The following is a 60,948-nucleotide window of genomic DNA, read 5'->3' as shown; positions in this document are numbered from 1 at the left end:
AATATGTCCAAAATAATTTTTGTGTATAAAAAAAACATTTTCATCCAAATAAACTTTTTCCCTAAATTATATTTGTATAAAAAATTTGTTTGTGAAAGAAAGTGAGAGATAAACTCAAGTTGCAGCATAGAAAACGTGGTCTTGGGTTTTTTTGTAATTTTTCCTCCCTTATTTCATTGGGCATTATGTCAAATTGAAGCCGTCCTTGTTCAAATTTGACGGATAGGATAATGTCAACCGACTGTAACCAGTCAAGTGTTCTCATTGCATTCGTACACCTTTAAACAACCTCATTTTGAAACCGATGGCAATATGGTAATTTTCTATTGGATTGGAGGCTATAACGGTAGGTTACGGATCACTTTCTTTTTGTAGGATTAGTGACATACGGAAACCAGGGTTTGAGGAACTTTGAAAAGTGAGAAGCACTCTCTCTCTCTCTTGATCGAGAAGGCAGCGCAAACCCGTTGGGATTTGAATCTGCAAACTTCCCTCTCTGTTTTCATTTAAAATCTACTGTAGAGAGAGAAAGAAAGATCCATTCGCTCCCATCCATTTCCATTGAAGTTCAGGAGAGCGAATAAAACTTTTGGGGTTTTCCTTTCCCTCGAGCTTTCCTTCAGTTTCACTGAAGTAACAGGAGATACAAAGAGGATTTGAGGATTTGTTTTCTTTAACCTTTGCTCCATTTCTATTTAATTACAGTTGAGGGATTTGGGGGTTTTTTTCCTCGAGCTTTCCTTCATTTCATTGAAGCAGAGGAGAGAGAAAGAGGGGTTTGGGTTTTTGTTTCCCTTAAGCGTTCCTTCATTTCCATTGAAGTACAGGAAGAGAGGGATTTGGGCTTTCTTTTGCCTTACGGCGTTCTTTTTTTCTAACACTAAAATACAGGAGAGAGAAAGAGAGTTGGGTTTTTCTTTCCTGAGTTTTCCTTCGATTCAATTGGTAAGAAAGCTTAGAGCTGAGACTCTATAATGGAGGAAGGGGTCTGTGTCACTTCCGCTTCAGACCCACTTTCTTCTATCCATGGCCGAACCCTATTAAAATCTCTAATTCGTCTTTTGAAAGTGAAGCAATCTCAACTCGAGTTCTTTGCGGATGAAAGGAAGCTTTTAGAAGAGAGACTCAAGGTCCAGCACAAGCTCTGGGTCTCTGAGATCCACCAGTTCGAGCTCCAGATTTCTCAGGTTTTCCATTTGTTTTTTGTTCTTAAAATATTTCTCACCCTACCCATCTATCCTTTTCAATCTCTCTCTTTACCCATCTATTGAGGAGTTTCATACATTGTTCTTTTTAGATGGAAAGAGCTTTAACGATGGCCAATTTTGGTCGTGCTGTAGACATGGCCAAGATGGATCACTTGATAACGATGAAAGAGAAGGAGGCTCATCTTTGTAAATTGAAGTTAGGTATGCTCCATTCCCAAATAATGCATAAGGTTTCTGTCTATCTGGTCATGATTTTCATTTGGGGCTTCCTTTGTTTTTTTTGTTTTTTTGAATTTCCCCCAATTATAATTTGTACAAAGAAGTTTTTAGATAATATGAGGAACTGTTATATCTCTTTTTCTTCAATGTCTATGGGTATTTGGTACCTCTAACAGTCTAACTATCTTGGGTTTTTTTAAATATATTGTGCATTGAACTTCCTGAAATTTGGAATTGGTTTTGGGTTTGTTCTGAACTCACACTTTCTTAGCTTGATACAACTAAATGCTTTTGAAGCCTCTTGGCTGGCTAATCAAGCATGTGCATGTTCCCAGGAGCTTTCTTGAGGCCATAAATTTCGAGTTCCCATCATATTCAATGGTATTAATGATAGTCTGACTGACACTTATTCATTTTTGTATTCTTTTCCATGGATTAGAGTATGCAGAGAGCGATTTGGAGGACCAGCTGTTTTGCACCAATTGTCTAAGTGAGAAAACAGTAAGCCCAGACCCTTGAATTATATCCTTCATTGTGTTGAAAACATTCATGATATGTATAAGTTTCCTGTATTAGGCATTTTCCTTTTCTGGAGTATCTTTTTTTGTGGTATTCACTAAAAGCTTTGAATTGTTTATCTAGTGTGACCGACAAGGACATGTCTCTGGGACCGAAAAAGGGGAAGGTGGAGTTAATCAAGGAAGAAGTTCTTCAAAGAAAACAGATCAAAGTTCCAATAAGTTGCAGGCAGAGCTAAGAAAACTTAGTTCTGAATGTGAAAAATTGAACTTAAAGAAGAACCGTGATGTCTCAGCACTTTTATTGGAAAGGAATTTTGTTTGGGATCAAATGAAAAGGATGGAGGAAGACTACATTGGTCGCTTAAAAGGTAAGGAGAAGGAGCTAGAGCTGGCTAATGAAACTACTGAAAAGTTTGGTCATAATTTGGAGAAGTTGCAGTCTACATTAGACGAGAAGGATGCTATTGTCATCAAGTTGAAGAGTGATCTAGCTGAGAGTAAAGCTGAGTTAGATAAGCTTAACAAAGAATTGAGTAGATTATCACATGAATTGGTGTCAACGAAAAACAAAAAAGTGGGATCTGAGGAGGATTTGGATATCTGCTCCTTGGATAAAGAGGAAAGGGGTAGTAGAAGGAAGATTCTACTTGTTGACAAGCAGGCTGATGGACTAGAAGCCTCCTACACTGTCAGTAAGAAGGTATAATTACCAAAGAATCTAATGCTTATATACTATTTTCCTATGGTCTTTGGTGATTTGTAGTCCATTGGTGTCATCATCACCAAGCAATTGATGGGCTGTAATGGATAGTGTGTGGCCCAACATGGGGCTCATGTCCTTCTATGTTGGTTCCCGCTCTCCATCTATTTTAATCATTTCATTGGAATTTAGTGATCCCAATGGACTATGATTTTCTCTGGCCCAATGGTTATATTGTTCTTTCTATTACTGAATTAATATTGTTTTTCTCTAGCCCAATAATTCTAAGGAATGTTGCATAATGCATGTTTGTTATGGAGTGCTTTCCTTTTGTGACATGTCTATATTTTGCTTGTGACTTATTGGTCGATTATTATGTGTCTGGTGCTTGAGTTTATATAATCTAAAAATTTCCTCTATATGCATTGAAACCCGGGTAATAAAAGTGAGGACCTTAAACTTCTCTTAACTTGTCCCAAGCCCAAGCCCAAGTAAAGGAGCTGGGTTGCGTTAAGTAGGCAGTAAGCGTAAAACTTTACGCCACCTTATCATGAATCTTGAGCTTATCTTTTTTCTTTTTTATTTTTGGTTTGAGCAATTTGTTATCTTTGAAATACTGATTTGCTTGCTTGATTCATGTTGTCCTATGGGCACGTGATTTGCTTGAACAGGATAATGATCTCAATGATAAGACATCTAAGAAAGATTTGATTGTTCGATTAAACGAACTGTCGAAGCAGACGGAGATCATGCATGTTGAGAATGAGCACTTAAGGATGCTTTGTGCAGATCTGAAGGATCAACTCAATAAACAGAATGTATTGTTTCTCTGCTTAATTCTTTTTTCTTTTTTTCCGTGCTTAATTCCATACTCATATGTTGTGAAATAGAGAGTATCTTAATTCCATGCGCATATGTTGTGAAATAGAGAGTATTTTATGTTCTCGAATTTCTTATTGCACATGTTTAGACTGTTATCATTCCTTTTGCATCAAAATGTCAGCACCCCGTTAAGGAAAACGGTGATCCTCTTGGATTAGTTCAACGGAACTTGACTGAAGAAATGGAGAGAGCAGTTATTCAAGATCCAGTAGCCGAACCATTTCTTAAAGTAAGCACTGGCTCCGGCAGTTATTTGTTGCTTTTTCTGGTTGGACTTCGATCTTCCTGAATTACTTGTAACCTGATGCTTTGATTGTGGTCAGAGCTGTGATAAACATAAGGTAGAGGATGCTAGAGTGCCAAAGCAGTCTTTGAAGACACCAGCATTACGGAAAGAAGAGGGCATTGGAAATGGGGTAATGAGGATGAGATCATCTGCTATTTGTTAAATTCTCTCTCTCTCTCTCTCTCTCTCTCTTCTCTCTCTCTCTCTCCCTCCCTCTCTCTCTCTCCCCTCCCCCCCTCTAGTGCCCCCTTTTCTCTCTCTCTCTCTCTCTCTCTCTCCTTTTTTAAATGAGATGATTTTAGTAGTGGTTAAATTGCTTCTTTTTTTAAGAGAAAAGCTAAATGGAAAATATCTTACAGGCACCCAGAAAAATTTCCTTCATTTCATGACAGCCCCTCCCTTCTATTTTCTATTTGGCGGTGTTAAAAAAAAAAAAAAAAGGTTTCACCCAGCATCCCCTCTCTTTTAAGTTTATAAATTTACTCTTTTGAATCACCCTGAACAATATCCCTTTACCTCTCTCACTGTTCCTTTAACCGCTAACCGGCCCCAATCAACCCACTCCTGACCGTCTCTCTTTCTCTCAACCCTTCTCGGCCAGCCAGTGAACACATGCACTCCTCTCTCCCCTCTCTCTCTCTCTCTCTCTCTCTCTCTCTCTCTCTCTTTCTCTTTCTCTCTTTCTCTTTAACTCTATCAGTTTTTTGTCTTTCCTCAAATGGGTTTCTGCTCTGCCACTAAAGTTTACCATTTTTATGGCTTTTGAGCGGATTTCATCATAATTTCTTGTCTTTCCCAATTGGTATTGGCTCTTAAATGGGTCTTCCTTCTCACCAGTTACATTTTGCTTCTGTCTTCAACTCTTTCTCACTCTGAGCCTCTCATGGTCTCCACCCCTGCTCAAAGCCGTGGATTCGAAGAATCCGTGATCCAATTATCCGTCTTTGTCACTACATAAGGGGAGATGGGTTTGTCACTTTGGCTGAATTGTATGATTGTATCATTTGTTTAAATGAGTGGGAATGAGTTTAGAGATGGAGAGAGATTGAGAATCTTTCCCAAATGTATCCATGCTTTCCATACACATTGATTGGTACATGGCCCCAAACCCTCTTAGATCACATACCCATCACTCTGAACCTCTCTTGGTCTCAAAGAATCTGTGATCCAATTGATCCCACTCTTCTCACTACAGAAAGGGAGATGGGTTTCTCACTTTGGCAGAATCAATCCTATGACTGTATCATTTGTTTAAACGAGTTTGAATGTGTTTAGAGATGGAGAGAGATTGAGTATCTTTCCCATGTATCCATGCTTTCCATACATATTGCATTGATACATGCCCCCAAACCCACCCAAATTGTCCATTGCGTAGATGCATAATCTCAAAACCACAAGTTTCAGCAAACATTACAAATGAAACCCAAATTCAGAACCCATTTTCATGGTGGTTTTTTGTGCGAGAATTGGAGCATGGTTTTGATTTTCGAAATTTTCAACCAGTGAGGCGATCATTTTCCTTGAACTCTTCAATTGAAAGGCAACTTTATGTAACCGTCCTGGAAATATTGGCACAAAATCCCCAATTTCATTGAGATTAGCACAAGCTGTGGTGGATGTTGGCTCAAAGTCCCCAGTTTCATGAGATTAGCATAAGCAATGGTGAATGAGGAAGCAATAGCACTGGCAGGGTTTGAGGGTTTTTCTCTTCATTTGGCATGGCAGAGGTTCAAGAAGCTTAGTTCTTCTAATTGAGGAAAAACCCAATTGAGGAGAGCCAAGAAACTGAGAGAGAGAGAGAGAGAGAGAGAGAGAGAGAGAGAGAGGTAGGTAGTTCAACGGCTGGTTGAAAAGAGTTGAAAGCGAGAGGTTCAGGAGTGGGCTACATGGGTAGAGAGTACTAGGTTAAAAGAATGGACCCATGTGGGTTTGGGGAAACTGTTTGGGTTGATTAAAAGAATGAATATATAAAATTAAAGGAGAAAGGGAATCAGGGGTTGGATGAAACCTTTTAAGCCTTTTTAAAGCTGCTTGATAGAGTATAAATGGGAACAGCTATCATGAATGACGGAAAACGTTGGGGGCCAGTAAGATATTTTCTTAATGCTAAAATATTCTGAATAATTATTGGTCAGTATGTTTTCTACTGTTATTCCTTCTGTAGAACATAATTAAATGAATTTGTAAGTTCTAGAGTGTTAAGCTTCTGATTTCTTCAATTTTAAAATACTCTTTGATATATGGCTAGATTCTTTTCAATGTTTTTTTTTATAAATTGGTGTGTGATTTGAAAATGAGCATATCTCATATATTAAAGTGAACAGTGATTTCACATGACAATGGCATGGAATTACTTGTGAAACTCATAATTAACTGACTCCTCTCAAATTAGTTGATGCTCTAACCAATGAGTAAGTTGTTCAATTGTTGACTTGGTTTAACGAAAGTAAACAAAATTAAACATAAATGTGAAACCACTAAAAATTATGATGAAACTCATAACTTTACTAAGATTGAAATTAAATGCACAAAAGTTTGTCACCTATTACCATATACACTCAGTTGGGGTCACCTGTGGTTCTTAGACCTGTGTTTACCTAGAAGCACAGTTTGAGTACGTGCATTCTATAGTGGCATACTTGTTTTAAAACTACTGCATTTGGGGGTAGTTTACTTACAAATATGTTCCTTATATGGGACATACCAATTTACAATCTCCTACATATGTCAAATGCATTATCTTAGTAAAATTGTGTCTTGATCAATATTATACGCACACAATCATGTCTATCTGTTTTCTGACAAACCAAAGTATATATGTATAATTCTTTTAGTGTGTATCATGCAATCATTGACTGCATCATATAAATATATGAGATGCAATGCATTACCCAAAGAGATTACTCGATACAAGCCTGTATCCACTAATAGATAACCCAAACAAGTGCTTGAGAATTAAAGCTCCATGCACATCATATAGATCGGTACATATACACGTACTGAAGGATGCACATATCCTTGTGTATGCATATAATCATGTATATAATAAGCTAGCCAAAAGATTATGCTTATGCATAAATGTTCAATTTCCACACCTTGGGCTCGGAGCTCAAGCCCTAGACGAGCTGAGTGACTCAGGCGAGACCAAGTTGACTTGCCCAAGTCCAGCCTGAGACCACAAAAAGGCAGAAAAAAAAAGCAAAAAATGCCAAAAAATCCCTAAATATCAGTAAAAATACAAAAATTGGACAAAATAAAAAAGTATAGAAAACATGAAATATGAAACATTGATCTTATTTTGAAAACAATCAGAAAATTCCAAAAATTGGAAAAGTAGGAAAAAAAGAAAGAAACAGAAAATTTTACAAAAATATAAAAATAAAATTTATATACATAATTATATATAAAGCGATTATAATTGACCTAGTAAAAAAGCAAATATATGGATTTAAATTGATAAAAATGAAGCGTGCCCAAAATTTTGAGGCCTACCCTTGATCTGCACATTTGATGCAAATTGATGCCTCCCATATCCATGTGTGATATTCCGAATCCTCATTACTAATGGAATTGAAATGATCCTGGCCACGCTTAGACACCCCCAAACAAAATTACCAGACCAGTTTTATATTTCAATTTTGGATCTAGGACATTCAAGCTCTTGGAAAATTTAGATGTATAGTAAATACAAAATTCAAATCTCTCAAATCCTTTTTCTTCTTTTTTTCTTTGAGTTGTGAAAATAACGTCTGTTGTTGGATCAAGAACGCAATAAATTGGCTTAAGGATCAAATTTCAACTAAGATCGACCATTGCTTGCGAAGGAATTGGAATTTTTGAGATCTGTCAAAAACTTGGCCAAATTATTTGAGCTAAAATATATTGCAAATCTGTTTTTTTCTCAAATCTAATGCATCTAATAGATAGATAATAGATTAGACAATAATCTAGTTCAATGTTAAAAAATTCAGCTGCCTAGGCGGCCGGGCAGAATGCCTAGGCGGCGCCTTGGAAAAACTTGGTCGAGGGCAGAAAAATGCCCTCACCCATGGGCAAAAAAGTACTTCCCCCACCCACCCATGCAACCCAAACCCCCCCTCCCCCCTCCTCCTCCCCCTCCCCCCACCCCCCACCCCCCACCCACACATGTATCACTGATTTTTGGCTGATCTAATGAAAATTGATGGTTAATTGGGAGCAATTAATTGGTGTGGAAAAACTTTGAGGGAACAATAAAATCAGCAAGGAACAAGCCAAACACAAGCATAATTGAAAGCAACTTAGGGTTTCTTCTCCATACCCCAAGCTAGGGCTCCAAAAGCCTAAGCTTTTTCTCTTTCAATTTTTAAAAATCATGTGGAATTGACTCTCTCAATGCCCGACACCTCTTATATATTATAATTCAATGTTCAAAAACATTACATATCTATACAATGAGTAAAATAACCTATATATCCTAACTTAAACTAAAATTTTATAAAGACAGTTTTACCCCTATGAACAGTACTCATGAACAATATTCGTGAATAGTACTTGTGAATAGTATTATAAATAAATAAAAAATAAAAAACCTTAGAATGCCCAAAAAACTAAAAATCCTAAAAATAAATTCTAAAATTAAAATTAAAATTAAAATTTTTTACAATTGAATAAAAATTAAAAATAAGTATAAGTTGGCCCTTCATCATTCTCTTCTGGTTGGAGAAAACTCGTCATCGAGTTTTGAAATATGTTAAGATGAAATTGGTGCTAGTTTGGCAACATTCTTCAACTCGAATATTGTAAACACGATCTTGGCACTTATGAGTTATTGCACTAATCAAAACACAATGGTTGTGCAATAGAACTGAGAAACCCTCAAGGAAAGGGCCTATTTTTAATCACATAAATTTGTTGAAATTTGATCACTTCAGCCATGTAACCTTGTTGAATTTGTCCAAACTAAACTCTAGAACACACCACTGGTGCATCCTTGAGATCAACGAGTAAACCAACAACTTCACCTATTAATTCTCATTTGAGTCCTTAATCTTTTTCCTCGTCAAATACCAATTCAACCACAAAATCTTGATCATAATTGTAGATTGGATCTCCTACAAGATCATGTTCTTCATCTAAGTATGTGTCGAAGATTGGTGGCAGATCCCAATCTACATCTTGTTGATTTTTGATACAATCTGTGTCAAAATAAAAAATCTCATCCTCCATATCGAAAACCCTAGAGTGATGTTCCCTACATTTAGGTCCTTTGTCACTAGCCTCATCACTCGACTCCCACGCGGATCACGAAAGTGAAAAGGTTTGTACTCGAGATCCTCTTGAGCTGAAAGATCACTGTCTTGCCCATTATTGAGGCTTGTGAACTCCTGCATCAACTGTTGTATTTGCCTTTGAAGTTCCTTAATTCTGTCATCTATGGGATCACAGAGTGGATCTATAAAAGTCCCCTTCTACGGCCCCTTCTCGCTGCCATTAGTTCACTGAAATCACAAAACTTAGGAAAATCATCAACAAAAACACTGCTGAAATAGGCAAGATCTAGGTTGTTTTGATAACACTTAAGCGAAAATTAGGAAATCCTAGACTCCCACTATAACCACTCCCGCTTTGTTGTTGACTTAGGGCAACAAAAAATTGATGCTATAGTAATTCCATATAGTGCTACAATAACTCCTTACACTGCTACAATATTTTGTGTAGATCGTGGGCTCTGATACCAATTTGAAGTAGGAGAATTTGAGGGAATAGTAAATATTAGCAAGGAACAAGCGAAATACAAGCATAATTAAAAAAAACCTAGAGTTTCTTCTCCATACCCCAAGCTAGGGTTCCAAATCTTAAGTTTTTCTCTCTTTCAGTTTCTAAAATTTGTCAAACCACACACCTCTTATATGGTATAATTAAATGTTCAAAGACATTACGTGTCCATATAATGATTAAAAAGACCTATATATCTTAACTTAAACTTAAATTTTATAATGACAATTTTACTCTTATGAACAGTACCTGTGAACAATATTCACGAATAGTAATTGTGAATGGTACTCATGAAATAAATAAAAAAACTATAAAAACCCTAGAATTTCTAAAAAACTAAAATCCTAAAACTAAAATTAAAATACATATCCTTTAGCATTAAATAAAAATTAAAATCAGTATAATTTTTCCCTCCATCACTAATGGTTAATTTGAGCAATTGAGTTGTGATTTCTATTGATTATTTTAGAAAGATGGCTTCTTTATTCTTTAAACGTAATTTTGAGTTGATTGTTGATGATAAAAAGGATCAATCTCGATGATATGTGGTACTAAATGTGCCAGGGATCATTGCAAATTAGGGGTGGCATGTTTTAGTTGGAGATTAACTATAAGAAATTAAGAAATTTGGCTAAACCCCACAAAAAATTATAAGAAATTTGATGACAGATTATTACAACATATGGTTTCATATTATGCAACAAAGAGTTTGTGTGAAGAAGTAAAAAACTATTGTGTATATTCCTTCATATATGTATTGAAGTGATTGGGATATTGTTGATTTAAATAAATACACTAGTCCAGCCGGTCTGTCTGAACTGGTGCGCTCACTGGTTCGGCTCATCAGTCCAATCTCAATATAAATGGTATTGTGAAACTTGGACGAGTCATCCCTAGTTTTATAGTGCACAAGAGAGTCTGTACAGTACTTGCCCCAGTACTGTACATGATATGTACATTGTTCTAGCCTTGGTACTGTTGAGGACGAGTTATCTGAGTCTGTGTCAACTCCAGTAGTTTGTGAACATTAATATGTATATCATGTTACATTATGTTTATCTTGAAAATCTGTTTATTTGCATTCTTACAGTCTTTAGATACACCTCATTTCTATAGCTTTTTGGACAATTATGTCAACTAGCCATGGGTCACTATTATGTAATTACCTTCTAGATCCATTATTCAGTCAATAAGCTTACTTATTAACTCTGTAATTCAAATGGTACCAACCTTTTTGAGTCAACATGAACTTATGCATCATTTGGGACCTGATATTTGCAAGTACTTGGTTATGCATCCAATCTTGAGTATACAGATTCTAGTAATTGTAAAACATGGTTTTAGGAACACTGTTGTTTGAGTAGCTTCTAGACCAACGTAGCATATAACAAATCCTCCCATGTTTGGCTAATCTAAATGTAAAAATAGGTGTTGCCAGTTTGCTGTTGAACCAGTTTTGAGGTTCATTTCATAATTTGCTGATTACATATTAGTATTTCTCTAAATCAAATGATTTGTTAGAAATAAGCTATCTATGATCTGAGAAGCAAATTAGCCGGTTCAGATCCTATTTTGTGGAATATTTGTTGATCAAATTTTGGTTTACGTTCCTTATATCCCTCTCTCTCACACACAAACACACACACACACACACTCTGGAATTTGTATCATTATTCAAATAAAAATATGAATATGATGCACATTGAGAGATGGATGGATTCCGTATTTTTATTCTTCTCAATTTTTAGGGGATTTAATTATTTTTTTATTTTTTATGGTTGTATTTTTATTTTTTTATTAAGGTTCAGTGTTTCAAAAAGCGTTAAGCGGCACCTAGGCGGTCAAGGGGTCCAAGCCGCCCAGCGCTTAGGTGGGCACCTAAAACCTGGGCGGCCCAATGGAATTTTTTTTTGGGCTTTTATCCCTCTAAAATAGGCTCTACTGGGTTTTAGGTTTCACCCAAAACCTACAATTTTGCACTTTGTGTTAAAAAAATGACAAAAAAATACCCTCAATGAGGGGTATTTCCGCCCCTGGGCGACCGCCTAGGCGGCTTCAGGCGGCCGCTTAGGCGGGTTTCGGGTACCGAAGCGGGCGCCCAGGGATATTCGCTTTTTTTGGGTGCCTAGGCCAGGGTGATGTCCAGGCCATCAGAACAGCCTAGGAGGCCGCCCAACCGTTGGGCGGTCTGCCTTTTGAAACACTGTTAAGGTTAATTGTAAGTAACTTTTAAGTAGAAAAATAAATAGTAAGGCTAAACTTAACACAAATGATAGTTTATACAATAAACTGGGAATGAGAAAGAGGTGAAAAATGTCGTCGAATTAGAAAAAATGAGAGACAAAAGGTGTAGGGATCTAGACCATAACAAATGCATTAAGAGTGATGATGAAAGGTTCTTGGTGAAGGATGAAGAGGTCAACGAAAGGTAGAGAGTTTATTTTAAAAAATTACTAAATGACGAACATAATAGGAACATAATGGTTAAAAATGAGCGTAGAAATCAATGATACCTTTGTAGGATTAGAATATCGAAAGTGGAAAAACCTTTGAAGTTGATGAAGATAGTCAAGGCTTTAGGGCCATATGGTAATCCGATAGAGGTTTGGAAGTATGGGGATATTGACATTGGCTGACTAGCTAGGCTGTTCAACAAGGTATTGAGGACAAAGAAAATACAAGATGAATGGAGAAAAACTACTGTGGTACCTATATACAAGAACAAAGGAAGAACAAAGGAGACATGCACAATTGTGCGAACCAATGTTTTAAAAATTGCCGATCCAATCCGGAATCGGGGCGATCCGGATCAGATATCAGTGATACCGCTCGATCCAATAAGAAAAAGGTACCGGAGCGGTTACCTTTTTCTTTGACTTTTTTTATTGAAAAAATCACTGCACGTTTGACTTTTTTTATTGAAAAAATCACTGCACGTTTGACTTTTTTTATTGAAAAAATCTCTGCACAGCACAGTAAGGCGCCTTGATAATGCTTCACTACCTGCGTCATTGCTCCAAGTGCAAATATAACTCCTTTAAGTCATCTTGTCTCTGTTTTATAGCCCCTTCCACTCCTTCCCCTCCCACACTTCAACGATGTGGGATACATATTACATAACAAATGAGCGGGTTTGACGCCTCCCCAACTCTTGCACTCTCTCTGTCCACCAAACTCTTTCACGCCTACATTGTCTCTCTCGCGATTTGGTCAATTGGAGAACGCCTCCATAATTACCAAAAAAAAAAAAAAAACGGCTCCACCAAAACTCTCTCTAGAACCGTTGAAGTGTGTATAGCTATTAGAAAAAGAAAAAAAATAGTACTAGCTCATAGGATATTAGAACTATAAAAAATAATATTAATACTAATTTATTGATCATTAGATTATGAGACATTTTAAGAGAAAAAAATAACACTAGCCCAAACCACTTTAAAGTCTATTTGAAAGTTGCTTTGTCAATTATCCCATATTGCAAGTATGATAGTTATTTTTTTTTCTAATTTTATTATAATACAATTACAAATTTACGTTTTTAAATTCTATACTTTTGTAGATTTATTTATTTGTACGGGTCACACCTTTGTTTATTACAATATTGTAATTAATAATTATACATTGATAATCAAATCTTGTATTTTATTTATTTATTTATTTACATTATAAATTATATAATGTATTATTTTTATTATAGCCGTAAATAATTTTTTTTAAAAAATAGATGATATTATAAGACAAAATTTAAATTAATGATTGTACATTGATAATCAAATCTTGTATTTTATTTATTTATTTATTAACATTATAAATTATATAATGTATTATTTTTATTATAGCTGTAAGTAATTTTTTTTAAAAAATAGCTGATATTATAAGATAAAATTTAAATTCATTCATGCAGGGAAAGAACATCTCAATATTCACATATTGATGAAAAAAATGAAGTTCTTAGCGTAGTACCCCCATTTCTTATTGGATTCTTAAAAAACAACATTTATAATGATTTTTAATAATTTTTTTTTGGTTTTTTTTAGGCTTAATCCGACTGATTCGGTCGATTCCCGATCTAGATGGATTTTTGAGGTGCTCGATCCGGGGCACCGATCTGTTTTTTAAACCATTGGTGCGAACTATCAAGGAATCAAACTTATGAACCACACTATGAAGTCGTGGGAGATAGTGATTGAGCAACGACTAAGGCATCAAACTTATCAGAAGAACAATTCGGTTTAATGCTAGGGAGGTCAACAATTGAGACCATTTTCCTACTTAGGCAACTGATTGAGAAATTTAGGGATAAGGGGAAAGACCTTCACATGGTCTTTATTGATCTAGAGAAAGCTTATGCTAGCCTTTACATTGGTGTTGGAAAAGAAATGAGTCTCCAAACACTATATCAACTTGGTGAGAAATATGTAGGAGAGAGTGCTAACTAGTGTACGAACAACTACTGGTGAGTCGAGTGAGTTCTCAGTAACAATAGGTCTACATCAGGGGTTAGCATTGAGCCCATACCTCTTTGTTTTAATTATGGACGACTTAACTAGGCACCTACAAGATAAGGTATCGTGGTGCATGTTGTTTACAAACGACCAGTTTTGATCGATGAGACCCTTAATAGAGCAGAATGACGGATTATGATTCGTGTAGCCGAAACCAATTAGTTGAGAAAAGGATTTGACGATAATGATGACCCTCAGTGAGGCCATAAGTCCCTATATCTTTTCTCACTACTTCCCACCATATCCTATTGGGTATCTACCCCTTGCCTTTTTTGAGCCTTTCACTTGAAGGAACTCGCACCTCTTAACACGTGCTGTACTGGGTCTATGCACACATAGCCAGCCCACCTATTTTACTTATATTGTTTGATTTTATTTTAAAAAACCCATGAAAAGACACTTGATCATGAGTTGTAATAGATACAAATATGTAAAATGTTAAATAGTGTATCTCTAATGGGTATGTTGATGAATTTTCCTTATATTATAAGCAATAATAAGTATTAAATATGTATATTATAATTATAAAAAATATTATTATAATGAGGAGCGAAAAAGAAAAGGGAAAAGATGCATGTGTGCCTCAATGCAAAAGGAAGCTTTCGCAAAAGCTTGCATTTGTTCATTCTAAATTTTTTTTGGAATGAGCAATTGCATTTGTTCATTCGAAATTTTTTTTGGAATGAGCAAATGATGTGTATGAATGGTTTTGAGGATGCAGATATCCTAGATATGATATCTAAAATTACACTTAGACGACCATAGGCCATCAAAACCTATATATGCAAAAGAAGGATTTGCATATCCTAGGGTTCCAAACGACCCATTAAATCTGAAAATCCAAGTGTGTAATATCCAACTAGATTATGAAATCTGAGGATGTAATACATATATTTTTTTTGAAGCTCAGGACGTAATGCATATTATTATGATGGTTTCGATGAATAACAATTCATATTGTGATGTAATGTATTGTGTAGTCTGCCTCATGTAATATTACATTGTATAACCAATATAATATGTACGGGATAAGAGTTCTACAGTATCATATCCTGATCACACATCCGTTTGAGTGCCCTGATAGATTGTATGGGTGTTTTGTGCTTGCATGCAAACGTTTGCAAGTGTGTATGTAATTAATAAATATCTTGTGGATTTTGTACTTTTCTCTTATCCATGTCATACGCATGCCCAATGTTCTAAAAGGCAGACTGCCCAGCACCTAGGCGGTCTAGAGAGCCTGACCGCTTTGCCTAGGCCTAGGCGGTGCAAATAGGAAGCCTAGGTGCCAGGGAACCCACTTAGGCCGGCGTCCAGCGCCCAGCCTTGGGCGGCTGCGCAGGGCCTGTGCCCCGCCTAAGGGCTGAAATGCCCCTCATTCAGGGGCATTTTTGGGTCCTTTTTAATTAAAAAAGGGAGAAAATGGTGGATTTTAGATTCATTTGAAACTTAAAACCCTATAGCCCCATTTTAACAATTAAAGTGCATCTTGCGCAACAATGAAAATGAGATACATCTTGTGTTTTATGAAAATTAAAAGAAAACAATTACTGCTTCACTAGGCCGCCCAGGTTCTGGGCGTCCGCTTAGGCGCTGGGTGGCCTGGACCCCCGGCAGCCTAGGCTGCGCATGCCCAATTTGATGTTGCACCCATATCTTACCTTGCTGTCCTGAAGTTGTGATGTCTCAAAAATATTTGAGATCTTCTTCAGCACAGTGGGCCACCCAATACCAGTATTGGTGCCAATACCCTTGCACTACCTCTTGGCAACCATGGTCTTAAGTGTGGTTCTTGTGGTATTGGATGAATTAGTGGTCTAATAACCATTAGTAATTTGCTTTTTTGTCACTATATGCAAGTCATCTACGCCTTGGTCCATAAAAAGGGCCATTTTTGTAGATGGATCGCAATTTTTAGGTCATGTCAGACTAGCTTTGAGTGTTTGACATCAAATACATGAGACTCAGATCAACCGTCTGGATCAATATAGTCCTTCCCCAAATTTTGGAACCGCTTTGATTAACTTTATATAACATCTTCCATTGGGAAACTTTTGTACAGACATCTCCTCAGAGCTGACCTTTTCAAAGGTGTAATTCTTGAGTGACTTGTGGCACTTGGGAGAGAGTTACTCTGCATTTTCCAAAGTTTTGCTCAAAGAATGTGTTGGAAAGCGTGCTTTGGGATGCATTCAGAGGCATATTGTAGAGATGTACAGTCTTCTTATTTTTTCAGCTCACATTCAATATCCAGATGCCTCATCACAAGATCACCAAAGGTATAGTTAATGGAGTGACTATTGGAATTTGTGACTCCTAATATTATTGTGAATTACAAAATTCTCACCCTCCAGTTGATTGGAATCAATGATCAAAAAGTCGTCTACCTGATTGCCTGGGCAGCTTTTTGGAGAAAACGCCAAAGCGTTCTTAAGGCGGACACTATTAGGCAGCTAGAACTAGGCGTCCATGTGGCTGAAAAGGCACGAAAGGTCCACCTAGACGGTTTGCACGAGTTTAGTGGAAACGTTTTTTGGGAGGGGCAAATAATGTCATTCTACCATCGCAAAAAAATAATATTAATTCGTAATTGCTGATTTATCGAAAATGCTTTTTGCATTTAATAGTAATTAATTTATTGGGAACCCAAAAATAATAATTATGAATATGCTTTTTGAATGTAACATTAGTTATTAATTTATTGAAAAACAAAAAAAATAGTATTAATTCCGAATTACTAATTTATCAAAAATGCCTTTTGCATGTGATAGAATTAATTTATTGGGAACACAAAAATAATAACTACGAAAATGCTTTTTGCATGTAACATTAATTATTAATTTATTGGGAAATAAAAAAATAGTATTAATTTGTAATTACTAATTTATCGAACATGCTCTTTTGCATGTGATAGTAATTTATTTATTGGGACCCAAAATTATTGCGAAATTCTTTTTATATGTAACATTAATTATTAATTTATTGGGAAAACAAAAAACTAGTTTTAGTCCATAATTACTAATTTATCGAAAATGCCTTTTGCATGTGATAGTAATTAATTTATTGGGAATCCTAAAATAATAACTACAAAAATGGTTTTTTTATGTAACATTAATTATTAACTTATTGGGAAACCAAAAATATAGTATTAATTCGTAATTACTAATTTATCGAAATTGCCTTTTGCATGTGATACTAATTAATTTATTGGGAACCCAAAAATAATAACTACGAAAATGCTTTTTGTGTATAGCATTAATAATTAGCTTGTTGGGAAACCAGAAAAATAGTATTAATTTATAATTACTAATTTATCGAAAATGCCTTTTGCAGGGGATAGTAATTAATTTATTGGGAATCCAAAAATAATAACTATGAAAGTGGTTTTTGCATGTAACATTGATTATTAATTTATTGGGAAACCAAGAAAATAATATTAATTCGTAATTAATAATTTACTGAATATGCCTTTTGCATGTAATAGCAATTAATTTATAGGGAACTCAAAAATTATAACTTCGAAAATGCTTTTTGCATGTAACATTAATTATTAATTTATTGGTAAACCAAAAATATAGTATTAATGTGTAATTATTATTATATAGTACATACAATAAATGTGGGGAGGTGTGGGGGATCCAACTTTTTTTAAAAAAAATCACTGGCTGCTTTTGGGTTTGGGCCCCCGCCTTAGCGCCTAGGTGGCCCAGCCCACCCCCCCTCATTCCCCACCGCGCCTCCGACTTATTGAACATTGATTGGAATCTACTTCTTAATGAATTTCTCAAGGTAAATTTTGATGGGACTGCTGGCCTGGCAGGGTATAAGAGGATCATGAAGAATGCTTATCAAGTTTCATAAAAGTTTTTTGCTTGTATTGACTTTTAGTGGAAGGAATTATTTTCCTTCAATGATTGCTCACCCATGATTTTAACGATCCACCCACTGTTTACTATTTTAGCACTGAAAACATGGGACACAATATTCGACAACCTCAGGCTTTCATTTTAACACCCACTGTCTTAGTGTATGACTACAGACATGGATGGCTAAACTATGAAGCTGAATATTGATCTAGTTCTTATAATTACGGTGCACTAAAGGTTTACATTTGATAGTTCCATGATTTTTTCCATACCTTAAAAACTGTTCACCAAGACCATGATTCCTATAATGGCATATGTTTACTTAATATTTAGTTCATTTTTTAATTTTCTTCAGTGGCTTGTTTTCATTTTTCATCCCTCTTCCCTACCTGTTACATTTTCTTCACACATGCATGGAAGTTCTTATCCTAGTTTTAAAGCGCCATGGTGAAAGAGAGAAGTTTGCTTTACACTGCATTTACTTAATGTTTGTTCATGTCACCATTTGTAATTGGTGCTTTAGCATCTTCTTCCCTTTTATGTTTCTAGCATTTCCCATGGTCTGATTTTGTGGCAATGTTATCCTAATTTGAACTTTGGAAACAGTGTGACGAGACTCGGCGGTCAACTTGGACTCGGCTGAGTTGCTCGGCCTCTGGGCGAGGCAAATGTGCCCCGAGTAGATTGTACACCTTCCTGAGAAATGGGAAGTGTAGTTGCGCATTCCTTCTTACAATGAGAAAACTGTTTCTCCCTCTCTCTCTCTCAATCCAGTCCTATCCATCTTTCTGTAGGTCCATCCAGCCCTTCAGGACTTTTCCCCTCCCCTGCAGCTATATTCCTTGCAACTCAACTAATCTTCCTTTCTCTGTCTACTCAAACTCTTGGGCTTCTACCTCTCTCTAAAAGGGGAAATGGTGATAGAAGTGCTGAGAGCGAAACCCTAGGCATGAGCATCATGTCTTCTCTTACTCTGCAGCTCAATGAAGCATCTGCCATGGCCGGAAAAGCCCCAATCTCTCAGCCTCTCGATATGTTATCATCCCTTGCGCTCTCTCAGCCTCTCTCTCTCTCTCTGCAGCTCTCTCGGTTTCCTCCCTCCCTCTCTCTCAGCCGTTCTCTCTATTTTCGCCCCTCCACCCTTCTTTCCCCTCTCATACACTCTCTCTCTCTTCTCCTCCCCCTTTCTCTCAGTATGTGCCCCAATGCACTCTGACTTAGCCACATGCCTTCTCCCTCGCTTCCTCTTAAAGCCATGTGCTCCGTTTTTACCCTCTATTGTCACCTGCCCTTCTCTTCCTCTATTGGCCACATGCTCTATCCTTGACCAGTTGCTTTTCTCTTCCCTCACTCATCTTTCGCAGTTTGTCTCACCCTCGAGGGCTTTCTTATGGGGTCTTCTAGCTCGGGCATAACTCGCGCAAGTCACTCGGACTCGCCCGGGTTACTCATGTCATTCAAGGGGTGAGTGCCTTGACTGAGGGCAGTCTTGGCACACTGTTTGGAACATTTGTTACTCTTTTGTTGCACTGTATTTTTCTTCTACATATTAATGATTAGTTGAAGAAATGTATGCTGCATTTTATATGTAGGCCTTCTCTAACCTCTAACCTCCTTAATTTGAAATATCACTAGGAAGACATTGGCAATAGGCGTGTCACACGAAGTTCTGCCAAAAGAGGAAATGAGAGTATTTCCAAATCTGGTGTGCCTAAATTACATGGTTCTTCGGCAAAAAGGAAGACGAGCATTTCCAAACAAGGCAAGCCCAATCTATTTACATCTGCTTTTGTTGCACCTAATTTGAGGTAGAAGTTTTAAGGCTTGAGTTTCTAAATGGTCAATTATCCTTATTGATCATGGCTTCATGCTAGCTTGAAGTTTGGATCCATCACTTATTCTTATGCATCAAGAATGTTGGCGTAAATGCAGCATATTTCTTGTTCACTCTCTTTGGAACATGTATTTATCAATATGTGTATCTGCTCTGGAAAGTTGTGAATTTTACATGGTGGGATTTGGCTTCTGGTGTTCATTCCTTGTTTCTTGGCTTTGAGGAACTGTCTGCAAGTTCATTAGAAAGAATATCATACTTTTGTGGAAAATTTGCACCTTGATTTGAAGGCTGTCCTTGTTTATGAAGGTAATTGGTGACTCGTCAGAAGTAGACAACATGCTGTTGAAACCAGTGAAAGAGGTTATCATTTGGCATTTACTCTTATGAATAGAGTAATGTGATTTTAGATTAGTTAAACATCCATAGTGCATACACTAGTCTCCTGCGGGAATATACTGTACACTTACTCCCTCGGGCAGAAGATTTTTTTGATCTGAAATTTTGGGACCAACCTAAAAATCGCAAGATGTTTATATCCAAATGAGAAAAAGATTGCATTCTGAGTTTTCTAACAGTTAGATCCCACTCCTAAAAAATTAGATGGTTTCTATTCAATCTTGAGGCATTTTTTTTTCCAAGCCCATAGATAGTGCAATTTAAATTATTATTATTTTTAAAGATTAAATATAGCATACTGGTTGAAGAGGTTACATCCCCAAAAATTGGGGCCCATACTCTTAGATTGGGTTTCGCCCGAGGGATCCCTTGTGAGCATGTAACCTTTTGGCAAACATATATCACTAGTGGAGGGGATAAAAAAAAAAAGTTCCATTCTGTTTTTCACTTGGAGTCTACCAAGCAGTAACAAAGTCATTTCATTCAGTGTTGTTATGTTTTACAATCCCAACAATGCCATACTGCAAAATGATTGCAATAGCATACCTCCAAATGCACCACTGGAAGAGCTAGAAATCCAGTTGAGTAGACATTTGCCTATTTTTTGTCGAAAATCACCAGGGAAAGAGGTGATGCATTGGGGTACCCCGAATTGAGGAACCTAAGTATAAAATTCCAGTAGACAATAAAATAAATAAAAACAAAGTTAAAGAGACAGGCAACCAATGCACAAATGGAGGTTATAAACAAGGGCTGCTACTAAGACATCTGGTTTTGCAATGTAAAACCATGGACTCCCACTTTTTACTGTGATTTTTGTTTGTAGCTGGAGGTTAATGCCCATCTTCTTGTGATACATCTCTGCAAAAGTTGGCTTATAAAGCATCACCTTCTCGCCTTTTCACATGTTTAGCAGGTGTGCATGGTTGCATCTGGGGCTGAATGATGGATGGTGGCTAGAGTTCAAAATTGCCTTGTGTTCTACAATATTGAACCTCCTAATGCATAGATACTAAAATATTGCACACCAACATAATAGTATTATAGATTCATAGAGAAAAAGAAGATATTATTAGCCATGCCCTATTTCAATTTAACAAAGTGGAATTGGGATATGATAAAAAGTCTTGATGGTCATTGTTTGGTGATGGGTGTTATTCCGTAAGTTTATATCTTTTGAATGCTGAAGGATTGTGCAGAGGTTGTTCGTAAGAGGTTTTTTGAGTTGGGTGCCACAACATTGCTATTCGGTGCAATAAAATTTAGCTCGCATTTGGCTCTGTGGACAGGATGATTTACACCATCTGAAGTTTGTTACGTTGCAGTGGCACCATAACCATGTGGGGTGGAATACCACCATCTGCACTCTTTCGATAATTTATGGAATTATGGATTCTTGCCTGCCAAAGCTCCAAGGCTTGGGCTTGAGTTGTTAGCAGCTGATGTCTAACAGCGCTGCATCTCAAGTTTGATTCCTACCACTGAACTACTCGAAAAAAAAAAGAAAAGAAAAGAAAAGAAGAAAGAAAGAAAGCCACAAGTGTTCCAATTATTTAAACTCTTCAAGTCTAATGTATTTCTTTGTGCTTGGATATTCTACTATACATGGGTGCAATTCTGTCAAAACGGTTGCTAATGTTAATTTCCTGAAATTTTGTATTGGTACATTAGTTAAGATTATTTTATCACATTTTCAGAAATACTACTGTGGACTTATTGGTCTATCTTCAAAATGTACATCTGCAAATGTGGTCAGAAAATGAGCTTGCCAAGCTTACTAAAAAGATTACCAGTTAAGGTTACCATAGACTGGCTAAAAGATAAAAAAATGATGAGAAGTTAAAATGAGCTTTGAATTAACCAAGATACATCTGCAAAGATGCTACCAATCATTTTTAGGAAAGTAAAGAATCAAGGCATGAAGTGATGGTAAACATCAAGTCTAAAGGTATACGTTTTTATGATTTTATATGAGTTGTATTTCTAATTATTAACAATAGCAGCGAATATGTCTTGACATAGCACATTTGATGTGCCTCAAATCGGGAAGATCCCTCGTCTTGTCTACAAGTTTTGTACGATTTGAAAACAATCCAAAAATTTCGGTGTCCCCGGAACATAGGAGCTTTATTGGTCCCCGGAACATATGTGTATGAGAGAGAGAGAGAAATACATATTTTTTGAGTAGTTCAATAGTAGAAATTGAACTTACGATGCAGCGTAGTTAACATCAACTGCTAACCACTCAAGCCCAGTTTCGATTCGCAGGGAGGGAGAATTAATATTGGAACAAGAAATGCACAAGACCTAGTACAACCAACTACACATACATTGCATGGTAACAACGAAGCCCCTCATATACTAAGAACAAGGGATGAATCTAAATAAGGAATCCCAAAAGGCTTGGCAAATCCGATCCTTTTTTCTTGAGTGAGGTAGGCAAGCTATAGATCACGACCCATCTTGTTGCGGTACATGTCTTTGAAAGTTATGGGCTCATCAAGTATGGCCTTCTCTCCTTCCTCCAGCTTTAGCGGATACACCATGGCTTCTGGAGCTGGATTATGAAAGGTGGCAATCGAGATCCGGCTTTGCTCAGAGTTCACCACCACTTGGTGGTCTGCATTCTTGAACTTGCCATTACTCAAGAACTACGTTTGCACACAAACCATTAAAGTTTGGACATAGAAGGGGAAGAAAAAGACTACAACAAACTCGTGTTAGGCATAAGAGAATGATAAATAACATACTTTTTGCCACCTTGATTTCGCATTTAATGGTTAGGGGTGATTGCCACCTGATTTCGCATTTAATGGTTAGGGGTGATATGAAGACAACTATTATAAATAGACATGAAAGACAATACAAAATTAACTAGTGATAAATTACCCTGCAGCTTGATGAAAGTAAATAATAAAATTTTGATCCAGGACTTTATTTACTGTCAAACCGAAGCTTTAGGGCCGATTTGATTACTGGAAACTGCAATTTCTAAGAAAATTATATTTTTTGAAATCCTGAAGTTGGATATTGTGATATCTAGAATCAATAAAGAGTGTCTGATGACCAGCCTAGAATTCTAAAAAGACTAGTGCCTGTGTTTGATTGAACCTAGAAATTGGGAAACTAGAAAACTAGGAGACTTGAAAATGAGCCAGTTCTAATTGTTCATTAAATTTTCATCATTACAAGTTAACAAGGCCATTATAAGCGGAGTTGGTAACTAATCACGAATGAGATGCTTAATCATGTTTCAGAATGAGATAAAATTTGAAGAGGGAGTACGGCCTAACACGACTTTCAAAACACGATAATAGCCCAATAGCTGACCTTTTTCTCCCCATCACCATCCGTTACTTCAACGGACAAGATGGCTTAATGGATTATGACTCCTTCATAGTCCTCTATAATTTTCCATTTCACAAATAAACGGCTCCTACCTCATTGACAGTTATTTCAGAAATATTAAAATTACTCTAAATTTATCATGATAAATTTTATTGTCGATAATGACTTCGATAGTTTTTCAATAGAACGGATTTATCACGATAATTAGGTATTGTGTTAGGGATTATATACAATGAGACCATTTATCTTTATTACGAGGAGGTCAAAATTACTCCTACTTATCATATGTCAAACTAGATGGCTTGGACTAGTCACCAAGTTCGAGTGTTTTTTTTTTTGTCAATTTTGAATCTTTTTAATGGAACTCTTACTATCACTCAATTTGAAATCATAGGGAAAGAGTGATTATGACATCTTTGTACAAAAAGTAAATAGTATATTTGCTTACTTTTGCATCTTGTTATTATCACAATCAATAACTTTCTTAATAAAAACTTCTATGTAATATAAAAGTAAAATTAGCAATTTGAATTAGAGCCTCTAAATTTTTCTCTCTTGACTTTTAAGAGCAGGACAATAGGGGAACAATTTATATCCATACAACCAAGAAAAGCTTTTTGATGTGTCCATGTTCTAGGATTTTGGATCTAAAATTTGTCACAAGATGATAATCTCGATCACTATGGTTGTGAATCTGAAAAAAATAAAAATAAAATAAAAATAAAATAAAAATAAAATAAAAATAAAATAAAAATAAAATAAAAATAAATGAAATAACGAATAGTCCAAATGAAAACAAATTTTAAGAATGTCTTTCAAAATTTTGAAACTTATTTTCTTTTAGATTTGTCATTGCGGGGTCAAACCATCACAGTTATGAATCTGAAAAAGAAAATAAAATTTAAACCTTACAATATATAATTTTAAAGTAATTAATACGAGCGGTCAAACAACAATATGAACGTGAAATCAAAAGTCATTTATTTTAAACTTTAATATAATTTCTGTTTAAACTTATAATTATTATGGTGGTGAAGATTATCGGCGTAATTCATGGATTTTGGAAGGAGCGGGAGCTGACTTTTCTAAACCCGTCCCCTAAAACGTTAGTGCAAGTAAAGGTGGGTGAAGCACTTACATGGGCATGGTCACCTAAGTTTACAACGAGAGCACCCTCAACTGGCAGCACAGTGATCCAAGTCTTCCCACCGTCCTTGGTCGCCTGCAACCCCCCCACCTGGTCCTGCAGCAGCAGCGTTACAATCCCCGGATCGGTGTGCCGCCTCAGCCCCAGCGTCATATCCGGCTGCGGGCACTCCGGGTAGTAATTCAGCACCAGTCTCTGATCCACACGTCCGCAGGCATGAACCATGACTTCTCTGTCGAGCCCCAGCCCGTGAGACAAGACCTCTACAATTTTGCATCCCAATTCCCTGAGCCGTGCACTGTATTCATCCACCACCTCTCTCCATCCCTCTGGCTTCTCAGGCCACTGAGAGTAGTCTCGCGCTTGCACCGGGTACGTAATATAGATCATGAGCTCCCGCCAGTCCATCACGGCCTCGTCCTCATGCACGTGGCTGCTTACAACGAAGCCTCCGGGTTTTCCTTGAGAGATACTGAAGCGTTGTTTCTCATGGAGGGGGAGGGAGAAGAAGGCCCTGGTGAGGGCAGTCATTTGGGCCATGAGGGCTGGGTCGATGCCATGGTCGACCGCTTGGAAGATGCCCCACTCTTCGAAGGCTTGTGTAAGCTGCTCACTGATAGCAGCGCGATGGATGGAGCTGTTGAGATTGGCCAGAGAGATGATTGGAATGTCTTGGCTGAAGTCGTTGTAGCTGATCTTGGGGCGTTCATCCTCGCCTCGGACGAAGACTGGGCTCACTGTTTTCTCTTTGGTTGGGGTGCCTGGCCTTGTAAACTCTTGCACCAATGATACCATTGTTGAATCTCTCTCTCTCTCTCTCTCTCTTTCTCTTTAGAGGGGGCTTAGTGTTGGTAAATATAGAAATACGCCGAAACTGCATTGATCATTCCTGTTTATTTTTAATTACGGTGGAACGGGTCATTCCATGCCCATTAGAGTGCAATGATTCGTGCTTTTTCACATTATTTGGGTTGGCGAAGGTCTAATTTGGTAGTGGGTGATCCGTGTGTCGAGGGTCGGTGGGTCTAGATATAAAATTATAAATTACGGAAAATGATTGAAGCCTTCCATACCGTCCATTAATTTCGATGGTCCCCGTCGGTGGGTCTAGAAATAAAATTATAATTTTTTTATAGTATATAATTACGGAAAATGATTGAAGCCTTCCATACCGTCCATTAATTTGTATGGTCCATTTCTTTTACACCAGTGATAATACTGCATTTTCTGATAGAAGTTTATTTTTTTTCTCTTTTTTTCTTAAAACCATGTACCCTTCCACTCCCTTTGAATCTCCTGTTCTCTGTCACCGCTTTAAGGCCCTCTATGATGTCCTTAAAAAATCAATAGATTCATTATAATTTGCACCTAATTCATTGTTATTCTTGATTTCCTCTTTTTTCTCTCTATACGTCCTCTTTAAGACCCACTGTCTAATTGTGTTTCTAGTAATATAGAGCAAATCAAATTTTTTTTGGTCTCCCATAGGATCAGAAAAACATTGTATTTGCCAATGTTACAAGACAAAAACAAGTAGCAATTCTGGTAATTCATGCTAGCAAAGGGCATGGAAAACCATGTGGTTTTCAATGAAAGAATCCCAAAGCATGAACTTAGAATCAACAGGTAATAATCCTGCATCCTTAAACTCGATTCTAGAATCTTTGGAAATTTTGCTGCCCTAGTTAAAGACGATTCTATGCATTCTCTTTCTTGCCAGTAACCCCTTGGACACAAGGGAGACCATCAGATTTGTGAGGCTCCTGTATGAAGAGAGAGGGAGAGTGAGTGGCCTGGTCATTGTTTACAAATAACTTAAATAGTCTCTATCCCCGTTGAATATACAGTCAAAGGCAAGGTTCTAAACAATCAAATTAGAGCAGCTATGGCTATTAACTGTTTCATAATAAAGATTATCTTTATGTCCATTTGATAGACCTCAAAGTCAAAGTGGGCAGCTATGGCTATTAGGATTCTAATGGATGGAAATTTTACAACTAGGGAGAAAGTTTCCTCTTAGTATACCCCTTTTTTTAAGATGAATCCCTTAGCTACTAACATAGCTTTGTATTTCTTTAGTTTCTCCTTTGAGTTAAGCTTTTTCTTGAAAATCCAATTGCATCCTATTGCCTTACAGTCTTGAGGTAGAGGTACTAATTCCCAAATCCCCTCATAATGTTTCCCTAGGTAGGTGAAGAATTCAGGTTGTCTACCAATTCGGGTACGTCTCCTAATAGGTGGTTTGGGTTCTCGAGACTCAATCTTGTCACTTGCTATCTCAAAGAGATCGGCTTGCTTATGAGTTTTTTTTGCATTAAGGAAATCATCCTCAAAGAAAAGGGTACCATGACTTTCTATGACAGCCCCATTATCAAGGTTGAATAATCGATACCTCTTACCATAATTAGGGTAACCAATGAATATACATTTGATAGTCTTAGGATTTAGTTTTGTCCTATTTTGGTATGAGATTAGGATATGAGAAAAACAACCCCATACTCTTAGGTGTTCGAGTACGAGCAGTGAAAATCTAGTGAGGAGTAAGACGGCAGTAATAGTGGGCGTACGGTTTAAGATGTATCATGTTGTCAATAGTGCTTCTCCCTAGAAATCTCACGAGAGCTTTGCATGCCCCATCATGGTCCTCACCATTTCTACCAAATTCTGTATCTCGACAACTCCATTTTGGTCAGGTGTGTAAGGCATGGTGTATTGATGAATAATACCATTCTCCACACGCAAGTCTCTAAAGAGTTGTGAAGAGTATTCAGCGCCTCTATCGGCTCTAAGTACTTTGATTTTTCAGGTTTGTTTGATTTTCTACATCGGCTTTGTATTATTTGAATTTCTTTAAGGCTTCGGATTTTATGTATATAAAGTATACATGGCCATATCGCAAGTGGTCATCAATAAATGTAATGAAGTATCTTTTGTGGCTTTTGGTAGCCACATTCATAGGACTGCTATCGTCGCCATAATATTACTCCCCTACACCATAGTAACAATGAATGAAGAACTTGTGCTCGGTCTGCACATCTTTGTTGTGATGGCTTCGTAAAAAATGTCAATTATATGATTTAATATATGTAAGTTCGTTGAGGGCAAGTCCTCAGTGGCGTCACTGGAGGACTCATCAAATTTTTTGGCAACATGTTTTTGGCCAGGTGGGTTTGATGTAATACCTCATGCAGCACAAGATCTTGTTGCTACAAATTGTAATTTCATTTTTGTTAATTTTTATTTTTAGCGATGTGGATAGACTTTTTAACCTTTTTTAGAAATAATTTTTTAGAAATAGGATTAGTATGAGGGTTTTTTTGGTTTAGTTTGATGAAGTCTACTGTTTAGAAAATACGTTTCTTTTTAGAAGTGAGTCAATTTATTTAAATTTCAAATAAGAGCCTATCTTTTCTTTTTTTAGAAACGATAAGTATATTTTCTTGATTGAATGGGGTCCGTATTTTATTTTGGTCAGTCAAGATGTTTGCTTCCAAAGTCGTTGTATTTTTTTAGATTCCATTGTAGAAAGGCTTGGAGCAAATCTTTTAGTGGTTTGCTTCCTAAGATTAAGGTTGGTAAATTTCTTTTTAGGTGGAATGGCATGGTCTTTAGTTAGGCGGTTATCCAATGAAAAAAAGGAAATCCTATCGGTATAAAATAGTGTTTAAAAAAATGGATAAGTGACTTGAACCGGTATCACCCATATCCGTGTCGGATCAGTGGATTGGTTTCGAGAATCGGGTGAATTGGTAATTTTTGTTTCAATTTTTTTTCAAAAAATCACTTTAGATCTCTAAAAATAGTATTCTTTTAGTTTCTAAAAGAAATTAAGCGTGAAACATTATGTACTTTCATTACTTTGTAAAAATAGGTGAATACTGAGAGTTTGTTTACCTTTCTGGATGTCTGGTGTGTCATAAGGTTAAATTTGAACAGTTTCAACAAGTCTACGTGGCTCAAAAATCAACATATAACGACCTTTCCTTGAGAGCTTAATATTTTCGATGCATAATCGTTATGTTTTGATTAGTGCACTAATCGATAGGTCCCCGGATTGTGTTTACAACATTCAGGTCGAATAAGGTGGCGGGACTAATACAAATTTCATCTTAGTGTAGTTTAAAACTTGATGACGATTTTCTCCAACCAAGGGAGAATGATGCATATCAAAATCTGGTTGCTACAAGTTGTAATTTTATTTTGGACAGGAAAGAGGTGGCCTCTCGGGTCGATAACAAAGATACTACTCACATGGCGAAATTACCTGCCTCCCTTTGCAATGGAGGTATTGACCCAATATAAATTTATTGGTGACTAACACTCGGCCAATATAACCGCGTTTTAGAGAAAAAAATAAAGACTACGAAGAAAATCACAAACGAAAGGAATGAACGTGCGGATCCAAATCGTTTGCTACGGCCCACAAGCAGAAAAAACACTTCAAGAAGCGCATCACTATAATAAAAACAGACTATTTCATTCGATAAAAAATTCACCCCTTTACATGGTGCTGCCTCTTTCTTTTATGGTAATAGTAATTCCTTTCTGTCATTGGATAACCACCTCACTAAAAGATCATGCCATTCCTCCTAAAAGAAATCCACCGTCCTTAATCTTAGGAAGAAAACCACTAAAAGTTTTGCTACAATGAACGCTAAAAAAAATTATGACTTAGTAAGCAAACCTCTATAATGACTTGCCAAAATAAAATGCGGACCCCACTCAATCAAGAAAATAGACTTATTTTTTCTGAAAAAAAAAGAAAAGATAGACTCTTATTTGAAATTTAAATAAATCGACTCACTTCTTAGAGAAAACCTCTAGATTGACTTCCAAACTTAAAATGTAGAATTATGGTGCATCTAAGAAATTCATCGTAAAATATTGTTTTGAAGTTGGAAAATCTTCTAATTCATCATCTCGACATTGAAATGTATAAGTATGAAAAGAAAAAATATTTGGAGTCTCCAAAATAGTGCATCTTGCAATACGTTATCTAAACCGTCCATTTTTTAAGATTTTCATGTGTTTATACATCTATTTGATTTGAATCAGTTTTGGGGTTAAATTTATGGCTAAAAAAGGGGGATCACAAGCGATCTCTCTGTTCATTTTTTTTGTTTTTTAAACAAATGTTATCAAAATTTTATTCCTAAAAAAGGGGGATTACAAGAGATCTTCCAATTCATTATTTATACCGACTCGGTGGAATGTCTCTCTGTCTCTCTATGGAACTGTTCACTTTGCATTTTAGAGTGCCAAGAACACATGATTCATGCCTTTACACATTATTTAGGCCATTTTGCAATAAGAGTTCCATGAATACATGATTCATGCCTTTTCACATTATTTAGGTTGGCGAATGTCTAATTTGGTAGTTGGTGATCCGTGGTTAGTAGTGAGTAGAGGTTACCTTCATCCTAGAGCATACCTCCATATGCAACTTACACGAACCTCTTTATATCCACGCTTCCCAACTGTCTGTAGAATATTTTTTTTTTCAAAATTACCCTATTTTTGAAAATTTTTAAAAAAATCGGAACTGCAAGATCCAAATTGCTCTCTTTTTAGATCTTTAGGATACCAAGAAAAAAAAAAAAAAAATTTGGACCTTCAAAGCACAAAATTTCGCGGAATAAAAGAAAGCAATTCAGAACTTCAATGTCTAAAAATGCCCTATTTTTGGATCTTTAGGATCTGAAAAAATAAAAAATTAAAAAAATTGGACCTTCAAAGTCAGAAATTTCCCTATTTTTTAATATTAATTTTCCTTATTTTTTATTTTGTAATTGTTGGATTTTGGAAATCCAAACACTAAAATTTTTCGGATTTTAGATTTTGAAAATCCAAAAACTTTAATTATACTTGGTTCATGGAAAACTAAATTTTGGATCTTGGAAATCCAATAAGGGCAATTTGGTTATTTTTTAAAAATTGTGGCAAAATGTTGTAGTAACGGATATAAAATGGGTAGAGTAGTAATAACGTAAAATTTAGGTGAAATTGTGAAATTTTAGGTGAAATTGTAATAATGCTTAAAACAATATATATATATATATATATGGAAAACTCTTCCCAACGTCTATAGGCGCAAATGAACAATGATTTTGCCTGCCTTCATCACCATCTAAACTTTATCGGACGATCACAGTTGTGCGATAGTATTTCAATTTTCATTTTTTTTATATTAATACAAATTACTTGAAATTTGGAGCGTGTGTACATCTTAGTGAGGCGCACCTAATAAAAATATGAAAAAAATAATTCGTAAAATATAAATTTACCAAAATATCCCCGACAATTTATTGGGGTATTTTGGTCAATTTATATTTTGTAAATTATTTTTTTCATATTTTTGTTAGTTGCACCACACTAAGATATTTACGCGCTTCAAATTTCAGAGCATTTCAATTAATAAAAAAAATAAAAAATGAAACACTACTGAACAACTGTGACTGTACGATGAAGTTTGGATGGTGATCATGATAGGCAAAATCACTATTCATTTTCTCCTATAGGCGTTTTGTATTATCTTCATATATATATATATATATATATATATATATATATATATATATATATATATATATATATATAAAGATCATATATATATATATATATATAAAGATCATATATATATATATATATAAAGATCATATACGTCTATGTGCGTACTTCTATAGTAAATGCCCAACGGCCCAAATTGAATCTGGGACGATCTGATAGCCACGACCTCATTTTGTGTTTGAATTTTTTTTTTTTTTTACAAATCCAAATCACTTGAAATTTTAGACGTGTGTTCTTAAAAAATAGGCGAATCTAATAAAATATCAAAAAACTATTTTACATGAACTAAATTAACCAAAATACCCTTGAAAAATTTCAGAGGTATTTTGATTAATTTACTTTTTTTGAATTATTTTTGTGATTTTTTTATTAGGTGTGCATTGATGAGAAGAACACACGCTTAAAATTTCAAGTGATTTGGATTTGTAGAAAAAAAAAGCCGTTAGGGGTATTCTTACAGGTACACTCATCGGCGTACGGTAGCATCTTCCTCTCTCTCTCTCTCTTTATATATATATATATATATATATATATATATATATATATATATATATATATATATATATATATATATATATATATATATATATATATATATATATATATATATATATATATATATATGGGAAAAGTTTATATAAGGTTGTAACCTTAAAATATAGAATCACAGATGCACCTCAAAAATCTATCGAAAAGGCTGTTTTAATGTTGAAAAACCCTGTAATTGATCATCTCGCATCGAGATATATGAATATTAAAAGAAAATTTTTGAGTCCCAAAAATAGTGCATCTTGCAACACGTTATACAGACCGTCCCTTTTCAAGATTTTCATATGTTTATACTTCTACTTGATTTTAGACATTTTTAAAGTTTAAAGAAGATAGTTTTTAAGATAATCCTAAATAAAGTTTATAACAAAATTATATGTTATGATAAAATTTGGAGGTGTGCTTTAATTGGATTGTTTAGGGTTGCAACGTTTTAGAAACCACACCCTATATATATATATATATTTGGAAAAAGCTTGGGTGAACCCACTAGCTCATATGAAAAAATGAGTCCAACGGTCCAGATTGAATCTGGGCCAATTTGATGATCACAGATGTCTGGTAGTATTTAAATTTTATTTTTTTTCTATAAATTTAAATTACTTGAAATTTTAGATAAGCATTTTTCTCATCAAGCAGCACATAATAAAAATATAAAAAAAATAATTCGAGAAAACATAATTGATCATAATACCCCTGAAATGTTTCAGGAGTATTTTGATCAATTTATATTATGTAAAATATTTTTTTGATATTTTTTCGAAGATTCACCTATTTTTTATGTACACACTCTCCAAATTTCAAGTTATTTGGATTTGTAGAAAAAAAAATTAAAATTAAAAAACTACCAGATATTCGTGATCGTCAGATCGGCCCAGATTCAATATGGGCCGTTGGGCTCATTTTTTCCTGTGAGCTAGTGGGCTAGGCCACATTTCTACATTTGCGGTCCAAAGAGTGTAAAGCATCCATCTTAAAGATAGATGCAAGTAGGTGTTTCATCTAAAAACACGGAAACTAATAGTCCAAATGTTTTTTTACCACATTTAATCGATGTTAGAGATTACATGTCCTTAAAAATTAAGTCTTAAAATCCATCTCAAAAATAGATTTATCAAGAGGCCCACACATCTACATATGTGGGCTTGGCCGCATAGAAATCGGATCCTATAATTATTATGGGGAATGATCTTAAGTCCCCATGTCATTGTAATATAATGAAATCACCCTCCTAGAAAACCATGTTTGTGGTATTTATATGACCCCAAATTTTGCACACATTTTTTTCATCCCTATCATCAATCCTAAAAGATAAAAAATAAAAAATAATCAATTTGCACCTTATATATGGTCAAAATAAGTTTCCTACAACAATGAATTTTGACCGTCTATTTGGTGAATTTCAAGATCTTGGACTTTGTGAATTGAAAATCAATACTGTTTTTTTTTTAAATTGTTAATCTAATGATAATAAAGCAATATAAAGAAATTAGAAAGGAAAAATATCTTTCTACGGCCTATATCTAAGCATCATTCTAAACGGATGGCCTATATTAATTGGGCTGAAAAAACATTTTGTAAGAAATGCTTTCAAATTTTTCTTTTTGTTATTGCTCATTAAAATGAAACAAGTGTATTTTTTAAAATTTAAGTCCAATAAGTACTCTAATATTGGTTTTGAATATTGTTTCATTATATTGCAATATAACTGTAATCACTTTGACCAACCTGGACCAGCCCCATCCACCCCATAGGGTTCAAGTAGGACCCAAACTTGGACCTGATCCATAATGGGGCAAGATCAAGTGGACCCAGGCCTAACTTGCCAGGTCCATTGCTAAGTTGCAAACTCAAACCTAGTTCAGGTCTACCCATCGAGCCCATGGGTTCACCCAACCTATTTTCCACCCATAACCGACAAGTCGTTTGGCTGAGTTATTGATAACCATATATGAATAGATATTTTAGTATGTTTTTCTAAAATCATGAACCTTACATTTTTCTATGCCGAATCCCACGCTAGCACTATGTTCTTTAAACTAGGGTCAAAGTAGGGCATGCAAAGGGAAAGGCCTGGCTCGGGCCAGCCTTGGCCCTAGCTCTGCTTTACTCCCTACAAGGCCGGCCCCAGCTCGAGCCTAGCTGTATCATGACTTAATTAGATCTAAACCATTGTTTAAAAAATCGATGACTTGATTCGAAATTAGGCATTTTGGATCAGGTATCACACAGCCCGTCCCAGATCTGGGAAGAAAAACAGGATTCGGGAGATTCCTCATAGGTGAGCATCGATCATATTTTTTTTTTTTTGTCATTTCATCGATTCCAGACGAATTAGGACAAGATTTTTTATCATATCAAAGGGCTTTTGTTCTTGATAATGTTATTGACCATAAATTGTAGCTAATTTTCACGTATTTAGGTCGATTGCTTGTATATTTTCGATTTGAAGTCACGGGTTTTGAAGAACATGTAAGGGCTTTTCTTTGCCGCCACCAGAAATTGTAGCCAAATTTTGTGATTTTTGGTCGATTGCTATGGATTTTGATTTGGAGTCACGGTTTTTCAAGAACAGTTTGGGGCTTCTTTTTTTTTCCCCACCAGATTATAGATTTTAGGCGAATTAGGGCACCATACTAAATGATGTCAAAGGATTCTAAAAATAATGATGTTATTCATATGATTTTGGGTGTTATTTGTATGATTAACCAAGTTCTATTGCTTGATTTTTTAAGAAATCGAGTTGTGACTGTGTTTTCTAAAAAAAAGTTAAAAATCCACTAAAGTAATGATTTCAGCCAAACTAGAGCATAATTTTGAATGATTTTAGGGGGGTTTTGAAGATAGTGATGTTATTCAGATTATTGTTGGAGTTATTTGTGTGATTAACCAAGCTTTGTTAATCGGTTTTTTCAAGAAATCATGATTGTTGGTGTTATTTGTGTGAGTTAGGGTTCATCTGCAATTTTTTTTATTATGGCCTCAATTTTGATCGATTTTCTATAAATTTTGAGTCATTTTGAAGCTATTGATTTTGTCCATAATATTATGAAGTTAATTCGTATGATTGAACATGATTTCTAGTTTGAGTTTGCAAGATATATTTTAAAATTATGAATTATATTCAATTCTATTGTCAATTTATAATTATCCTGCGAAAATAACTTGTGTTGTTTAATTTTATTGTCAATTTTTAATGCAATAAAATGTATATTGTTGATACATAAAATGTATGTATGTTCTTGAAACATATTTTATAATTATATTATTTTTCTTATTAAAATTAGAGATTTTGACAAATACATGTTCCTCTTTAACTCAGTATAAGAATACAATTTTTTTTCTATTTTCTTGTAATTATATTTAATTATATGTCTTGAATGTATCATTATCATGCAAAAAATCTTGTATTTTTTATTTTTATTGTAACTTTTTTTAATGCAATAAAATATAAGTTAATGAGACATAATCAAATTATTCTTATTCTTATCCTACAATTTCATTTTATATCATGTTGGTAATATTATGATTTGGAGAATTCCGGCTTATTACTATATTTGATTTTTGTGAGAGTACCTTTTTTTTATAACAACTAACTTGGAATGGAAATTGTATGGACACCCAACTTAAAGAATACATGACCTCTCTTTTACTCTTTGGAATTATATTGATGTATGGACTTTGTATTTCTATCTTTGATTATTATAAGATCTTTTTTTAGTGATATAACAAATGGTTAACGCAACAAACATCCTGATAGAAAAACAACGTCTCATACTCTCAATCATCTCCTATTTGTACAAAGTAATGAAAATACATAATACACCACTCCTAATTTCTTTAGAAACTAAAAGAACACTATTTTTTGAGATTTATAGTGACTTTTTGAAAAAAAATTGAAACAAAAATTGTTGATTCGGTCGATTCTTCGAACCGAACTATCGATCCGATACAGGATGGGGCGAGCCCCTATGTCGAATAAATTGCCAAGCCTCCTTTACCGAAAATAATACATTAGGAGAATGAATCCATATTAAAGAGTCTCGTTGTTGTGCCAAAGGGATTGTGAATGCCTCCATCTCCCTCTGGGCACTGAGTAGGAGTCAGATGTGGAAGAGGGTGGATGCCAAGTTTGTGAGGAATCACATAGATAATATGCATCCTAGTGTTTAGCAAGATCCCTTAGGTCTCTATGTATCTGATTACCATAAGACTCTATAATATGTGAAGAGTCTCGAGTTTCTCAGAAGAGACTCCATGTCCATTGATTGATATAATGTACATACTTGTTTTTTATATACAAATTACAGTTGAGCAAAATAGAAATAAATCCCATAAACCTAAACTATACTCTGACTTACCATAAAATACAGAATACGGTACCTATCCTTCTCAAATATATCGATTACAATACACACCTTCCATATTAACCTGGTAGATAGTATATATTTTCCTTTTATACTCCCCCTCAAACTCAAGACGCTATGAGAGAGAGCAGCTGGAGTTTGAACACTAAGTTGCGGAAACGAGCCGTTGGATGTTTAGGTGCATACGCAGATTGCATGATCAACAAGCATTGAGGAATATTAGAACAGGGCAGGCTCAACCAATGGTAGACCAACAAACCTTAGAAACAGAAGACTCGAATAAAGTAAGCTTGAGCAAGAAACGAAAACTTCAGATCTTCTCCTAAGATAGAAAAATAGTCGAATCACCCGAGAAAACAAAATTACACTTGGAATAGCCAACAAAACTCGGTATATATCCATGATCAATTTAGCAGCTTGCTGACAGACAGATACACAAGCATGATCAAGTAACAAAGTAACAAACTTGATCTTACAGGAATGAACACAATGAAGATGAATTTGATTTTGATACCATGTGAAGAGTCTCAGGTTTCTCTGAAGAGACTCAGTGTCCATTAATTGATATGAATGTACATACTTGTCTTTTATAGATAAATTACAGATGAGAAAAATATAAATAAATCATAGACACCTAAATTATACTTAGACTTACCATAAAATACAGGATACTATATATATATATATATATAAGAAGGTTAGGTACAGCATACACCTTCCATATTAATCTAGTAGACAATATATAGTTTCCCACATATTAGACCTTGATATCTATGGATCTGCCTAAAAATCTACTTATTTGCCATCCCCAACAATCCATCTGACAATGTGGCGTAAAAGGGACTATGTAGATGCCCCTCCAAGCATGAGAGCAACTCTTCTCATATACTTCTCCATATAAATGAATTCTTGAAATATTTATGCTTAAAGAAACGTGCTATTAAGGAGGAACAATTAGCTAAGATTCGCCATGCCAATTTCATCATGCCGAGATGTCACGAGTCCCTAGACCCCTTTTTTCAAAAGTGAGACATACTTTCTTCCGCTTAACTAGATGAAAAAAAAAACATCATCCCTGCAAGTATTGCTAGTTATTAGTTGTAAATAATACACACTTTCTTACACCTAGTTCTTATGCATTAATAGTCACACTTTGTTAATGTTTAAAAGCTACCAAAATATGAGGCCACACCTTTCCTATGACCACCAAAACCAAATAAAGATCCTAGAGACTTCGCAATCCTCACTCTCATTTTCAAAGATTTTTGTATTAAGATAGTTCTAAACCCTCTCATTAATGAATATCATTTCTTAGAATGCAAAGGGTCGGGGTGACCTCAAAAGTAAGATGTATGTTTTATTTCTGGTTTCTAAATTTAGACCTATAGTTTTTATTTTGCAAGAGACCAAACTTTCACTACGCACTATTTCTGGGGTTAGGGAGGTTTGGGGCTCAGGGTTTGTTGACTTTTTGGATATTGATTCCATAGGGGCCTCTAGGCCCTATGGATTATATGGGATCATTTGATTTTGAAATCTTTTGCTAGGGATAGATGTATGCTTGTGGGCTTTAATGGACCTACTCCAGGGTTTTCTTGGGGTCTTTTGATTGCTTATAGACCAAAATTTTCAGCTTTAAAATAGTGCTTTATCAATAAATTGTCTGAAGTTATCAGTGGTTTTCATTTTCTTATTTGCTTGGATGGTGACTTTAATCTTATCAGATGACCTAATGAGTCTCTCTCTATGACTCCATTAAATTCAACTAAGAGGCTTTTTAACAGTTTTTTTGAGAGCCATTCATTGTTTGATCTCTGTACGTAGGAGACGATCTTTAATTGGTCGAATACTAGTACTACTATCCTATCGATGTCTAAACTGGATAGGATTATAGTATCTGCGGATTGGGTAGAGGCTTTCCCTTTGGCTCCTGTGCGAGTTCTGCCCAGACTATCCTTGGATCATACCCCTATAATGTTATCTTCAAAAATTATTTCTTCTGGTCTCAAACCCCCAGGATGGAAATGGGATGGTTGAAGGAACAAGAGATAATAGACTTGATTCAAATTTTTTGAGAGAATACTATCTCTTATGCTTCGGATGACTTTTAGTTGCACAAGAAGTTGCTTAATATTAAGCATAGATCTCATGGAAAAGAGACAATAGATACTCGGTGAAGACGACGATTGAGGAAGGCTTGCTAGATATCATATTTTTGGATTTTAATATCCAACAGCAGGGAATCCTATGAGGTTTTATTTGAAAGGAATGCTAAGCTCAAAACTCTTTATGATCTTTGTAGGTCGGAAAAAATCTATTGGAAGCAAAGATCTAGTTTTAAATGGTTAAAAGAAGGGGATCAAAATACAAAATATTTCTACGCTATAACTAGTGTTATTAGAAGACAGAATGATATATCGGGTATTTCCATCCTTAGTGTGGATCCTGATATGTTACGACTTTTGCTGTAATTGAGCACTTTAAAAAGGCTTTTACGATTGAAGCTAGATTTACCCTAAGGTTGGACTGTGTCCTTTCAAATGCATGTCTCATGAATTAAGTTGTCTGTTGGAATTAAATGTATCTCTGGAAGAGTTAAAATTGTTAGTTTTTTCTTTAAATGGAGACAAGGCACCGGGACCTGATGACTTCCCCCTTACCTTCTTTCAAAAGTTTTGGGATATGACAAAGTGGGAACTTTTAGAGAAGGTGAGAGGTTTTTTCACTCGAGGGGAGATTTTGAGGGGCATTAACTCAACGTATATTGCTCTGGTCCCTAAAAAGTCGATTATTGCTGAATTATTTTATATTAGACCTATTAGCCTACTTACAAGCTTATATAAGATTGTGGCTAAGATCCTGGCTGATAGACTTAAATTAGTGCTGCCTGTTACTATTTCGGGTCCACAAGCGTGTTTTTTTCAGGATCGTCTAATTACAGATAGTGTTATGGTATCCCGGGAATGTATTCGTTCCAAAGTCTCAAGCCAAACCCTAGGCGTGGTGCTCAAATTGCACATAGAGAAGGCATATGACAGAGTGAAGTGAGGTGTGCTTCTTAAAGTGATGAAAAAAATGGGCTTTGGGGCAAAATAGAGAAACTGGATCTTCGAGTGCTTATCCTTAGTGCACTTTATGGTATTTTTCAAGGGCAGCTCTACTGGTTATTTCAAAGCTTCAAGAGGCCTCCGTCAGGGTGATCCCTTATCGCCCTTTCTGTTCACGCTATATGCCAAATGTTTTAGTTTGATGACCAGAAATATTGAAGATAAAGGTAACTTTGAAGGTTTAAATTTGATAATTTTGGTCCATCCCTCTTGTTCCATGATCGTTGGCAGTGGACTTTACCTCACGTTTCGCAGATCTGGAAATGACCCATTCCGCATGAAGTGTAAGTGTTTATTTGGTTAGTAGCTCAGGACAAGGTTCTCACAATTGATAACCTGGTTAAAAGAGGTAAGACATTACTGAATGTTTGTTTAATGTGCAAGGAGAATGCAGAATATGGGGAACACCTTTTCCTACATTACAGTTTTGCTAACAGAATATGAATTTGGCTTTTCCCACTCCTGGGTGTTAGTTTGTCTTTACCGTATTAAGTGCTGGGAGGAGTTATTACTCAGCTCTCTATAAATGACTTACCTAAGATTGGTACAGCCATTTGGAAGATCACAAGAGGAGTGTGATCTTGTGGGAGATATGGAAGGAACGAAACCGTAGAACCTTTGAAGGTGATTGTTTTACCTTTGAAGGAGTTTTAAATAAGATAAAGCATTCGGTATGGTGTTGGTTGCATGCTATAAAGGACGGATGTGGTATTTCTGAGATAGAGGTTATGATCAATCTTCAAACTTTATTATCTTTAGGTGTCTCAGAATTTGGGTAAGGAGTGTTTGGTCCCCACCAGCACAATGCCTACTTAAGTTGAATTTTGATGGCAGCTCGATGAGAAACAGAAGTGCAGCAGGTGTAGGTGGTGTAGTACGCGATTGGCTTGGACGGATCATCTTCACGTTTGCTAGGCCCATTGGAATAGCAGCTGCAGATTATGATGAAACGTTTGCATTCTTTCATGGATTGTGGATATTTTGCAATAAAAATTTTGGTAGTTTTTGTGTGGTTGAAGGAGATTCCATGAATACTATCCAATGGTGCAACAAAAACCAAAAGGTGCACTAGATATTGAAATATGTTGGCTCCAGATTGTAGATATTATTGTTGGCATTTTTGTATCTTTTCAGCATGTCTATAGAGAAGCTAATTCTATAGCTGATTCTCTCCTTAAAGGGCATGTTTCTTTGTCCTCTCTTTCTATTTCTGATGATATAATCTATTTAATAAGAACTGATAAACATTTGTCAAAAAAAGAAAAGAAAGAATAACATACGGATATTAAAAATTGCATGGCTTTTGGGGTTCATTCTCTCTAGCTGATATTTTATGTTCCATCTCTTAATCTTAAGGGATAATTGATGTCATATTAGGCATCCCCAAACCAATTAGCAGTGGCAATTACATTTCTTGAAAAATGAAAAAAATGTCTCTCTTGAACCATGGGTGTAACAAATTTGTAATTTGTTGAAGGAGCTTCAGATCATTGGTATGAAACCCTGAGGCTCCCTGTTTATTTTTCTTTTGAGTTATGGACAAAACTCTATTTCTGAACAACTGGGGCGCTAGATTGATCCGCTACTATTTTCAAGATTTTTTCAAGAATCCAAACCTACTTATCAACAAAATGATACTAATAATGTAGAAACAAAGAGTGCTCAGTGTAATGTTGTGTGTATCTTCCATTGAAGGAAAGAGTAAAATTATATACAACTTACAAGAAGATCTGAAGATCATAATCAACCACAATAAGGGCGAAGAGTTAGCGTATAGTTACAACAACAAAGAGAAAGCAGGAGATAAATGGAGAGAGTGAAACCGCGTAAAAGTTAGACTTTACACAATGAAATAAATACTTGGTAATACTTCCTCCCCCCTCAAGTTGGTGTGTGGCCATAAAAAACACCCAACTTGTGTTGAAGGTAGTCAAGTGGTCGTTGCTAAGTGGTGTGAAAATATTAGTCCACTGATTGTCCGTTCGGAGATACTTAGTGGAGATGATTCTGGCCTGCAATTTTTCATGAATGACATGGCAATCTAACTCAATGTGTTTGGTGCGTTCGTGGAAGACTGAATTGGAAGCAATGTGTAACGCTGCTTAGTTGTCCCAGTACAAGTCCATAGGTTGGGAATGTGCAAAACTGAGATCATGAAGGAGATGTTTGAGTCAAACTAGTTCACATGTGGTGGTGGCCATGGCCCAATATTCAGCCTCGGCAGTTGAATGGGAAACGATAGATTACTTCTTGGAGCGCCAGGAGATGGGGCTCTTGCCAAGAAAGGTGCAATAACCAGTGATAGAACAACGTGTGGTGGGGCAGCTGACCCAATCGGAATTTGAATAACCTGACAATTGGAGATTGTTAGACGATGGCAGAAGGATGCCTTTCCCTGGACTTGACTTGAGGTATCGAAGAACACGAAGAGCAGCATCCATGTGAGGTTGATGAGGATGTTGCATGAATTGGCTCTAGGAATTGATTGAGAAAGTTATTTTAGGTTTTGTAATAGTCAAGTAGATGAGACGCCCCATAAGCTGTTTATAGGAGCTGGGATCAGATAGCAGTGTGCCATCTTCAGTGTTGAGTTTGAGATTTTGTTCCATGGGAATCACTGCTGGTTTAGCACCTAAAAGTCCTGCTTCTTCAAGAATGTCAAGAGTGTACTTTCGTTGAGAGAGGAATATCTCTTTGTTGGAACGAGCCACTTCAATGCCCAAAAAGTATTTTAGGAAACCAAGGTCCTTGATTTTGAAGTGACTGTGCAAGACCCATTTAATGATTTCAAGCACGTGATGCAAGAAAGACAAATATTCCACTATTAAATTTTCTGCCTTCTACACATATTGAGAAAATTTTGTATAGAACTCTAATTCCTCATATTATTTTATGATAGATCCTCTTTTCGTTTTTGTTTTAAGCGGCCTAAAAAAACCCCTAAAGATTTCACCATATCCCATCATCTTTTATCTCCCTCTTTTATTGACTTTTGATTATAAAAATTAACCCCAATAAATATTTTTATACCATTTCAACTCAAAAACGTTTTTAATGGGTGGAAAGGGAAAAGATGCTCAAAATTTTTTTTAGGATGAAATGGTACAAGTAATAATTGTTTGGGCTAATTTTTATGGTCAAAAGTAAAGGAGTACGGTGAAATCTTTAGGGGTTTTCTTATGCCGCTTGAAATAAAAACAAAAGGAGGGTCTACCATGAAATAATACAAGGAATTATATTTTTTCACATGAACGGTAGACTAGAAATCATTTGTTATTTCTTTTAGGGCCCGTTTGGATCCCTGGATTTCTCAATATTGGGAAAAGTCAATCTTGGAATTGAATTTTTTTAAATTGACATTTTCTGGAATATAGTGTATGTTGTTTGATATAAATCAAGAAAATGTAAATTCCTTGTTTGGATTGCCTGGAATATCTTTTTTTTAGAAATGCAAAACCTTTCTCTCTCTCTCTCTCAAATTTTTGAGATAGTTTCTCTCTCTAAAATTTCTCTAATATTTTAATACAAACTCTTTCAAAATCTTAAATTTGAAACAGTCTCTCTCTCTAAATATTTTGAGATAGTTTCTCTTCCTAAAAATTTTATATACTTTCTCTCTTTAAAATTTGATAGAGTTTCTCTATCTAAAATTTCGAGATACTTTCTCTATAAATTTTTTGAGATAGTTTCTCTCTCTAAAAAATTTCAAGTAGTTTCTCTATTTAAATTATAATGTAGTTTCTCTCTTTAAAATTTTAAGGTACTTTCTATTTAAAACTTAAAATTTGAGATAATTTCTTTCTAAAAAAAATTAAAATAATTTCTCTCTCTAAAGCTTAAATTTTGAGATAGTTTCTCTCTCTAAAGTTTTTAGAGAGTTTTCCTCTCTAAAATTGTAATATACTTTCTCTCTCTAAAACTTAAAATTTGTGATGGTTTCTCCATTTAAATTTTTTTAAATAGTTTCTCTCTCTAAATATTTCAGGTACTTTCTCTTACTACTGTTGAATAACTATGCCCTCCTTAAAGTTGTTCTTGAGCTTGATACCTTGGGGCAAGGCTCTTGCTAAATGCGGTCTCCTTCTAAAATTTATATGGATGTGGATTTTGGATCTAAAATTTGATAGGTCGATAATCTCTAGCACCATGATCATTAAAAAATAAAATAAAATAAAAAATAAAAACAATAGAACTATTTTTTAACTCTTTTTCTAAGCCATCACTCATTGAGTCCTAAAACTATCCAGTCTCTTCCATATCTCACTTTTTGAGTCTCTCACTGAAACTTCCACTCTTTCTCTCAACCCATTTTTTGAGTCTCTTTCACTGAGACTTTTTCGACTGAGTCTCTTTCACTTAGACTTTCTCAACTTTCTATCTAACAACCTACTTTTTGAGTCTTGTATTGAGACTTTCTCTCTAAATTCCCTCTCTCGACTCTTTTCACCTTTTTGCCCCTTTCTGGTATTAGAGCCCAAAGGTTCGTTCCTTTGACTGCCTCTCTACCACAATGAAGCACGGTGAGCAAAAGAATTTTTAAAAAATGACTTGTGCATGGTTTTATGATAACATCTCCTATCCAGAAAAGCCCACTACCAATACTGAAGACAGACCTTTTATTGAAATTAAGTTTTTGCATCATTGGAATAAATATTCATCTGTGAGAGAAAAGATCTAATTATTCATTGCATGATGTGTGATCTTCTAGTTTTTCCTCCAAAGAAAAAGATTGAAAGAAAAAGATGGGTATATACTGAAGCATATCCCTTGCATATGATTGAATCTTAGGGAAGTTTGTATTATAGCAATTTCGGTGGAAAATTTAATACTTTATTGGAATTATATTTAGCCCCAAAAGATAGTTTTGTTTGCCCTGTATTTGTTGAAGTTTTAGAAAAAGAAATTTTTGGAGTTGATTGGAAAGTTATAAAAAATAAATTTGATGTGCAGGGGAAATCTCGAGATACTTTAAACTCTGCCTGTACTACTACTGTTGCTCCAAATGATAAAGTACAGGTGGTGAGAAAGAAGAAATGGTGTGACAAAGCAAGATGATGACTAGTAAAGATGTTGTTTCAGGAAAAAAGAACAAACAACAGGAAAAATGCTCGACATCTTGTCCTTACCAAATAATTGAGGAAGACTTTGTAAGTTCTCTATCCAGTGATGAGTCTAGTTATTCATTAGCATTTTTTGATGCAGAAACTCATATTGAACAAATTACACAGATTTTTCAAAGTGATTATAAGGGTCATGACATAAAATTGTTCAAAAAATCATTCAAAGAATATGACATCTCAAAAGAAAATCTGTATCAAATTTGAAAAATGGTGCATTCTCAAATTTTGTTATTAGTACCAGCGAAAATTGCTATAGATGGAGGAGAAAATTGGAAGATAGAAATATTTCTTGACACTGGCACTAACATCAATTTTTGCACCAACGAATTATGGAAAAATTGGGTAAAATATTCTAAAGGCCAAGAAGTTGATAAGATGAATGGTAGAAGAAAAGTAACATAATTTATCATTAATGTGCCTGTTAAAATTGGAGAAAAAAGTGATTCTGGTAAATTTTGTTAATATTGAGGATGGAGGATATTAAGCAGGAATAGGCTCCGTAACTCTAGATGAAATAAGCCCTTACACAGTATAGAGAGATCTAATAATTTTTAATATGGAAGTAGAATAGGAAATTGTACCTCGGATTCCACCAAGTTTCAAAATAATGACAAACAAAATTCAAAGCAATCATTCTATAATAAAAATTATGAAAGATATTCAGAAGCTAGAAAATGAACATGACAAATATGAAATCATCCAACAAATAAAGGACATGAGCTTAGAAGATAGTTCAAAATTGGTTGATATTGGTGGAATTCGAAGTACAATTTCCTTTTGTCCTTCCATAGTAAAAATTATCAAATCCTTTGACACTGTGTAAGGGCTTATTTCATCTAAAGTTACTGTGCCTATTCCTGTTTGATATCCTCCATCCTCAATATTAACAAAATTTACCAAAATCACTTTTACTCCAATTTTAACAACAACATTATGGAAAATTCTCCTAATTTTTTTCTACCATTCATTGTATCAACATCTTGGCTTTGAGAATATTTTACCCAATTTTTCCATAATTCTTTGGTACAAAAATTTATGTTAGTGCCAATATCAAGAAATAATTCTATCTTTTTTCAATTTTCTCCTCCATCTATAACAATTTTCACTGGCACTAGTAAACATTTTTTGGAATGCACCATTTTTTCGAATTTGATACAGATTTTCTTTTGAGTTGTCATCTTTTTTTAATGATTTTTCAAACAATTTTCTGTAATCGTCTTTATAATCACTTTGAAAACTCTGTTTAATTTGTTCAATATGAGCTTCTTCATCCAAAAATACTAATGAATCACTGGACTCATCATCACTGGATAGAGAACTTACATAGTCTCTCTCAATTATTTGGTAAGGACAAGATGTCAAGCATTCTTCCTGTTCTTTGTTCTTTTTTTCCAAGTCATTCCCTACCATTTCTTCTTTTTCATTCTTTTCATCACTTGTACTTTCATCATTTGGAGGAACAGAACAAGTAGAGGTAGAGTTTAAAGTATCTCAAGATCTCCATTGCCCATCAAATTTATTTTTCATGACTTTCCAATCAACTCCAAATTTTTTTTCTGAAATTTCAACAAATACAAGACAGATAAAACCATCTTTTGGGGTCAAATATAGTTCCAATAAAGCATAAATTTTTTTACCAAAATTACTGTAATACAAACTTCCCCAATAGTTAATCATATCAAAGGATATGTATAAGTACATACCCATTCTTTTCTTTTCAGTCTTTTTCTTTGGATAAAAAAGTGGAAGATCACTCATCATGCAAGGAATAATTAGATTATTTTCTCTCACAAAGGAAATTTTATTCAAATGATGTAAGAACTTAAATTTCAATTAACTATTGGTCATTGGCTTTTCTGAGTAATAGATGTTATCATTAAGCCATGCACAAGTCATTTTTTAAAAAAATTTAGGCTCACACACTTCTGTGGTCAGAAAGGGGGTCAAAGAAGCGATCATTTGGGCTGCGATACCAAAACTATTTTGAAGTTTGCTTTTTCACTATTAATCACTGCTCATTTTAATTATCTTTAATTACTCGCGAGCCATCATAGATGCACTATTTTGATGTACTGCAATATCTTGTGTGTGCAAAAACATGGACCTAAAGTCCAAAACCTACTGAAAATGATGTATCATCCATAAAATGGATATTTTTAGAGATGGATTTTTGAAGTAGGGCCTAAATTCAACATTTCCCTCCCTAAATTTTATTCGGGCAAGTTTACTTCAAGATTTTGATGTAGGAGTAAGAGTGGCAATTGGCTTGACCTTGGTCAGGCCAGCCCTCGCCCTGTCCTAGCCCTTATCCTTCCGAGGCTTGCTTAGGCCAGTCTGCAGGTCCTTACTGAGTCAGGGCAAGGATAAAAACAAATAACAAAAGAAAAAGAAAAAAAAAAGAATAAAAGGAAAAAAAAAGGCCTTAGCCTGGTCCAAGCACTACTTTTTAGGGCACATATAGGGGTGGCAACAGTTTGGTATTGGTCGGGTCTAACAGACCCAGACCTGGACCCATAGCCAAATATATTCGAGTCCAGGTTTTTGGCCCAGACCCGACCCGTCGGGTCCCGAGTATGGTCGGGTGCATTGTCACCCTCACTATGAGCTTCCCTTTCTTTACCATCATATATCTAAATTAATGGAAACAAGGTCACAACCCGCCATTAAATTTCAAGCCTATTTGTCGTTAAATAGCTAAAGATGATTATGAATTCTTATTGTATATGATCCTTAGTACACCCAATTGAATAAAGCTGGAAGTGTTTTATCTCTAATAGTTACGAGTATGGGTCGGGTCTAACTGAACCCAAACCCTACTTACTGAGTCTTAATATGAGACCCATACCCGAGAGGTCACTGGTTGGGTCCAGGTCCATTGCCACCCTTAGGCCGCACAGATGGCTGCTCGGGCCCGTTGCGAGTAGCAGTAAGAGAGGGGAACGATTTAGCTACAAAATTTGTTGAGAACAAATTAGGCTTAGTAAGAAAGCGGAAAAGGTCAAAACATCGCGTTTTGTTCTTTCTCGGCGAAAGAAAAGATAGGCGCAAAAACAAATTTGAGAAAACTACGTTTGACCGATAACAGGTAGAGAAAATAAGGAACAGAAAGAAAATTAACAGGAAAGAGAGAGTCTCACTTACATGTCCATGGTCTCCAAGGTTGACCACAAAGGCACCATCAACGGGTTCAACGGTGATCCAAGTCTCTCCACCATCCTTGGTCGCCTGCAACCTCCCCCCCCCACCTGGTCCTGCAGCAGCAGCGTTATGGTCCCAGGGTTCGTGTGCCTCTTCAGACCGAGCGTCATGTCAGGCTGAGGGCACTTGGGGTAAAAGTTTACAACCACCTTCTGATCCATATCCACACAAGCCTTCGCCAAAGCCTCAGTCTCAAGCCCCAAGCTCTCTAATAAAACCCCCAAAAGCCTGCAACCCAGACCCATGAGCTCCTCACTGTACTTCACCACCACCTCTTACCACTCCTCGGGCTTATCAGGGCACCTACTGTAGTCCCTCAACCTGACCGGGTACAAGAAGTAGGTCACGATCTCTCTCCAATCTTGAATAGCCTCTCCCTGGAGATGGCTGCTCACTATGAATCCTCCCCACTTGCCACCCGACATGTCGAACCGGAGCTTCTCTTCAGGTGGGAGAGCGAAGAACTCTTTTGAGAGTTGGGTCATTTTGGCAATCCGGGAGGTGTCGATGCCATGATCGATCACTTGGAAGATGCCCCAGTCCTTGCACGCCGTGGCGACTGCCTCACGAATGGTAGCATGGCTGTCCGACTCGATCCCAACGTGGGATATGACCGGGATATCGGGGCTGAATTGGTTATATGCTACCTTGGGGCACTGGTCCTCTGGACGGATGAAGGTCGGCCGGAGAGTCTTCTCATCTAAGATGGTGGGTAAGAAGGGCTGAGATGTGGGAGACATTTTATGTTGAGTGCCCTCTGCTCGCTATGTACTGGTTTTTACTCTTTATGCTAACTCTGGTTTCTTTTTTTTTTTTTGACAGAGATTCCCAATTTATTAATACGAGTTACTCAAAAGAGATTGCATCAGAAGAAAGTAACAAAGACGGCAAAGACACACCACCTTTGGCCAGGGAATCAGCAACATTGTTGGCTTCACAGTATACATGAGAAAAGGAGATAGAGAGAGATGCAGAAAGATCCATGATTTCTAACCACAAGGCTTAGAGCTTTCATGGGATGCGTGTTTCCTTCTTGCACCAACTAATAACATTTAAAGAGTCACCTTCACAAATACAACTAACTCCCAAAGATCTAGAAAAAATGATTTTAAGACTTTGCAATAAAGAAGCAAGCTTGGCGTGATTAGCCGTGCTTGAGCCTAGAGGACGCACATAGCTGAATAAAATCACCCCCAGATCATTACGCAGGACCCTCCCAATACCTGCCAAGTCAGGATTCCTAAAAGAATTGCCATCAAAATTCAATTTGAACATCCAGATTCTGGGGGAGACCAAAAGTACTTGGGTCGCATCTTAACCATGCTCAAAAGAAAAAGGTTCTGCAGGTTAAGCAAAACATCAGCGTGGGAAAGGCCCCAACCTTCCTTAGTTATTGAGAACCATTTCTGGATAGTAAGCAAGACATTCCCAAGCAGGCAATTAAAGGAGAGGCTAACACCATCGAAAGTACGTATGTTCCTTTCCTTCCAAATTCCCAAAGGACCGCTCCTCGAGCAATGTGCCAGAGGAGAGAACCACCAAGAGGAAAGTGGTGGAAGGTAAACTAAGAAACAATATCCTGAACCAACATCGAGATAATAGCATGTATCCCAAGTAAACCAAATAACCAATACCATAATCTCGAAGCAACAAACAATTAATAAAGAGATGATTCCCAGATTCACCATCAAGCTTGCACATCAAACAGATGTTAGGAAGTGCTTTACCTCTTTTGATCAGGTTATCAATCATTAAAATTTTATTTTGGATAGCCAACCAGATGAATACCTGAACCTTATGTGGGATAGGCCACTTTCAAACCTTAGCAGCAATGGGCAAGGACCATCTCCAGCTATCATGAAAAAGAAGTCTATAACAATATTTAACAGAAAATGTTCCATCATTTTCAAGTTCCCACACTAGGTGATCCTCAGCCCCTTGGGAAGTGTAAATAGAGTCCAAAAGTTCCAGAAATTGTAGCCATTGCAGAAAAGCGTCTCCCTCAAGTCTATTATAAGGGAAAGACAGATTCCAAGTAGGTCTAGACCCTCTCAGATCAACTACGTTAGCAATCATAGCATCTGGATGATAAACTTTAGCAAAATGATTCAGAAAAGTAAGCTTAAGGGGGTCATCTCCAAGCCACTTTTGGTGCCAAAAGGAGATCGACAAACCATTACCTGTTATCCAACGAAAGTGACTAGCAATCGTAGATCTACATCTAAAGATAGGCTTCCATAGACATGACCCCTCTTGTAGTCAACCACCACCCAACCACAGCCCATGCCTATCCATGCCATACTTTGCAGAAAGAGTCGCAAACCAAAGCTGGTCTGGCAATGAAAACTTCGCCACCATCATTTGCAAAACAGAGTTTTGTTCATGAATTTCAGTTTGCGAATTCTCAAACCTCCACTCGTGGGGGTACAAACTCGGTCCCATCTAAGCAAATGGAACTTTCGATCAACCCCCAGAGTCCCCCACAAGAAATTGCGCATCATCTTTTCAATCTTCTTGATGATAGAAGCAGGCATAAGAAATAGAGACATAAGGTAAATGGGCAAGTTCACTAAGCAGGACCGCAGCAAGGTAACTCTACTACCCAATGATAGAAACTTAGGTTTCCACATATCTAACTTGAACTGAACTCTTTGAATTACTGTATCCCATACATAAAGAGAGGGCTTGGAGTTAGAGATAGGAACACCCAATAGGTGAAGGGAAAGTAACCAACCATACAACCCAGACATGAAGCTAAAGAGAGAGTAAGATCAGAGGGACAAATGACTCCTATCACTAGGGTTTTACGATAATTAACCTTAACACCCAAATCTACCCACAAACATCCAAAAAACAGGATAGATTGGCGACTTGAATCACAGAAGCATCACTAAAAATGAGGGTATCATCAACATATTGTAAATGGGAGATGGTTGGACCTGAAGCAGAAACCGGAAAATTTGGCTCGAGCTCCCACATTCTGAAGTAGAATGCTGAAACATTTTGCATAGATGGAGAAGAGGAAAGGGGACAGGGGGTCCCTTTGCAGAAGTCCCCTGGTGGCTTTGAAAAAACCTGAAGGACAGAATAGAAAAATGAGTAGTGGATAAACAACCGAAAATCCAGCTTCTCCACTTCACCCCAAATCCCATATTTTTAAGAATTTCCAGAAGAACCCCCCAATCCATATGATCATAAGCCTTCTCGAGATCTAATTTTAAAATGACCCCAGGAATCTGACTCCTTACTCGAGAATGAATACATTCTTGAGCCACCATGATACTATCAGTAATTTGACGATTCAGAATGAAGGTAGATTGAGTGGGGGTGTAATGAGGTCGGGGAGCACCAATTTTAGACGTTCGGCTAAAATCTTTGCCACTATCTTGTAGAGACTAGAAAGCAAGCTTATTGGCCTTAAATCTGACAAATCTGAAATAACTGATTTTTTGAGAATGAGGGCTATAGAGGTGACATTTATCCCCTTGAAAATTTTCCCAACATAAAGGCTCTAACCATATCCAGCAGCTCCAACTTGAGAATATTCCAAAATCTCTTAAAAAAACTAAGGGAAAACTATCCTGACCTAGAGCTTGTCTCTTGGAAAGGCAAAAACTGCTAACTTATGCTCATCTGAAGAAACATCTCTTTCCAAAAAGGATCTTGACGCAGTTGACGCCTTTTTAAAGGGCAAGCCTATCAATATAGGGGTAAATTTGACCTCCTTAGAAAAAGCTACTTTAAAATATTCGACAATAGTCCCCTCTCAGGCAACACTATTATTAGGGTCAATTCCTAGGATTGACCCGAGATATCATTTTCCCTCCTTCTAGCACTCGCAATTGCGTAAAAGAATTTAGTATTCAAGTTCCCCTCTTTGAGCAATTTAATTCTCGATCTCTATTTCTGATATATTTCCTTAGCCCTTCAAAGAGCCAAAAGGTCCCGCAATTTAGAATTTCTGACCCCTAAGTGTTCTATAGACAAAGAGCCAGAGGATTGAATTTGAAAATCCAAGGCCTTAATATCCAGTAAAAGTTCATCAATTTTCAAGGAGGCATTGACATAGTTTTTTTTCTTCCAAATGACAAGTTTGTGCTTAATGTTAAGCAATTTCTTATGGAGGTTAAAATCTGAAGAGTCCATAGGAATAGGATTCTGCCAGTTTGAAGAAATAAGTTCATTCACTTCCCTATCTTCTAGCCAAACCAATTCAAGCCTAAAGGGACCACCACTAGGCAAACTCGAGCATAAGAAGATGGGGTGTGGTCAGAAGATAACCGAGGGAGTGCCCGAACAGAAGCAAGCAGGAACAAATCCATCCAACCAGTAGAAACTAAAAACCTATCCAATTTGGACATAGAGAGAGAAATCGTGTTGTTATTGGACCACGTGAATTTTGTGCCAGCTATTGGTAAATCCAACAGAGAGTTTATCTCAATAAAATTGTTAAAAACGCTCATGGAAGAGTTGATGGGCGTGCCAGCTAAACATTCATCAGGTCATCTTATGAAATTGAAGTCACCACCAACATAAACTGGAAATCCAAAATTTCGAATCACATCATCATATCATTAACAAAAGCCTCCTTAGCAATAAAATCAAAGGATCCATATATATTTATCAATCCCTAGGAAGAACCAGAAGTAGGACCATGAAAACCAGCTAATAAGAAATTAATGCGATGGATAAGAACAATTCTGTAGCAAAAGAGGGTCCCATAACACCCAGAGGGCACCCGATTGGTCTGAAGCATCATTCCCACAAAAGACCACTACACCTGAGCCCCAAATCTCCCGAACCCAAGAGACATTGGGGTTCCATAACTTAGTTTCTTGCAAAAATAAAACCCATGAGACTTTTTAACTTAGTTTAAGGTAATAGGTGGACTTCTAACTCTGGTTTCTCTTGTGTTATTTGATACTTTTCCTTTTATTAATTAAAACTTACTCTAATATTCAAAAGTAAACCAAAAAAAAAAGAGGGGAATCTACCCACTTAGCTACCTGGGAGAGCCTAATTACGGCTCAAGGAGGGTTACAGGCTTTCGGCAAGCATTGAACAAAATTAAAAATCTCTTGGGTTACTGGGGGCCTTTATTCCTGTTAGTGGACGGTGATTAGCCAATCGACTATTGCATTTCCACGGTGTGGCCTTAAGGTAGGAGGAAGCCTGGGTCTTTGGTGATTTAATTAAGGATGCGGTTTGTATAGACAGAGGTTCTAAACAATCAAATTAGAACCCACTTTTAAGTAGTGTCGAGAAATGTGGTTTTAATACTGAAAATATTTGACTACCTTAAAACTTATTTTCATCTTTAATTATAAAATTTAAATATTAAACATTATTGTAGATTGAGGAGATCCATGAAAACTTGAACTCGTTAAAAATTGACAGTCCAAAAATTCCATACAAGATACACTATTTTCAAAACTTGAAATTCTTTTCTCAAGTCCATATATCTTAATGTTGAGATGTTCACTTTGAGGATATTTAAGCATCAAAATAACCTCTTCTAGTAAAATTTTTTAGGTACGCTTTATTTTGATTGTTTAGAGCTTAGGCTCTATATAAGCATTTCCCTTTATTTGAGGTAATAGGTGGAATCATTTTTGGGGTTTTGAGAGAGGTAAATAAAAGGTTGTCGTTTTGCTTTGGTGAATAAAATTAAAAAAATAAAAAATAAAAAATTGCGTAAATTATGTGGGGAATAAAGGGCCCAACACACTTTCTAAATGGTTAGAGAACACGATGTGCGACTACGGTATGAGGTGCTACCACAACCCCAGCCCTTTCCTAATGAAAAAGTTATGGTGAGAGAAAGCAAGCCCTTTCTTTTTGTCATGGTGGTGCGTAGAGGAGAGCTCGACCCCTCGTTGTGGTCCTCTTGCCGATTTCTTCTTTGTATATTCTTTCATTGTAAAACGCTGTTGTTTTGTTAGATATTGGCTGCAGGGCATCTTAGTTTTAGTTTCCTCACCTTGTTGACAATATACACTTTTTCTTAACACCTAATTCTTTTTCATTAATCGTCGTAGGGTGGCAACCGGTCGGATATGGGTTGGGTCCTGCTAGACCTAGATCCAGACCCAAATATATTTAAGTCCAGGTTTTAGACTCGAGACCAATCGGGTTTAAAAGTTGGACCCATACTCAAAGTATTGGCAACAAGGTCATATTTGTCGTTTAATAGCTAAAGATGATTATGAATTCTTATTGTATACAATCTTTAATACATCCAAACGAATAAGGCTTGAAATATTTTATCTCTAGCAGTTTACGAGTATGAGTCCTGTCCAACCGAACCCTTGACCCGGACCCAAACAATATTCGGGTCCAGATTTTGGACCTGGATCCGACCCACCGGATCCAAATGTTGGACCCATACCCCGACCCGTTTAAATATACCCAACGGGGGGCAGGTCGCGGGTTGGTTCCGTGTCCATTCCACCCCTGCAATTTGTTAATGTTTAAAAACTACAAAAATGTAAGGCCACACCTGTCCAATGACCGCCAAATTAGATCCCAAAAACTTCGTAATCCCCACTCTGAAGCTTCACATAAATTTGTTTTGTATCTTTTCCACAGTTTCAAAGATTTGGGTATTTAGAGATCAAACAAGAAGAAAATAAGGATATTACAAAGTGTGTCGCTTTTTGGAGTTCATGCTCCCACTTAATAACAAGTTTGCTTTCTAGCTTAATTTTTAGAGAAAAATATAGATATCCCAAAATAAATTTTGTAGGCATCTTATCCTCAATAATTTTTAGTATCACACGTTAGACCTCAACACTTTTTTTTATTTATTTACCGCTCCCAAGTAAAAAAAACAATAAAACTACTATAATACCGCTTTCATACCCTCTCTCTCCCTCTAGAATACCCTTACTTTCTCTCTCTACCCCCTCTCTCTCTATCTACCCTCTCTCTTTACCTGCCCTCTCTCTCACTCTCTCTTTTTGTCTCTCTCTACCCACCCTCTCTCTCACTCTCTCTTTCTGTTTCTCTCTACCTGCCCTCTTTCTCACTTTCTCTTTACCTACCTTCTCTCTCATTCATTCTACTTTCTCTTTACCTACCTTCTCTCTTATTCATTCTATGGATCTAGATATCAGCAACTTGGGATTTTGAGAATAACAAGATAAGGAGATAAAAAACTTTAAGAAAGAAAAGGGGTCACTAAAAGTTGGATAAAGGTGATCTAGCACAGTGTATAAATTTTTAAATTTTTTTTCTCACCGATTAGAACACTTACGATGATTCAATTATAGTAAATTAAACTAAATATAATAATAAATAAATAAATAAATCGGTTCTTACTTATTGCCTCTATTCAGAATATAGACAGCACAAGAGACTGCCTCAGCCCAAAATTCTTTTAGCATGTTTTTGCATTTGAACATGCTTCGTGCCATTTCCATAATTGTCCGGTTTTTTCTTTCAGTCACTCCATTTTGTTGGGGTGAATATGGTGCAGTAAATTGATGAAAAATACCATGATACTTGCAAAACTCATCAAATGCATTTGAAAAATATTCACCACCCCTATCTAATCTTAACGCCTTGAAATTTTTGAAGATCCCAAAGACTTCTGATTTTTCTTTCAAAAAATAAACCCAAGTCTTCCGACCGAAATCATCAATGAAGGTAATGAAATACTTATGTTGCCCATAAAAAATTGTGCTAAGTGGCCCACATACATCCATATCGATAAGTTCAAGGGGGTTTGATGCTCTATATGAAACACCACTTGGGAAGCTTTCATGGTGATGCTTCCCGAGCATACATCCTTCATAGCCTTTTCACCATATTTCGATTATACAACAATTTCAAGCCATTAAAATTGAGGTAACCAAACCTCAAGTGCCATAACCATGGCTTTTCTTTTAAAGATACATTTACGCATTGCAAAAAATCAATTTTGATATCTAAAGAAAATGTCCTGTTTTTTGACATGCCAACTCTAACAATCAAGTTTTCCTTTTTATCTTTTATGGTAAGGGTGAAATCCTTTAAACGAATATCATACCCTTTTTTTAAAAGTTGCCCCAGACTAAGAATATTATTTTTCATGCTTGGCACATAATAGACATTGGAAATAAATCCACGCTTTCCAGTCTTGAATCGAATTAAAATTTTAGCTTTCCCTTGGACCGGCACTTTTGAGAAATCACCAAATGTTATATTACCATACACTAATTCATCCAACTCCACGAACATTTCTTTTCTTCTGCATATGTGGTTGCTTGTGCCACTGTCAAGAAACCATGAGTTGCTACTTTCACTCTCTTCTTCTTTACATACCAACAGGAGGATTGGTTCTTGATCCACTTTGGATTTTTCTACAAAGTTCACTTGTTTTCCATTTTATTGGGAGTTCTTAAATCTGCATTCAGAACTGTAATGGCCAAATTTTTTGCAATTAAAGCATTATATCGAATATCTATCTTATCTTTGACGATTGAATGGTTGAGTAAAGTTTCTACCACCTCGACCTCTTGAGGATTGCAACATCTGCTTGTTTCCTTTTTTAGTATTGAAATTGAAATTATCATAGCATTGTCCACTTCTATTAAATGTCTCACGTTCTGTTTTACATTTACCTCTAAATCATCATCTGTTATCTTTTAGGGAGAGATTAGTTTTGAGCACTTGTTTCAAAGGGGTATTTGATTTCTTCATCATTCTTTGTTCATGGGCTTGCAAGGAACCCACGAGTTGATCAGTAGTCATAGTCGACAAGTCTTTACTTTTTTCTATTGCTACAACTATGTGTTCAAATTTATGGATTAGAGATCTTAATATTTTCTCCATGATACGCACCTCATCTAACACCTCACCATTTCTCTTGAGTTGGTTTACTACTGCTAACACTATTGAAAAGTAATATGAGTATAATTTTCTCTTTCATGTGAGGCATCTCGAACTCGGCTCTTAATGTTTGCAAAAGAACTTTCTTCACTTTTTCTTCTCCTCATAAAACATTTTGTAAGATCTCCCTTGCTTGTTTTGCAGAGATGGTGGAAGCAACCTTTCCAGATATGCTTTCGTCAATGCTCTAATACATTAAAAACAGAGCTCTCTTGTCTAGTCTCATTGATTCTTTTAGGACGACTTTCTGGTTGTTTGGCATTTCTTCTTCCTCTTTTGGGGTTCGAGGTTCATTGTATCCTTTTACAACAATTTCCCATACATCATGTGATCCGAGTAATACTTTCATCTGAATGCACCAATTTTCATAAATTGTTTTTTTTTAAGACGGGAAACTGGTGGTTGGAACATCATACTTGAGGATGCCATTTTTTTCATACCTTACTCTGATATCAATTTGATAGAAATTTATTGCAATAAAAAAAAATTCAAAATATAAAATAAAAATGTTTCAACTCAAAAAATGTATAGAAAGTTTAGATTGGATCAATCGCCACTTTCACTATTGCTTTAGAATAAAACACAAGGCTGTAGTACAATAAAGCAACCACAATCTTTCACTTACACCTAACTCACCCCTTCTATCTCATTACCCACATTACATCACAATAAAGCATTACTATTTATAGACTCAATCAACCGCCATTACATATGGTCTACGAAGGGCCACATGGCCCATCACATTGTACACCTCATTTCATCAAGCACTATAACGGTTTAGTTAAACCGCCACATATGAATCTTTTAGAGAGAAGGAATGCGCATAATCACTAAAAGAGAGAGCACACATTAGGGAGAGAGACATTGATACAGTTGGGCATATATGCATCAAGCACGTACAACATGGTAAGATATGAAAAGGAAAGGGGAAGTCCAACCATGCTTTAAGCCAGAATCTCATCCAGCTTTTGAGGCTGGGTGATCTCTTCCTTGAGCTCTTTATGAAGTTTCTGCTCCTGAGCAATCTTCTTGAGCCTCGCGAGCTGTAGGTCACGGCTCATCTTGCGACGATACATCTCCGGGAAGGTGATGGGCTCGTCGAGGATCGATTTCTCACCCCCCGCTAACTTGAGTGGGTATACAATGGCGTCAGGGGCCGGGTTTTGGAAGGTGGCGATTGAGAGGCGGCTACAATCAGAGTTCACCACAGCTTGGTGGTCGGCGTTCTTGAACCTCCCATTGCTCAGATACTATCGTTCACCCCCCAATCCATAAAAAACAATGTCACTTATCATGATGTAGACATTGGAAAAGAAGTAGAAAGCCAAAAAGCTACACAATTTTAACGTAGTATATCAAACATATTAGGTTGTTAAACAAGAGAAAAGGCAAAAACAGATTTTAAACTTATTTATTTAATATCAAGGCAGTTCATATAGTGGAAAAACAATGACTAAGTTCCTGATGGCTTTGTCCTCGCTTATTGTTATTAACATCATTATTGTTATTTAAGTCCCATTAAATTTTATTTTCCTCTTGTGCCTCCTTTTAGTTTAAATTTTTGACCGAACAAGCAGCGCATTAAGTGCCCTGCCTCTATTGAGACAAATTGTTTCAGATGGTTAATAATTTGAGGGTGTGGTTTGTACAAGGCCAATGCTCTAAACCAATGGTTTAAAAAAAGGATCGGTGACTCAGATCGGGCTTCTAAAAAATCGATTCGGATCGACGAATCGACTATCCGGATCGAGAATCGGGTGAATCGGTCAGAATAAAGCTTAAAAAAAATTCGAAAAAATTATTAAAATTCATTATAAATATTGTTTTTTAGGAATTCAATAAAAAATGAGGGTACTCCATTAAGAATTTTCATGTTTTTGAATGAATATGCGAATATTGATATGTTCTTTCAATGCATGAACCGCCATTCAGCATTTAATTTACAGTATTTCGTGCTCATCCCTACATTGTTGTTGTTGGGACTCGATATGTGAATAATATGGCTGGGATAGGGTGGCCTCAGAATCATCATCTCTCTCATTTTCTCTTTGAATAATATGGATTAAAAAAAAAATTAACAAATTTTCAAAAAAATCGATCATGGATTAAAAAAAAAATCACAAATTTTCAAAAAATTCTATCATGGATTACAAAAAAAAATTCGATCATGGATTAAAAAAAAAAAATCACAAATTTTCAAAAAATTCAATGGATTACATAAAATTTGATCATGGATTACATAAAATTCGATCATGGATTACAAAAAAAATCAAACAAAAAAAAACAAAAAATTCAATCGTGGATTACAAAAAAAGAGAAAAACAGTTCGATCATGGATTACAAAAAATTCAATCATGGATTACAAAAAACTCTATCATGGGTTACAAAAAAGCAAAAAACAAAAAATTCAATCATGGATTACAAAAAAAAAAAACAAACATTTCGATCATGGATTACAAAAAAAAAACAAACATTTCCATCATGTATTACAAAACATTCGATCATAGATTACAAAAAATTCTATCATGGGTTACAAAAAAAAAAAAAAAAACAAAAAAAGCGATCATGGATTACAAAAAAAGAAAACAAACATCTCGATCATGGATTATAAAAAATTCTATTATGGGTTACAAAAAACCAAAAAATTCGATCATGGATTACAAAAAAACAAAAACAATTCGATCATGGATTACATACAAAGAAACACAAAAAAAAAAAAAAAAAAAAAAAAAAAAAAATCCGTACAGACTCGCCGATTCACCGTTCGGACTCGCCGATTCCGTACAGTGAATTGGCGAGTTACTGTGCGGAATCGTCCGGTTCTCTCTAGAACCGGACGATTCCCGATTTTTCAACCGATCCGGTCCCTTTTTGCGAATTTCGAGTCGAACCGGGCGAGTCCGGTTCGACTTGGCGTTTTTTAAAACGCTGCTCTAAACAATTAAAATAAAGCGCATCTTTAAATAATGTCGAAAGGTGTAAAGCACCTAATTTAAGAAAGTAAATTATTGCACAATGTTAAATTCTCTACTAACCATACATAAGGAGTATGTCATGATGTAGGTAAACATTTTGTACATTTTTTCAAGACGAACTGTGGGCTAGATACCATTTGTTTTTTATTTTATGTTTTATTTTAGGCAACCTCTAAATACTGTTCGATGCGATCTAAGCATTTAAGATGCATGGGTTATGGTGCAACCGGCCAGATCCTCGTCCCTATAGGGTCAACATCCCTTGCCTGCCTTTTCCCGTTTAGATCGGGTTGAGGAGAGCTGGCCCAAGCCCGACGATTATCCAGACTTGGCTGTACTGGCCCGAGACCCGATCCGGTCTAGCCCTCAGGCCATGGTGGTTAGGCCCTGGCCCGACCTCCGGCTATATTTAAGGCGGGACCGCTTGAAGAAGTAGGTCTCTAAAAATGATGTCATTTTGGGAATTTCATTGGTTCAGTAGCCACACGAGTAGCCACTAGTAGCATACGCCATTCATAAAAGGAGGGGGTTTAGGTGCGTCAACTTATTTTTTTTTTAAAGGACTCGGTTTCTATGCGGCCAAGCCCACATATATAGAAATGTGGGCCTCTTAATGCGGCCAAGCCCACATATATAGAAATGTGGGCCTCTTAATAAATATATTTTTGAGATGGATTTTAAGACTTAATTTTTAGATCATGAATATGAAAAAATAAATAAATTTTAAAAATTAGATAGAACACATTTGAGCTGTTAGTTTCCATTGTTTTCAAATAAAACACCTACTTGCATCCATATTTAAGATGGATGCTTTACACTTTCTAGACCGTATATGTAGAAATGCAATCCAGCTCGCTTGAAACAATTTTTCTTTTTTAAATGTTTCATTATTTGAACTCGTTTCTTTATAAATTCACATTACAAAATGTAAATAAAGTTCCCCGTTATCGAAATTTATTGAGTACCAAAATAATCAGGGTAAAACCCTAATTTGTTAGAGCATCAGCGTTGCTTTCTCTCCACTTTCTAGTCTCCTAGAAGCTTGTGAGACCCATTGGACCAAACTATTACATTACTCAAGTCTCCTTGAATACCTATGCCCTTCTAAAAGTTTTTTATGAGCTTCATACCTCGGGGCAAGGCTTTTGTTAAGTACGCGGCTAGTATGCGGCCAAGCCTGTACATGTAGAAATGTGGGCTTGGCAATCAATATATTTGTAAAATATATTTTGATCCTAATTTTTAGTGAATAAATAATTTTTTAACGTGACGATCATGAATATGAAAAAAAAAAAATGACAACTAAAAATAATAATTATATTAAAAAAACATTTAGACCACTAACTATAATTGATTTTAGATGGACCACCTATTTGCATCCATTTTTATGATGGATACTTCATACCTCAAGACTGTCTATTCTAGAAATGCAGCCCAGCCCGCATGAAACAATTGTTTGTTTACAAAATGGGAACTCCTCCAAAAATTTAATTGGATGTGGATTTTGGATCTAAAATTTGACATG

General features: G+C 36.0%; 3 protein-coding genes and 1 pseudogene across 9 annotated transcripts in view; 1 reads left to right on the top strand and 3 right to left on the bottom strand.

The window, feature by feature from the left end:
* Positions 1-200: 200 nt before the first annotated feature.
* Positions 201-21,874, top strand: LOC18441760 (uncharacterized). 7 transcript variants are annotated; one of them, XR_016040195.1, is made up of 10 exons: positions 201-1,187; positions 1,298-1,409; positions 1,867-1,928; positions 2,070-2,648; positions 3,320-3,466; positions 3,652-3,759; positions 3,854-3,946; positions 16,138-16,354; positions 19,577-19,703; positions 21,464-21,874. XR_016040195.1 is itself a non-coding variant. In XM_020671795.2 (9 exons), the coding sequence occupies exons 1-9, from the start codon at positions 975-977 to the stop codon at positions 21,466-21,468; spliced, it is 1,446 nt and encodes a 481-aa protein (XP_020527454.1). In that variant the 5' UTR covers positions 201-974; the 3' UTR covers positions 21,469-21,874. The 7 variants fall into 7 exon arrangements, 3 of the variants coding, with proteins under 3 accessions (XP_020527454.1, XP_006852048.3, XP_088702110.1); XR_016040194.1 differs by having other exon boundaries at positions 21,374-21,874; XR_016040193.1 differs by lacking the exon at positions 16,138-16,354 and adding an exon at positions 18,548-19,405 and having other exon boundaries at positions 21,464-21,707.
* A 400-nt stretch (positions 21,875-22,274) lies between these two features.
* On the bottom strand, positions 22,275-25,519 carry LOC18441761 (naringenin,2-oxoglutarate 3-dioxygenase). The gene is made up of 2 exons (XM_011627818.3): positions 24,661-25,519; positions 22,275-22,825 (listed from the first exon to the last, which is right to left on the bottom strand). The coding sequence occupies exons 1-2, from the start codon at positions 25,462-25,464 to the stop codon at positions 22,619-22,621; spliced, it is 1,011 nt and encodes a 336-aa protein (XP_011626120.1). The 5' UTR covers positions 25,465-25,519; the 3' UTR covers positions 22,275-22,618.
* A 21,713-nt stretch (positions 25,520-47,232) lies between these two features.
* LOC18441764 (flavanone 3-dioxygenase F3H2 pseudogene) lies at positions 47,233-48,317 on the bottom strand (annotated as a pseudogene).
* An 8,672-nt stretch (positions 48,318-56,989) lies between these two features.
* The window catches only part of LOC18441765 (flavanone 3-dioxygenase F3H1), a 5,708-nt gene continuing 1,749 nt past the window's right edge, over positions 56,990-60,948 (bottom strand). The window contains exon 2 of the mRNA XM_006851991.4: positions 56,990-57,698. Within this exon, the coding sequence (XP_006852053.1) occupies positions 57,393-57,698 (306 nt within the window). The 3' untranslated portion in view covers positions 56,990-57,392. The remainder of the gene's footprint in view (positions 57,699-60,948) is intronic.

Source organism: Amborella trichopoda, chromosome 9 (genome assembly GCF_054954075.1).
Source record: "Amborella trichopoda isolate Santa Cruz 75 chromosome 9, AtrichopodaSantaCruz75HAP2 v2.0, whole genome shotgun sequence".
NCBI lineage: Eukaryota > Viridiplantae > Streptophyta > Magnoliopsida > Amborellales > Amborellaceae > Amborella > Amborella trichopoda.
Note: the sequence above shows the minus strand (reverse complement) of the source record. Positions and strands in the feature narration are given on the sequence as shown.

Coding starts and splice junctions, on each gene's coding strand:
- LOC18441760 (XM_006851986.4), top strand. CDS start 975: ATGGAGGAAGGGGTCTGTGTCACTTCCGCTTCAGACCCACTTTCTTCT. Junction 1,188..1,297: donor TCGAGCTCCAGATTTCTCAG/GTTTTCCATTTG, acceptor TGTTCTTTTTAG/ATGGAAAGAGCTTTAACGAT. Junction 1,929..2,069: donor ATTGTCTAAGTGAGAAAACA/GTAAGCCCAGAC, acceptor TTGTTTATCTAG/TGTGACCGACAAGGACATGT.
- LOC18441761 (XM_011627818.3), bottom strand. CDS start 25,464: ATGGTATCATTGGTGCAAGAGTTTACAAGGCCAGGCACCCCAACCAAA. Junction 22,826..24,660: donor ACTTAGGTGACCATGCCCAT/GTAAGTGCTTCA, acceptor GTGCAAACGTAG/TTCTTGAGTAATGGCAAGTT.